This window comes from Barbus barbus (genome assembly GCF_936440315.1).
Source record: "Barbus barbus genome assembly, chromosome: 10".
NCBI classification, from domain to species: domain Eukaryota; kingdom Metazoa; phylum Chordata; class Actinopteri; order Cypriniformes; family Cyprinidae; genus Barbus; species Barbus barbus.
In genome coordinates, this window is record NC_136738.1 from 10,116,990 (window position 1) to 10,189,078 (window position 72,089).

Sequence of the window (72,089 nt, forward strand, 5' to 3'; positions counted from 1 at the left end):
TGAATATTTTATGAGTCTACTAAATGAGTCTACTCCACCAAGCTACTGTTATAAACATGAGCCCCGTCAGACTGGTCGTGGCGGCGGTGTGGCAACAATATATAGTGATATTCTCAATGTTACTCAGAAAACAGGATACAGGAGGTTTAACTCATTCGAACTACTTCTGCTTAATGTTACACTGTTAGATATGCAAAAGAAATCTCTCCTATCTCTTGCTCTGGCTACTGTGTATAGACCGCCAGGGCCATATACAGATTTCATAAAAGAATTTGCAGATTTCCTCTCAGATCTATTAGTTAATGTTGATAAAGTGCTAATTGTCCGAGATTTTAACATTCATGTTGATAATACAAATGATGCCTTAGGACTTGCGTTTACTGACCTAATAAACTCTTTTGGAGTCAAGCAAAACGTCACCGGGCCCACTCATCATTTTAATCATACACTAGATTTAATTATATCGCATGGAATTGATCTTACCAATATAAATATAGTACCTCAAACTGATGATGTTACTGATCATTTCCTTGTATCGTGCATGCTGCGTATTACTGATATTACTTATATGGCTCTGCGTTATCGTCCAGGCAGAACTATTGTTCCAGCCACCAAAAACAGATTCACAAATAACCTGCCTGATTTATCTCAACTGCTCTGTGTACCCATAAATACACATGAACTAGACGAAATGACTAGCAATATGGGCACTATCTTCTCTAATACATTAGAAGCTGTTGCCCCCCTCAAATTGAAAAAGGTTAGAGAAAAACGTACTGCGCCATGGTACAACAGTTATACCCATTCTCTCAAAAAAGAAACTCATTATCTTGAGCGCAAATGGAGAAAAACTAACTTGGAATTTTTTAGAATTGCGTGGAAAAACAGTATGTCCAGCTATAGACAGGCTCTAAACGCTGCCAGGGCAGAGCATATCCGCAAATTCATAGATAATAACCAAAACGATCCAAGATTTTTATTTAGCACAGTGGCTAGATTAACAAATAAACAGACGCCACCCGACCTAAATATTCCTTCACAGTTTAATAGTAATGACTTTATGAATTTCTTTACTGATAAAATAGATAACATCAGAAATACAATATCAAATGTAGATTCTACTGCGTCTAGTATTTGAGCTTCATTCATTGCACCCAAAGAAAAACTGCAGTGCTTTACAACTATAGGACAGGAAGAACTAAATAAACTTATCAGTGCATCTAAACCAACAACATGTTTATTAGATCCTGTACCCACTACACTACTGAAAGAGTTGATACCTGTAGCAGAAGAACCGCTTCACAATATTATTAACTCATCGTTATCTTTAGGTCACGTCCCAAAACCATTCAAGCTGGCAGTTATTAAGCCTCTTATTAAGAAACCACAACTAGATTCTAATGAACTGGCAAATTACAGACCCATTTCAAATCTTCCGTTTATGTCTACAATTTTAGAAAAAGTTGTTTCTGCTCAATTGTGCTCCTTCTTTCAAAAAAATTATCTCTATGAAGAATTTCAGTCAGGTTTCAGACCTCACCATAGTACAGAAACTGCACTTGTTAAAATTACAAATGACTTGCTTCTTGCTTCAGACCAAGGCTGCATCTCATTGCTAGTATTACTTGATCTTAGTGCTGCGTTCGACACTATAGACCATGACATTCTCATAGATTGCTTACAAACCTATACTGGTAATAATAATAATAATAATAATTAGTTACATTTATGTAACGCTTTTCTAGGCACTCAAAGCGCTTTACATAGTAAGGGGGGTATCTCCTCGTCCACCACCAATGTGCAGCATCCACCTGGATGATGCGACGGCAGCCATAGTGCGCCAGAACGCCCACCACACACCAGCTTACTGGTGGAGAGGAGATAGTGATGAAGCCAATCAGTAGATATGGGGATGGTTAGGAGACCATGGTCAGAGGCCAATGGGCAAATTTGGCCAGGATGCCGGGGTTACACCCCTACTCTTTTTCGAAGGACATCCTGGGATTTTTTATGACCACAGAGAGTCAGGACCTCGGTTTAACGTCTCATCCGAAGGACGGTGCTTTTTACAGTATAGTGTCCCCATCACTATACTGGGGCGCTAGGACCCACCCAGACCGCAGGATGAGCACCCCCTGCTGGCCTCACTAACACCTCTTCCTGGCATTCAAGGGCAGGCTTTAAAATGGTTTAGATCCTACCTGTCCGATCGCTACCACTTTGTTCATTTAAATGGGGAGTCATCTCAATTATCACCAGTAAAGTATGGAGTACCACAAGGATCTGTCCTAGGTCCTCTGCTATTTTCAATATATATGTTGCCTCTTGGTAATATTATTAGAAAATACGGGATTAGTTTTCATTGTTATGCTGATGATACTCAACTTAATATCTCAACAAGACCAGATGAAACTTCTAAACTATCTAAGCTAATAGATTGTGTAAAAAAATGTAAAAGATTGGATGACCAATAATTTCCTCCTATTAATAAGACAGAGATATTACTTATTGGACCAAAAAACAATACACAGAATCTCTTGGATTACAATTTACAACTAGACGGATGCACTGTTGCGTCCTCTAAAGTCAAAAATCTGGGTGTTATATTAGACAGCAACTTGTCCTCTGAAAATCAATTCCCATGTTACAAAAATAGCATTCTTCCATCTTAAAAACATTGCCAAACTACGAATGCTACCTGCTACCTGAACATGCTACCTGTTTCTGATGCAGAAAAGCTAGTTCATGCATTCACGACCTCTAGACTGGACTATTGTAATGCACTGCTAGCTGGTTGTCCTGCATCTTCAATAAACAAGCTACAGATTTCTTACCAGGTCAGGAAAATATGATCATATTACCCCAATTTTACAGTCTCTGCACTGGCTACCTATTAAGTTCCGTATCATTTACAAAATATTATTACTTGCCTATAAGGCCCTAAATGGTTTAGCTCCTGCGTACCTAACTTGTCTTCTACCATGCTACAATCCAACCCGCTCCCTAAGGTCGCAAAACTCTGGACTTTTGGTAGTACCTAGGATAGCAAAGTCCACTAAAGGAGGTAGAGCTTTTTCACATTTGGCTCCCAAACTCTGGACTAGCCTTCCTGATAACGTTCGGGGTTCAGACACACTCTATCTGTTTAAATCTAGATTAAAGACACATCTCTTTAGCCAAGCATTCACATAATGCCTTTTATAATCTTGTACTGCAGTTATATCTGATCAAATGTAAATTTTTATTATTCTTTAGCTTGGGTTGAACAAATCATTAATGCTTAGATGGAACAGCAGCTACACTAATTATGTCTCTATTTGTTTCTCTGTTTCTGCCACGGGATTAACATCCCGTGGTAACTAGGAATTACGGAAGCTTCAGTCTGGATCCAACCCTTAAATGATCTGAGATGACCGAACACCCGAGAAAAGATAATGCCAACGCTCAGACAACATACAGAATTACCAAATTTTGCCATAAGTTAAATATATTAAGGTTCTGCAATATATAAATGTATTGTGGAAACTTAATTTCCTGCAGAGCTGCTTTGCAATGATTTGTATCGTAAAAAGCACTATACAAATAAAAGACAGTATTAAATCTAGAGTATGATTTCGACAATGAGTAGGTCCTGAAACGTGTTGTCTAACCCCAATAGAGTTCAGAATGTCTATGAATGCTGATCCTAATGCATCTTTTACATTGTCAACATGGACATTAAAATCGCCAACAATTAAGACTATCTGCAGCCAGTACTAACTCAGATAGAAAATCAGCAAATTCTTTAATAAAGTCTGTATGGTGCCCTGGTGGCCTGCATACATTAGCCAGTACAAACATCACAGGGGATTTATCACTAACACGTGTTTCTCTAGATAATGTTATACGCAGCATCATAACTTCAAACGAGTTATTCTTAAAGCCTGCCCTCTGAGAAATACTGAGAATATGGCAATAAATTGTAGCAACACCACCCCCTTTACCTTTTGGACGCGGCTCATTTAAAGTAATGTATTCATCTGGTTTTAGCCATGATTCTGTCAAACAAAGCACATCTAGTTTATGGTCAGTGATCATATCATTTACAAAAAGTGCTTTTGTAGAAAGGGATCTAATATTCAATAAGCCAAGCTTTATCATTCGTTTATCTGAATTATATCTGTTTTTTATTTGTTGAACGTCAATTAATTTGTTACTCTTAATTTGGTTTGGACGTTTTCTGTGTTTTCTAACAGGGAACAGACACAGTCTCTATAGTGTGATATCTAGGTGAAGGAGTCTCTACGTGCTGAGAATTAACTGACTTCTGTGACGTGAGGCGGCTAGCAGACGGTCGGTTTAGCCAGTCTGTCTGCTTCCTGACCTGGGCCCCAGTTAGTCAAGTACAAACTCTAAGACTATGTGCCATATTTCTAAAGAGAAGAGCGGCACCACCCCAGGAGGGATGAAGACCATCTCTTTTTAACAGGTCAGGTCTGCCCCAAAAACTCGTCCAATTGTCTATAAAGTCTATGTTATTCTGTGGGCACCACTGCGGACACCATTGAGTAAATACAGTCTGCTATGTATCTCATCACCCCGGTAAGCAGGGAGGAGTCCAGAGCGTATTACAGTGTCTGACATCGTACTTGCAAGTTCACACACCTCTTTAACATTATTTTTAGTGATCTCCGACTGGCGAAGTCTAAAATCATTATATGTGAATAACAATCTTATTGAATTTACGTTTAGCATTAGTAGGGATGTAACGGTATGAAAATTTCTCATCACGATTATAGTGACCAAAATTATCACGGTTATCAGTATTATCACGGTATTGTTAAAATGTGCTGGAGATGTTCAAAAAGTACATAAATCACTTCACCAAGTTTTATACTTAAATCAACAAAGAGCAATTAAAATGACTTTTTGTTTGCATAATCACTAAAACAATAACATGACCAATGAGGTCTGGATTTTAAATGACAACTTGTCTGACACCAGTTTAATAGCATGTTCAAATAAATAATGTAAATGTTCAAATAAAGCTTTGAAAAAGTTTCATATAAAGGTAAACCTCACATTTCAGCCTTTAAAGAAAAGAGTTAAGTCAAAATGATAATTGATTAATAAGGGGAAGGGGAGGGGAGAAGTGGTGCGTGGCCAAGTATGGTGACCCATACTCTGAATTTGCGCTCTGCATTTAACCCATCCAAGTGTACTCACAGTAGTGAACATACACCCGGAGCAGTGGGCAGCCAATGCTGTGGCGCCCGGGGAGCAGTTGGGGGTTCGATGTCTTGCTCAAGGGTCTCACCTCAGTCGTGGTATTGAGGGTGGAGAGAGTGTTGGTTATTCACTCCCCCACCTACAATCCCTGCCGGCCCTGAGACTCGAACCCACAACCTTCAGGTTACAAGTCCAACTCTCTATCCACTTATCTGCTCCATAAATAATTCTATATAGCTTATCTGAATTGTTTAAATGTGTAGAATCCACATAAGCTTGTTTTTCATCAACCGGTTAAAATTTACAGCAGGGCATGCAAATTTGGTCCGTTTTTTGGCCAGACAGAAACTGCACACAGGCTGAATGTAAATAAGTGTCTGTAAATCCACTCTCTGACAGCAGGTGGCGCTTTATATGGAAAAGCTGAATTACAGCTGATTCCCGTGAACTCCGCGAACAAAGCAGTATTGTGTTTAAGAACACTTCCTTTAGGTATTACATGGAGCTAAGATGAAAACAAAATGCCATCGAATCGTTTCTGAAGACAGTCAGATCCTTCAGAGGTACATTCATATAATTAATTCACTGATATATTCATTTGTATAATTCCCTCAGCACTCTTTTAAAACCTCCCAGCTTTTCCGCCCTGTTTTCACTCAGAATGAAACTACTCTGCTGCCGTGCGCTCATGACACTGTTACACTCTGCTTTATGCTGGACAGTATTTATTTATCGTGAGTTGTTCAGATCGCGGTAATCGAATACGGTTTTAATGATAATTAAAATATGAAATGGTAATACTAACCGTGGGGAATTTTATCATGATTTATCGTCAAACCGGTAATCGTTACATCCCTAAGCATTAGCCAGCACTTTTAAATTTGCCAAGAAGTCAAGCGCTCTGGCTCTCGGTAAACATTGGACTATGGTGGCTGGTGTCTCTATTTTCACATTCCGTACAATAGAATTGCCAATAACTAGAGCACTTACATCAGGTTTCTCAGTGGGTGCCTCATTGAGTGGGGAGAACCTGTTTGATGTTTTGATCGGAACGGAAGAGCGGTGTTTTGACCCACGACTAGGTCGCCTTACTGTCACCCAGTTGCCCTGCTGCATGGGCTCTAATGCCGGAACCGAACAATGTACAGGACTCCCTGAGCTAGTCGCATCCAAGGCGGTATCTACAGCCCTCACATTCTTACTATCCTCAACTAAAGTTTGGATGCCTGTCTCTAGTTCTACAATCTTCTCTGTCAGCCTGCCTTCACACCAGACGCGAATGAAGCGTTAAGCGCGAGTGATTTACATGTTAAGTCAATGCAAAGATGCGAAAAGACATCCTGCGGTGCGATTCACACGAACGACGCGGCGCGAATTGAGCGTTTCAGGCGTTTGACGCGCGTAAGTTGACAAATCTGAACTTTGGCGGATATTCGCGCCACGTTAACCAATCAGGAGCTTGCTCTAGTAGTGACGTGATTACGAGCAGAAGCAGAAATCCGAAACAACAATAGAGGACAAAATCATCGTCCTGTATCAGAATCAGAATCAGAATGAGCTTTATTCGCCAAGTATGTTTACACATACGAGGAATTTGTGAGGAAATATACAGCATGACATGAGGAGAGGGGGGAGGAAAAAAAATAATTCACAGACTATATTCTTATGAGAGTACAGTGTGAGAACAGAGAAAACACCCCAGCAACAAAAAGCACATAGTCAATCAACAACATAGTCACACGACTGCAACAAGGTAATAATCCAGTTCTGGCAATCAGCCATCCGGGTCCTGCAGCCATTTGCGGTGCCGGTCGGACCCGCATTGTCAGGCTGGCGGAACAAAGCGGCGAAGGCGAGGGATTCGGGGGTAGGAGGTGAATGCATATCTGTGTATGTGCGTATGTGTGTGAGTGTGTGCCTGTGGAGCTGCCACGCTGGCTTACTAATCAAATTGACTCAGTCCGCAGAATGTGATAGCGACACAGCACGTTGCTATGGAGACAACCTTGATCAGAACCCAGACAGAGTCAACAATCCGCAGGTGTCTGTAGAAGGGGTAAGGAAGGAATGTGAGAGTGTCACAACTGCAGTGCTCTTCCTGGGTTGTTTCGCAACACGACCTTGTCTGAAGCCGTGCTGTTTTGAGAGCCGAAAGAAGATAAGATTGTTTAGTCTTGGTGCAAGTGGCCGTATTCCATTTTTTCACGGCACCTCTCTTTGTCCATTCTGGTCTCCAAATCCATCAATTTTTCTTTTCAAATCCGAAAGCTTCTCCGTGATAGATTCCATATTGCGGTTAATAGTCTCAGTTTCAGAGCTGACCGCTCTGCCCACTGCTTCAATCATAATGGGCAGCCTAGTGAGGCTTTTGACAGCTGTACCTGTTTCCTGAATTTTACGATAACCCAGGGCAAATCCAATCAGCAGAAGACCTGTTATCATGGTTCCGAATAGGTAGATATCTTCAATGTCCTCCACGGAAAGAGCCGCCAGACACACGACCCGCCACCTTTCCCATGCGTCCATCGTATATCCAGCTGCGAAAGTTCCGATTGGACAATCAGGTTCCCCCGAACCTATACTTCTCGTAGAGAAAATTGTGTCAATTGCATTGAGAGACCAGTTGATCAAATCCATGATGGTAACACTTTATTTCGATAGTCCACTTTAGACATTCTACTAGCAGTAAGAAACTTTGCAACTACATGTCAACTAGCAGTCATTAGAGTATTAGTAGACTGTCTGTTTAATATCTTCTAACACTTTATTTTTATGGGTCCACAACATACAATATACTAACTATCAGAAACTTTGCAAGTATACGTCAACTTATTCTACTAACCCTAAACCTACCCTAACAGTCTACTCTGAGAGTTAGTAGAGATGTAGTTGCAATTTAATGAGAATTCGTTGACATGTAGTTGACATGTGGTTAAAAAGTTACTTGTAGTTAGTAGCATGTCTAAAGTGGACTATCGAAATAAAGTGTAACCTCCATGATTTTTCAGTTTGGAGAGCAGTGCAGAGAGAGTCTCTCAAGTATTAGACAATAGACGAGACGAGACGAGAGAGCAAAGCAGGGAAGGGAAGGGAGGGGAGGAGGGGAGAGAAAAATGCAACCGCCTTCGCAGAGAGCCAAACGAGAGAGATATGTGGATAGCCGGAGCTGTACCATAGACCAAAGATTCCCTGTTAGATTTACCCAAAACAAATTATATCTTATGTTTATCCACTACAGAGACATCAGAGCCAGTCGCAAATGTCAGAAGGACTAGCCGAGGTTATGCTCCTCTCTTCGGGATACATGAGCACGAGCGCCCGGTGATCGCCTGGAGCTCACGGCCCCGAAATCGACTAAGCACATTTTCAAATAGGCACTGTTTTTATAAATAAACCGCAGATTTGAGTTTTAAACAACTACGTTCTCGGCTGAAATACACGTGTCCAGTGTTTCCATAGCACATAAAGTGCAACTACCCTCTCAACAAAATCCATGTAATTTCGCAACGAGACTGGAGCCGCCTGGCAGAAGCCCCTCCCATGACGCGAATTCGCGAATGAAGCGAGTAAACTCAAAATGTTCAAGCGTCAACTACATTTATTCGCACAAGTCACGTCTGGTGTGAACGCACAGTAACTATTTCCCTGCATTTATCACATGTGAATCCCTAGTTGCCGACAGAGATAGATAAATTGTACATGTGGCAAGCAGTGCAAACAACAATAGCAGGTGAAGAAGCCATTACTCACCATGAATGATACCAACTTAACTTACCACTGTTGTTTGATGAACTTGTGAAAAACGGAGCGAGAGAGAGAAATGAAAACGGAGCGAGAAAAAAGAAAACAATAATAGGCGTGAATAGAAACTCAAATGGAACCACGAGTAACAAGCTAACCGGCAAACGAATGCTAACGCCCTGCACTTGCGGTTTTAAAAGCGAACGATCAAATTAGTTAGATTAATTTGATAGATAATACCAGAAATATGGTGGGAATTAAGTTATATATTATCACTTTAAACAACAGAGAGTGAAAGTAAGGTAAATATTCAATAAAAAAGCGGAACTACAATCGCAAACCTCTCAGCAGCACAACAGACAGGAACAGACTGAAGCAATCGATCTCTCAGGACAGGACCCCTTTTTATTCTAACATGACAGTGCCTCTGTGTATAAGGCACGCTGCAAAAAGGCATGATTGATTCAGTCAGTGTGGAAGAACTTGATTGGTCTGCAGAAAGCCAAGTCCTGATCCCAGCTGAACACCTCTGGTGTGACTTTAAATGCAGACCTTGGGCCAAAAACTCATCACCAAACACCAATGACTTGAATAGACACTATAACAACAAAAATGTTGGGACACCCCGTTTTTTAGAACAGAAAAAGGCTCAAAGATGGACAAAAAAGGCAACAAAGATGGAAACATAATTCATGTATTTAAAAATTGTATTTCCATCTCTGTTGCAACAGTTTTGGACGTGTCTAAAATGACAGTACGTACAAGTCATTGGCGTTTGGTGATGAACTTTTTGAACGCTTTTTGAACCGTGCCTTTAATGAGAATGAGAATGAGAGAATGAGAATGAGAATGAGCTTTATTGGCCAAGTATGTTTACACATACAAGTAATTCGTTGTAGTGACAGAAGCTCCACAGTGCAACAGAAAGACAGCAACAGGACAGGACATAGATAATAAAAACAAAATAACAACAAATAGCCTATAACCAATGTACAAAGCAGCAAAATAAAAATAAAAATATATAAATAATATTGACAACTATGTATGTACAGGTCGAGTATGTGCAAATTAGAAATTAGAAATGAGAAAAATAAAAATTAAATAAGTGAGTGTGGTGAATGGATAATGTATTAGTTGTGTGTTCCACGTTTATTGTTGAGTGTTCATGAGATGTATTGACTGAGGGTAGAAACTGTTCCTGTGTCTGGTCGTTCTGGTGCACAGAGCTCTGTAGCGTCAACCAGACGGTAACAGTTCAAAGAGGAAGTGTGCTGGGTGTGAGGGGTCTAGAGTGATTTTACCAGCCCTTTTGCTCACTCTGGATGAGTACAGTTCTTGGAGAGTGGGGAGGGTTGTACCAATGATTTGCTCAGCAGTCCGGACTACCCTCCATAGTTTTCTGAGGTCAAATTTGGTCGCTGAGCTGAACCAGACAGTTATAGAAGTGCAGAGGATGGATTCAATGATGGCGGAGTAGAACAGTTTCAGTAAGTCCTGTGGCACGTTGAACTTCCTCAGCTGGCGAAGAAAGTACAACCTCTGCTGGGCCTTTTTCACAATGGAGTCAATGTGAATATCCCACTTCAGGTCCTGAGAGATGGTGGTGCCCAGGAATCTGAATGACTCCACTGCAGTCACAGTGCTGTTCATGATGGTGAGTCGGGGGAGAGCAGGGGGGTTTCTCCTGAAGTCCACTATCATCTCCACAGTTTTGAGCGTGTTAAGATCCATGTTGTTGAGACTGCACCAGACAGCCAGCTCCTTAACCTCCTGTCTCTAAGCAGACTCGTCACCGTCCTGGATGAAGCCGATCAGTGTGGTGTCGTCTGCAAACTTCAGGAGCTTGACAGAGGGGTCTTTAGAGGCGCAGTCGTTGGTGTAGAGGGAGAAGAGCAGCGGGGAGAGAACGCAGCCCTGAGGAGCTCCAGTGCTGATGGTGCGGGTGCTGGATGTGAATTTACCAAGCTTTACTAACTGCTGTATGTCTGTCAGGAAGCTTTTGATCCACTGGCAGATGGAGGTGGGGACGGAGAGCTGGGTTAGTTTATTTTGAAGGGTTTCCGTGATGATGGTGTTAAAACGGAGCTGAAGTCCACAAACAGGATCCTCACATAAGTCCCTGGTCTGTCCAGATGCTGCAGGATGAAGTAGTGCAGTCCCATGTTGACTGCATCATCCACAGACCTGTTTGCTCTGTAGGCAAACTGCAAGGGGGTCCAGTGAGGGTCCAGTGATGTCCTTCAGATAAGCCAAAACCAGTATTTCAAATGATTTCATGGCTACAGACGTTAGGGCCACAGGTCTGTAGTCATTAAGTCCAGTAATTTTGGGTTTCTTTGGGACGGGGATGATGGTGGAGCATTTGAAGCATGAGGGGACTTCACACAGCTCCAGTGATCTGTTGAAGATCTGTGTGAAGATGGGGGCCAGCTGATCAGCACAGATTTTTAGGCAGGCTGGTGACACACCGTCTGGACCTGGTGCTTTCCTTCTTTTGTTCTTCCTGAAGACCTGGCACACATCTTCTTCGCTGATTTGAATTGTAGATGTGGGGGAGAGAGGGGTTGCTGGAGGTGTTAATGGTTGTGTGAAGAGGTGTTCAGGACGGGTGTGGGGTGATCGTCCAAAACGACAAATTAACTCGTTTAAGTCGTCTGCCAGGTGTTGATTCTCCAGAGTGCTGGGGGATGGTGTCTTGTAACTGGTGATATCCTTCATTCCTATCCACACTGAAGCAGGATCACTGGAAGATAATTTTTTCCTGAGCTTGTCAGAATAATTCCTCTTTGCCACTTTTTGCCATCTCCTTTTCCAGTGTGTATTTGGCCTGTTTGTACAGGACTTTATCCCGCTTTCTGTGAGCATCTTCTTTGGCCTGACGGAGCTGTCTGAGTTTGGCAGTGAACCATGGTTTGTCATTGTTGTAGAATAGATGAGTCCTGGTAGGAATGCACATGTCCTCACAGAAACTGATATAAGATGTTACAGTCTCTGTGAGCTCATCCAGATCATTTGCAGCAGCTTCAAAAACAGTCCAATCAGTGAGGTCGAAACAGGCTTTTAGATCCCGGTCTGTTTCGTTAGTCAATCTTTTAACAGATCTTAATACAGGCTTTGCAGACTTAAGTTTCTGCCTGTAGGACGGAATAAGATGAAACAAACAGTGATCAGAGCTAAAAGCAGGTCCTAAAGCTGCTCGTGGAACCGAGTGATATGCGTCCTTTATTGTTGTATAACAGTGATCCAATATATTACTGTCTCTGGTGGGACATGTGATGTGCTGTCTGTATTTTGGCAGTTCGTGGGAGAGATTTGCTTTATTAAAGTCCCCGAGAATGATTAAAACAGAGTCCGGGTGTTGTTGCTCACTCTCTGTGATCAGATCAGCGAGTTTCTGTAAAGCTGTGCTCACGTGCGCTTGCGGTGGAATGTAAACACTCACGAGAATGAACGAGCAGAACTCCCATGGCGAATAGAACGGCTTGCAGTTAATGAAGAGCGTTTCTATATCTGAACAGCACATCTTCTTTAACACAGTTCCATCTGTACACCACCTCTCATTGATGTAAAAGCACGTCCCGCCGCCGCGCGATTTCCCCGTTGATTCCGTGTCCCGATCTGCTCTGATCAGCTGATAATTAGGTCGCCATTCAGCCAGGTTTCCGTGAAACACAGAGCAGCAGAGTTAGAAAAATCCTTGTTTGTCCGGGAGAGCAGAAGGAGTTCGTCCGTTTTGTTGGGTAGAGAGTGGAGATTCGCCAGATGGATGCTAGGCAACGCCGTTCGAAATCCGCGCTGAAGAAGCTTCACGAGCGCTCTGGCTCGCTTTCCCCACCTGCGCCTCCTGTAGCGTTTGACTAGAGCTACGGCTCCGCCAACTACAATGTCCAGCAAAACGTCCGAAAAATCAAAATCCAAAATCAAAATTAAAAGATTTTGTGGTGTGTTCTGCCGAATGTTCAGCAGATCATCCCTGGTAAAACTGATCGTATTTGAAAAACAAAAAAACAGGAAAAACAAACAAAAACAACACGAACACTGAAGAGCAACGCACAATAGCTGCCATCATCGGCGCCATGTTGTAAAGAGTTATACACAAAGGCACTGTCATATTAGAATAGAAAAGGGTCCTGTCCAAACTGTTGCTATAAAATTAGAAGCACACAATTCCTTAGAATATCATTAACATTTGTACTCATAGAAAATACTAAAGTAGTCAAACATGTTCATTAGAAAGGATCTTTAAGCCATGGAACAAAAAGAGATTTAGTTTGAAGAAACTGGCTACAGTAGTTCGTAAAAGTTTAAAAGGAAAGAGAAAGAATAAATAGGTTCACATGGTGATGAGTGCTGCTCTTATCTTTTTCCTTCTCTGTCTTTTTTCTTTCTTGTTTCTTTTCCCCTCTTTTAACATGCAAATCTTAAGAGTTAGTTCCTTAAATGTTAATGGAGCGAGGAGTAGAGATAAACAAGGCTTATTAACTGAGTTTCTTAAGCTTAAAGAATCGCATGTAACTTTTTTACAAGAAACTCATAGTGATGAGAGTAATGAGGCAGATTGGGGATTGTGTTGGGAGGGCAGTTACTCTTTAAGCCATGGAACAAATTTAAGTGCTGGGGTACCAATACTTTTTTCACCTTACCTCAATGTTGATGTATTGTCAAGTAGGGCTGGGTAAAAAATATCGATTCTCCGATTTTAATCGATCTTCAGTTTAACGCAACGATATCGATTCGGAAAATCCCCGAATCGATTCTTAATGCGCGTGCTTCACGTAAGAGGATATGAATATTCACCTCTCGTCCTGAAGGTGTCACCATCTTTCGAATTGCTCCACTAAAAAAAAACAACTGTGTGCACCCTATTATTAATGTAGATGTGTATTTCAGTAATAAACTTAAGTAGGAGAGTTTCAGTTACCAGCATTTATATCAAAATATGGATCCCATGTCTGCAAAACTAACATTTTAAATGAAATATTGATAGCTAATCGATATCGAATCGAAATCGAATCGAATCGAAACCATAAAAATAATAATCGAATCGAATCGCAGAATTGGTCACAATACCCAGCCCTATTGTCAAGCGTAGAATTAGAAAAAGGTTGCCTTGTTGTAAAAACAAAAATTGATGAATACAATTTTATATTTGTTAATATTTATGCTCCAAACAGAAGTGCAGATAGAATAATTATATTTAAAAAACTGAGTGAATACTTGAGAAATGTAAATGCTGATGATTTCCTAATAGTAGGAGGTGACTGGAATTGTACAGTTGATTTTACATTAGATAGGAATAATACTGAACCAGATTTTGAATCGCCTGCTTTGTTAAAAAATGTTATCTTTCAAAACAATTTGTTGGATGTGTGGAGAGAGAGGAATTTAAAAGTAAAAAATATACTTGGGTAAAAATTTCACAAGGGAGAATAAGTGCAGCTAGATTAGATAGATTCTATGTTTGTAAGAGACCTAATAACAGGATTGTGGCTGCGAACATTGTACCATGTAGTTTTTCAGACCATCATTTTGTTTCTTGTAATTTTACTTTGTCACGAACTCAGTGCAAAAGTCCTTACTGGAAATTGAATGTACGTTTACTTCAGGAGAAAGACTTTATTGAGAGATTTAAATGTTTTTGGGGTTTTTGGGTTTCTCAGAAAGGTAAATATGAAAACTTAATTCAGTGGTGGGAATTGGGAAAAACACAAATTAGAATTTTTTTGTCAACAGTTTTCTTCTTTCTCTACAACACAAATTAAGAGAAAAATCAACGAATTAGAAAAGGAAATAGTACAGATTACTTCGAATGTGGTGCTGCAACCAGATACTGTAATGACTGAGAACTTATGTGAGAGAAAGAATACTCTTACATCTCTTTTACAAGTGCAAGCTAAGGGGGCACTTATAAGGTCACGTTTTTTGTCAGTACGTGATATGGATGCACCAACTACATATTTTTTTAATCTTGAAAAAGTCTCAAAAAAGCAGAGTGTAATGCATTGTCTGACATTCCCAGATGGGTCTAAAACGTCTGACCCAAAGAAGATGAGGAAAATTGCTGTGGACTTTTATTCAGAACTCTTTAGAGCTGAAAGCTATGATTCACAGAGTACATCGGACTTGTTTGAACAACTTCCTACTCTTAATGAAAAACGGCGAGAAAGCTTGGACAGTGTTTTTTCTTTTTAAGAACTTACTGAAGCAGTACAACAGTTGAAACCTGGTCGTGCACCAGGTATTGATGGTCTGCCGGGGGAATTCTATAAAGTCATGTGGGGAATCCTAGGTAAAGATTTCTATGAGGTGGTACAGAAATGTTATGAGGAACAATATCTTCCCAGGAGTTGTCAGAGGGCTGTTCTTGTTCTTATTCCCAAAAAAGGAGACATAAGTCTCATGAAGAACTGGAGACCCGTTTCCATCCTCACCACTGATTATAAAATTCTGGCAAACGTTTTGGTCAATAGACTGAAGTGTGTTTTGGGTAATATCATTCATAAGGATCAATCATATTGTATTCCGGATAGAACTATTTATGATAACATTTCTCTAGTGAGAGATTTACTGGATTACTGTAAATTAAATGGTATCAATCTAGGTCTTCTTTCATTAGATCAAGAGAAGGCATTTGATCGTGTAGATCATGAGTATTTATTCAGAACACTAAAAGCTTTTGGTTGTGGTGATGGGTTTTTATTTTGGATTAAGACTTTGTATACAAATGCTTCATGTTTAGTGAAAATTGGTGGAGATTTAAGTCCACCAATTCAAATGCAAAGAGGAATCAGACAGGGATGTCCTTTGTCTGGTCAGTTGTATGCATTAGCAGTTGAACCTTTGTTGTGTTTATTTAGGAGAAATGTGTCTGGTATATGTATAGGAAATAGTATTCATAATGAAATTAAGCTCACCGCATATGCAGATGATATTACTGTTTTTGTTAAGAATCAAAAAGATGTAGACACAATTAGTAAGTGTCTATGTTTATATGAAAAGGCATCATCTGCAAAGTTAAATTGGAGTAAAACGGAAGCTTTGTGGTGTCTTGAACATTCAACAGAAGTCTTACCAGTCATTCCTGAACATGTAAAATGGGGAAAAATAGGTTTTACATTTTTAGGGATTTATTTAGGAAGTGAAGAGTTAAAAAAAAAAGAATTGGGAGAATGTAAAGGATAAAGTATGTGCTAAGTTGTCTAAATGGAACTGGTTGCTGCCTCAGCTATCGTATAGGGGAAGGGTGCTGGTTATCAACAATTTAGTGGCATCCACCCTGTGGCACAGGCTAAATGTTCTGGACCCACCAATGGACATTTTGTGGATATCCAGAGAGTTCTTGTTAATTTTTCTGGACTGGAAAGCACTGGGTGAAAGAGGCAGTCTTGTATCTACCAGTTCATGAAGGAGGACAAGGCCTAATTGATTTAAAATCCAGGTATGCGGCTTTTCGTCTTAAGACTCTCCAACAACTTCTTTAGCATCAAGATCAGAACTGGATGGAAGTGGCATGTGCCCTCTTGAGGAGGGTGGGTCGTCTGGGTCTCGACAGACATCTGTTCTTAATGAACTTGAAGAATATGGACCTTAACGGACTCACATCTTTTTATGCTTCAGCTTTACAAGTGTGGCAGATTTTTTTCTGTGGAAAGAGTTAATGTCTGGAATTTGGAAGAACCTTTGTTTTTTAATGGACTTTTGTCTACTGAACTGCTGAATTCAGGCACTCTACGTAATAATCTGATAAAAGCTTGCATTTGTAAGATTGGACATTTAAAGATTAACAACCAGTGGTTTACAGCGGAAGAATTGCATCTTAAAACAGATATTCGGTCTCTTCGAGTTCTTCAAAGATTGCTGGAGGAAATAAAGAATATTTTGTGTCTTCGGATATTATATATGGAGAACTTTGATGGATTATTTCCTGAAATACGTGTGTCTGCGGAAGTGGGAGATTGGGAAGAGACTGAAGGGAGTCTATTGACTTTTAGAACACCTGAACTTGGAAACTTTGAACTTCTTTCCAAGAAAGCCCTGTATACGATTTGTGTTAAAACTCTTAATCTAAGAGCTCTTGACAAAGTGATCGAGTCAAAGTGGATCGGAGTGGTTGAGCAAGGATCTTCCCCGAAGGGTAGTTGGAGGTCCCTTTTCAAGAGGCCCACTGAAAAAAGATTAGGTGATTTTCAGTGGCGGATTGTACATTGGGCAATAGCCACAAACAGATACAAAGCACATCTGGATCCTTTGCATAGTGTAGAGTGTAGTTTTTGTGGGGAATCTGAAACAGTTAATCATCTTTTTGTTGAATGTTCAAGATTAAGTGGACTCTTTTTGTTGTTAAAAGAAGTTTGCCAAAGGTTAGGTTTTTTGTTTACTAATGGGTTATTTATATTTGGGCCAAAATATAGTGCTGCAAATAAACAAAAAGTTGTATTACTGAATTTTATTTTTGGTAAAGCAAAGATGTCAATTTGGTTAACCAGGAAAAACAAGACTCTTAATTTAAGTGGAGTAGATCCAGTGCATATGTTAAAAGGTTTTATAAAGGGACGCTTGATGCTGGAGTTTGCTTATTATGAAATGATCAATGATATTGAGACTTTTTTTTTATGTGGGGAACCGAAGGTGTGTTGTGTAAGCCCAGTGAAGGGCAAGATTATCTGATAAGTTTTGGAGTGTTATAAAAGATATATATATATTTTTTTTTTAAGGTGTTTGGGGAAGTCGTGGCCTAATGGTTAGAGAGTCGGACTCGTAATCGAAAGGTTGCGGGTTCGAGTCCCCGGCCGGCAGGGATTGTACGGTGTGTGTGTGTGTGTGTGTGTGTGTGTGCATTTGTTCACTACTCACTGCTGTGTGTGTGCACTTGGATGGGTTAAACGCAGAGCACCAATTTCGAGTATGGGTCACCATACTTGACAATACGTCACGACTTTACTTTACTTATAATGTATTAAGGTGGTTTTGATTGTTTTGCAAAACTTATTGTAAAATAAATCAGATTTTAAAGGTCTCTCTCTCTCTCTCTCTCTCTCTCTTTCTCTCTCTCTGTCACACAGAACACACACACACACAGAGTCATATGGATGTTTGTTTATATGTTTATGTGAAATGCGAGAAACTTATATAAATACATATACACACATATGTATGTGTTATTTGTAATTAGTAGTAGTTTTTATTTATTAATTTATTTTATTTATTTGTTTATTTTTTTATATTTGTGATTTAGTTGGAACCAGTTATGTTTGATACTTATCAAAAAATAAATAAATAGTAAAAAAAAAAAATAATAATGCTTAACAAAGCACTACAGAGAGTTGTGCGCTTAGCTGAGTGCATCTCAGGGTCTGCTCTCTCCTCTCTGCAGGACATCTACCTCAAACACTGCAAAAGTAGAGCTGTTAAAATCATCAAGGACTCTAATCACCCTGGTAACCGACTATTCACTTTGCTTCCATCTGGTAAGCGCTTCCGTAGCCTGATGGCAAAAACTGAGAGACTTAGGAGGAGCTTCTTCCCCCAGGCCATCAGGCTCCTAAACTCTAACTCTGTGTCATAATATCACTTGACTCCATGTAAATATCACCATATCAATAAGCTATTCATAATTTTTCTCTACCTCATACTGCTGCTATTCAAATACCCTGTACAACTTTTTGCACATTATTTTTGCACATTCCTCTTATTACTATTTAAGTCAACAACATACTGACCTGCACATTTATATTATATTTTTTATCTTATTTTATTTTATGTTTTGTACTTCTCCTTCTTAATATTTGTATTCTATATAATTGCACTGTCCTTGGAGCGGACCTGACCTACATTTCACTGCTTGGTTATACCCTGTATAATTGTGTATGGGACAAATAAAACTCTTGAATCTTGAATCTTGAATCTTATATTGCTTGTTTTTCATGTTCCACTTTTATAAAACAAAAAAACAACAACAAAAAAACTCGCTGTTTCATTACCCTCATAGTTGCCCTGAGGCAACAAACCAATATATGGTTCAGGGGGTGAGGGTTTGACATGTTTTATGATGGATATATTATCAGGGACCACCAAGCTCCCAAAAAATTCAATATTTTTTTTCCAACCAAAATAAAAATTCATCCCATAGGGTTAATCAGCTTTTCACCATTTTACAACAAAAGACAAATGACAGACTAAAAGTCATAATAACATGTTTCCTCCCAGTATTAGTAGTCATTTATCCTATGTACTGTAGATTGCTGAATAAAAATTCATTCATTACACTGGTCATTAAGTGTCGTTAAAACATATGCAGTTGTTTTCATATACTGGAGGTGCAAACAAACTGAAAGTTAATTTTGACTGCTAATGGGATGAATGAATTTGTATCCAAAGGTCACAAGCACTTAAAAGGGGTCTTTGCACTGACTCTGTAAGTTCAAATTCATGACATCAGTGAGCTCCTTCAAATCAAGAGACACTCTCTCAAACCTGCAGATTTTAAAGTGAAGCCCCTTGCATTGGTCAAACCTTATGGCTTTATTTTTTGTCAGCCCTTGAGATTATGAGGTTAGAGTTGACCCCCACTCATGCAGACACAGCATGTGTTGCTAATTGCTGCAAACAGGTGCTGTGGGAAGCTGTGCTGTCACTACAATGACAGGCCATGACAGTGTCCAGATGGCACCGCAGCTACCCAGAAAAATGACACATTCACAAATCATGGACACTCTCAATTCTATTCACACTTCATTAAGGGATTTTCTATGTTCTTTGCTATTCACAGTGAACACAGCTGCAAAGATCATCGGTGCCCCTCTCCCCTCCATCCTGGACATCTTCCTTACACGATGCTCCAGCAAAACCAACAGCATCGTGAAGGACTCCACCCATCCCTCCCACAGTCTCTTCCAGCTCCTACCATCAGGAAGACGGTACCGGAGCATCAGAGCCCGCTCCGCCAGACTGCTCAACAGCTTTTTCCCCCAGGCTGTGAGAGCCCTGAACTCAAACCACCCCGCCCCCCTCTGAAACCCCATGCAAACCCCTACCTCCTGAACATGGACCACCCCCCACCCCAAACCTTACCACACCAAAGAAAAACTGTATGGAACTTTAATTATTTTTTTATTTATTTTATTCTTATTTTTCTTTACACTATGGACACTCTCCTCTATGTGCACTATGGACACTTTACACTATGGACACTCACACTTTACACTATGTGCACTATGGTCACTTACACTTTACACTATGTGCACTATGGACACTTACACACACTGCTGCGTGTGCACAATCTCACAAAAAAACTCAGCAGTATACGTATGTTTACATGCTCTTGCACTACAAATCATCCTGCACTGTTCCCCAACCAGCTGCTGACTCAAATGTCTCTCTTTGCACATGTACAGTTTGTATTTTTTGTCTTCTATTTTTTAGTTTGTATAGGGTAATATTTATGTGAAGCATTCGTATAGTTGTATTTCTTATCCTTTATTCTTTTAGTTTGTATAGGGTAAATACTTATATATAGTATACTTATTGTTAAATTTGTTAGTAGTGTATAGGTTTATAGTGTTTTTTTTACTTCATTGTTGTATGTCTGTATTTATGTAGCACCGTGGTCCTGCGAGACACGACATTTCGTTCCACTGCATGTCCCCACATGTAGCGGAATGACAATAAAGCTCAACTTGAACTTGAACTTGAACTTCAAATACTGTCACATCCCCTTTTGCAACATACATACTGTAAAAGTGATGACCTGCAACTGTTACCTTAAAGAGCTGTTTCTCAGTATTTAATCTATAATGTAGTTTTGTTGCTATTAATTAATGTGTTTAAGTTGAGTCAGCAATATTAAATAATATTTTTTTACTTGAATAAAATCAGTAAACTTAGATGTTTCCATATTTCAAAACCAACAAAGAGGAAATTTATGAACAAACAAATGCCCAAAAAGAAAGCAAAGCCATAGACGCATACCCCATAAAATCTCTCACAATTTCAGTGCAATATAAAGTTTAATTCAAATAATAATGATTTTGATTAAATTTTTGATGATAAGGGCAATGAAAGAAAGTGTATGGTAACAGCTTATTTTAAGGTGTCCTTGTTACATGTTACATGCACTTACTATTATAATAACAATAAATTATGCATAATTACATATACATAATTACAGTCCTATAAGTTGCAGTGTTATTGTTTAGATCAAGTCACTTTAGAGGTGGTTCATTTCAGATCAATAACGATGTGAATTTCATCGAATTTTGAAGCGAGTAAATCATTACTTCACGGACCTGACTTTGTGTACAGGGCATTGTCTTGCCAAAATAAAAAAAATGTCCCATTGTAATAAAATAGTTTCCCTAAAAGAGAGAGTTTAGTTTTCCTGAAGAGATTGCATGGCTGTATGCTTGATGCACCTGTTAATAATGGGAGTAGCTGAATCTGTTAAACCCTCAGAGCGAGAACAGCCCTTCATCTACTCCCCTACAGACACTTTAATAACCTTTTCTTTTTTTGTGTATAAAAGCCTCCTCAGTCACCATGAAGACTCAAAGAGGTGTAGAGCCAGGTCTGCATGTGGAATACTCAGCGTTCAAGAGCAGACAGCACTGCAGCATCTTCATTGTACAAGACACAATGAAGCACTATCACATACTCACTGCCAAATCACATCAGCATCCATATAGCCTCCTTGAGCCCTTCTGTTTGACACACTAGAGCAGGGGTGGGGAACGTCCGGCCTCCGGGCCGTATGCGGCCCGCGAGACAGTTTGATCCGGCCCATCAGTCAATTCAAAATCCCCCCTCCTCCCTCAGGAAAGAGAGAGAGAAAAAAAAAAAGCTACACAGCAATTAATTTTCCTGTGATAGAAAAATGACAGATATATATATAGAGAAAAATTAATATAATATTATAGATAATATATAATTATATGAAATAGGTTTGCCTGTCTGGGTCACAGTCAGCGTGAACGTGAAACATGCACGTAACGTTCACGGTTGTCGTCGCTGATAAGTATCATGGCGACAGGCAAGAAAAGAAAAGTAGATGCAGAATGTCGTGCTTTTCAAGAAAAATGGACAAACGATTATTTTTTTGTTGAAGTCAAAGGCAAGCCAGTCTGCCTAGTTTGTGGAGATGCGCTTGCAGTGATGAAAAAGGCCAATCTCGAGCGTCATTACAGCTCGAAGCATGCTAAACTGATTGAGTTGCAAGGACAAATGTGCTTGGATAAAGTTAACACTCTTCGGCGGAGTTTGTGTGCCCAACAAGCAGTTTTCACAAGACCGCATTCTGACAGGGAGAACGTTATTCATGCAAGTTTTGTGGTGAGCGAGCTAATAGCAAAGAAACTGAGACCTCATTCAGAAGGAGAGTTCGTGAAAGAGTGTCTTGTTGCCGCTGCGGAGCTGCTTGCACCAGACAAAATAAAACTCTTCCAAAGTGTCAGTTTATCTCGAAGAACTGTCGCAGAACGAATTACTGTCACGGTTCATGAATTCACTGATTTCTTCATGTCTCGTGTAATTGTTGTTCGATGTGTGAGTGGGCGTTACCGCTCAGCGCTCATCAGCGCGCCAGCTGATCTCACTCCCCGCACCAGCTGCTGCCAATCCACTCACCTTTAAAGCCTCACCGCACTCTCCTCTCTTTGTCAGATCGTTGTTTGATGTCCTCCGTATCGTGCTTCGTGTGCCGTCTGCTTCAGTGTTCCTGGTCCTCGTCTGTCTGGAGTCTTCGTGGTTTTCGTCTTCTGGATGTTCACCGGCACTGGGTTCACCGTCACCACTCATCATCAACACGCTGTCCATCTTGTCCCTGCGTCACCTGCCCACCCGAGAGACTTTGATTCTGTGTGTTGTCATCTGACCTCATTAAAATCCATGTTTGCTTGCATCCTTGCTTCCTCCAGATTACTTCCGTGACAGAACGATCTGACCACAGATGGAAGCAGCAAGCGGGTCCTCTTCCTTTCTGGAGGAGTTCATCCGTTGCAGCGTGTCGCGGATGGACACACAGGAGAGGAACATGACCGAATCGGGTCGGGCTATTCAAGCTCTGGTGACGCAGATGTCCGAGCTCACCCAGCAATTACAACATCTGCGAGTTCCCACTGCGTCACTCACACCGCCTACTCCCCTCGTACCACCTGAGAACGTCTCCCTGTCAGAGCCCCGCCTACCCACTCCCGAACTATACAAGGGTGAGCCAAATTTTTGCAGAGCATTTTTGACTCGTTGTTCGATGCATTTTTCCCTGCAACCCAGAACCTTTGGCAGCGAACGGAGCAAGGTGGCATTCGTGCTCACCTTACTGACGGGGAGAGCGGCGCTATGGGGAACGGCGGTGTGGGAGAACCAGGATCCATGCTGTGCCTCGTTCCAGACACTCTCCGCCGAGATGAGGAGAGTCTTCGACCGTGCGGTCGCAGGAAGAGAGGCGGCCCGGGTCCTGGCGGACCTCAGACAGGAGGAGAGGTCGGTGGCCGACTACTCCATCGAGTTCCGGACTTTGGCGGCAGAGTGTCAGTGGAACGAGGAGGCGCAGTGGGATATGTTCCGGAGAAGACCTCATCAACATCTACACTCCTCCCGGTAAGACTACGATGGTCAGCCCACACTCACGACTGTCAAGCACTACTGGACTCTGGGGCCGAGGGTAATTTCATGGACCACACGTTTGCACTCAAGATTCAAGCTCCCCTTCTACCGCTCACTCAGACCATCGCTGTTCACGCTCTCAATGGCCAAGCCCTTCCCATCATTTCCTTCACCACTGGACCCGTCACACTCATTGTATCTGGCAACCACTCCGAAACCATCTCATTCTACATTCTGGACTCCCCCCTGGCACCCATTGTTTTAGGTCACCCTTGGTTCACCAAACACAACCCCAGGATCGATTGGCAGCAGAAATCAGTATCGGAATGGAGCAGTGAATGTTATGAGTCTTGTCTTGTGTCTGCTTGTCCGTCCGTTTCTGTTTCTACGTTTCAGGAGGAGGCAGTGGATTGGTCAAACGTGCCCACGGAGTATCACGACCTGAAGGAGGTGTTCAGTAAGTCTCGTGCTGCTTCTCTCCCTCCGCATCGTCCCTATGACTGTGCTATAGAGTTACTGCCAGGTACGTCTCCGCCTAAGGGCAAGTTATATTCACTTTCTGTTCCAGAGAGAGAGGCTATGGAGAAATATATTTCTGATTCTCTAGCAGCAGGGTTCATTCGCCCCTCCTCTTCTCCAGCGGGGGCGGGGTTCTTTTTTGTGGGGAAGAAGGACGGATCCCTGCGACCTTGTATTGATTACCGGAGACTGAACAACATCACGGTAAAGAATCCCGTGCCGTTAATGTCTTCAGCCTTCGAGAGATTGCAGGGAGCGTCTATTTTCACAAAATTGGATTTACGTAATGCTTATCATTTGGTCCGCATTAGGAAGGGGGATGAGTGGAAGACTGCTTTTAACACCCCTAGGGGGCACTTTGAATGCTTGGTCATGCCCTTCGGGCTGTCCAACTCCCCAGCGGTCTTCCAGGCACTCGTCAATGACGTGCTGCGAGATATGGTAGATCAGTTCATATATGTTTACCTGGATGACATACTGATTTTTTCTTCATCTCTCCAGGAACATGTGCAGCACGTCCGGCGAGTGCTTCAGCGGTTGCTAGAGAATGGGCCTTTTGTCAAGGCGGAGAAATGCGCTTTTCATGCACAGTCTGATCCTTTTCTAGGGTACATTGTGTCGTCCGAGGGAGTGCGCATGGATCCTGACAAGGTTAAGGCTGTGGTGGAGTGGCCAAGTCCAGATTCCCGTAAGGCCCTACAGAGGTTTCTGGGCTTCGCCAACTTCTACCGGCGTTTTATTCGCAATTTCAGCCAACTAGCCGCGCCTCTGACCGCCTTGACCTCCCCCAGGACTACGTTCAGGTGGTCAGACGCAGCTGAGGCTGCGTTTGCCAAACTGAAGGGCCGCTTCGTTTCAGCCCCCATCTTAGTCACCCCTGATCCATCACGTCAGTTCGTGGTGGAGGTCGATGCGTCAGAGGTGGGGGTAGGTGCAGTGCTATCCCAGCGCTCTCCGGCGGACGACAGAATGCATCCATGCGCGTTTTTGTCCCATCGTTTGTCCCCTGCCGAGAGTAATTATGACATTGGTAACCGAGAGTTGTTGGCAGTCAAGTTAGCATTGGAGGAATGGCGTCACTGGTTAGAAGGGTCGGGGGTACCTTTCATCGTATGGACCGATCATAAGAACTTGGAATACATTACAACTGCCAAAAGATTGAACTCCAGGCAGGCTCGGTGGGCACTTTTTTTCGGACGTTTTGATTTCACTCTCTCTGGAAAACTTTCACTCTCTCTCTCGTACCGCCCGGGTTCCAAGAACATCAAACCCGATTCCTTATCACGTATTTTTGACCGTTCCGATCGCCCGTCTACTCCCGAGTGCATTTTTCCAGAGACACTTATTGTCTCCACACTCACATGGGAGGTCGAATCGAAGGTCAAAACAGCCTTACAAGGGGTAACGCCTCCGGTCGGCTGCCCACCGTACCGGTTATTTGTGCCGGAGGGATTACGGTCCGACGTTATTCAGTGGGGTCATGGTTCCAATGTGGCTTGTCATCCAGGAGTCAGTCGCACTACATCTTTAGTCAAGCAACGATTTTGGTGGCCACTTATGGCTCGTGATGTTCACAGTTTTGTTTTGGCTTGCTCAGTTTGTGCCACTGGTAAGACTTCCAATAGACCCCCAGATGGGCTCCTTCAACCGCTGCCGGTCCCTTCGAGACCCTGGTCCCATATCGCTCTAGATTTTGTCACCGCCCTCCCACCCTCTCAGGGTAACACGGTAGTTTTGACCGTGGTGGACCGATTCTCGAAGGCGGCCCACTTTATTCCCTTGCCCAAATTACCCTCAGCCAAGGAGACAGCGGTAACAGTCGTTGACCACGTCTTTCGGTTACATGGCCTCCCGACGGACGTGGTTTCCGACAGAGGACCCCAATTTGTGTCCAAATTTTGGCGAGAGTTTTGTAAATTGCTGGGTGCCACTGTTAGTCTGTCCTCAGGATTTCATCCCCAGAGCAATGGTCAAACTGAGAGAGCCAACCAGGATTTGGAGAGAACGTTGCGATGTCTGGTCTCCAAGAATCCTTCCTCATGGAGCCAACAACTGTCAATGGTGGAGTACGCCCACAATTCGTTACCAGTGTCATCTACGGGCCTGTCTCCGTTTGAATGCAGCATAGATTACCAGCCACCAATTTTTCCTAGTCTGGAATCCGAAGTCGCGGTTCCCTCCGCCCACGCCTTTGTCCAGAGGTGTCATCGCACTTGGACTAGAGCCCGCGAGACTCTACTCCAGGTGGGAGCGCGCACCAAGGCCAAGGCCGATCGCCACCGGTCTAGACCTCCCGTATACGTCGTCGGTTCCAAAGTGTGGCTTTCTACTAAGAACATTCCTCTCCGCTCCGTGTCTAATAAACTTGCTCCTAAATTCATTGGCCCGTTCGCTGTCACCAAGATCATTAGTCCGGTGACAGTCCGCCTCAATCTCCCTCCAGTGTACAGGAGGATTCATCCCGTTTTCCATGTGTCCAAAATTAAACCCGTGTTTTATGCACGCATAAATCCGCCAGCCCTGGTTCCCCCACCGCCGCGACTCGTAGAAGGGGAACCCGCTTATTCGGTCAATCGTATTCTGGACTCTAGGCGGAGGGGACGCGGATTCCAGTACTTGGTGGACTGGGAAGGTTACGGTCCGGAGGAGAGAAGTTGGGTACCGGCTAGAGACATCCTGGATCACTCCCTTATTGATGATTACAATCGACAGGTAAGGGAGTCTGGGAACGCCAGGAGGCGTTCCTAGGAGGGAGGGTACTGTCACGGTTCATGAATTCACTGGTTTCTTCATGTCTCGTGTAATTGTTGTTCTCTGTGTGTGTGGATGTGTGAGTGGGCGTTACCGCTCAGCGCTCATCAGCGCGCCAGCTGATCTCACTCCCCGCACCAGCTGCTGCCAATCCACTCACCTTTAAAGCCTCACCGCACTCTCCTCTCTTTGTCAGATCGTTGTTTGATGTCCTCCGTATCGTGCTTCGTGTGCCGTCTGCTTCAGTGTTCCTGGTCCTCGTCTGTCTGGAGTCTTCGTGGTTTTCGTCTTCTGGATGTTCACCGGCACTGGGTTCACCGTCACCACTCATCATCAGCACGCTGTCCATCTTGTCCCTGCGTCACCTGCCCACCAGAGAGACTTTGATTCTGTGTGTTGTCATCTGACCTCATTAAAATCCATGTTTGCTTGCATCCTTGCTTCCTCCAGATTACTTCCGTGACAATTACTGATAAGGCTCAAGACATTGAAACAACACTGAATGACACCGCAAAAAAATTCCAGTTTTTCTCTCTGGCCTGCGATGAAACAACGGACATAACTAATACCGCCCAACTAGCCATCTTTGTGCGTGGAATTACTGCTGAGTTTGAAACGACAGAGGAATTGCTGTCTTTGCAATCCATGCATGGCACTACCAAAGGTGAGGATTTGTTTGAGCAAGTTGTTTTGGCAATGAATAAATTTGAATTACCATTTGAAAAGTTAAGTGGCCTTGCCACAGATAGAGCGCCAGCCATGCTTGGCCCGCAAAAGGGATTAACTGCATTGGTCAAAAAAGAAATGAGTCGTCTCAATCTTGATCCAAGTGATTTAATTGTATGCCACTGTATCATACATCAAGAGAGTCTGTGTGCACATTCCCTGAAGCTCCACAGTGTAATGACAACTGTTGTTTCCACCATAAATTTAATCAAAAGCAGAGGGCTAAACAGCCGCCAGTTCAAAGAGTTACTGAGTGATCTTGATCTGGTTTACCATTGTGAGGTGCGATGGCTGAGTCGTGCAGATATGCTTTCACGGTTTTACAATTTGAGGGAAGAAGTAAAACAATTCATGGAGATTAAGGGAAAACCTGTTGTGGAACTCAGTGAAGACAAGTGGCTGTGTGATTTGGCCTTTATGGTGGACATAACCAAGCACCTGTCAGAGCTGAATGTCAAGCTCCAAGGTCCGAACCAGCTTCTCAGCTCTCTGCTTTCAAACGTGAAATCATTTGAGGCGAAATTAAAGCTGTGGCAATTGCAACTGGAAACGGGTAACACTGTGCATTTTCCTACTCTACAAGAACAAAAGCCTGCTATGACAGCTGAGTATGCTGGTGAGTGTGCAAAACTGCATCAGGCATTTGGCGAGAGGTTTCAGCACATGAAAAGTAAATAAAATGAACTGAACATATTTGCTACGCCATTTAATGTGGAACCATCTGAAGTACCTGACAACCTACAACACGAAATAATTGAGCTGCAAAGCAATGACGAGCTCAAAGCAAAGTACAACAACCTCCCTCTGCTTGAGTTCTATAAACTGCATGTACGTTCTGAGGATTTTCCCATTCTGAGGAGACATGCACTGAAGTTTGCATCTCTGTTTGGGACAACCTACTGCTGTGAGCAGTTCTTTTCAAAACTGACTCTTGCAAAGACTCGATTCCGCTCAAGACTGACTGACCCAAACTTGGAAAACCAGCTGCGAGTAGCATCGTCATCACTGCCATCTAACATCAGACACCTCGCCAAAGAGAAGCAGTTCCAACCATCGCATTAGAGAGGTTAGTGATATATGTTAAAAAATTTAGAATGGCCCTTAAAGGATGTTACAAAAATGTAAATGGCCCTTGATAGAAAAAAGGTTCCCCACCCCTGCACTAGATCATCTAAAGCACAACCACCTGTCTTGATGAAATAAAGGTCAACGAATTTTGCCTCAATAAACTCCTAATTGTCTGCGTATTAATAGCTAGTGAGGTTGTATGGGGTAGAGATTAAGGGATATGGTAAAAATATGATCATGCAGAATAAGCTGGTAATATGTGCTTTAGACGTACTAATAAAGAACCAGTATGCCAGTATTATGCACGCTAATAAGCAACTTGTTAATAGTGAGAACTGGTTCTTAAAATAAAGTGCTACCCTAATAAAAATTAACAAAATGTAGGGTTAGGGTTGGATTGGGTTTGGTTTAGTTGCATGTACACTGATGGCCAAAATTGTTAGAATACTTCATATTTAAGAGGTTTCAATTGTTTTTTTTTTTGTTGAATTGGCCATTATAATACCATAAAACAAACTATTGCTGGATCTGTGATGGAAGGAATCTGCCGGAACATTGAAAATTATGGACTGGCCCCCTCAAAGTCCGGACCTCAATCCCATCGAGCAAATTTGGGGTGAGTTGGAAAATAAACTGGACAGATCTTTTGTACATTCAAATGAAAACCTTTGGCTTGAGTTGCAGAAGGCATGCGATAACATTAGTGTTGGAGTTCTTAGGAAATATATAGACACTATGCCAGAGAGATGTGCTGCTGTAATTGCTGCAAAAGGCAGACATACCAAATATTTATAGAGGATAAAAACAGTATGACTCACTTCATCTGATATTTGATATCTGTATGTTTCAATGAAATACGTATACTGACTGTATAATAATTACAGTGGTGGCCAAAATTGTTAGAACACCTGACAGATCTGAAAATGTTTTACCTTTTTTGCCTCCAAAACAATTAAGCTAATTCTATTAACTTATTCAAATATTATAATTAATTATAACGAACTATGATTAATTATTATATATATATATATATATATATATATATATATATATATATAATTAATTATTATATATCCTTTTGAGCTAATTTTCTACCGAGGGCAGTGTCTGTGGAGGTTACGGCCTTGTATAAAAATCAATAAAGACAGACCATCATCATCTGGTGAGAGAACTCCAAACACTCCAGTTCTGAAAGTACAGCACGTCCCAATTAATACACTAACCAGAGGCAAAAATAGCACTGGTAAGTTCGGAGGTCTGCTTCTGTTCTGACCTGAATTTAACTGACCACTAAAAACATTTACTGCAAACTTAAACAAAAGAGATGTTTTGAGGAAATAATTTATGCCTCAGAAGCATGTCTTTGTGTCATTTTAGTGTAACCCCTAGGGGCCCTTTGTAACCGCTCACAAGTTGATAACCAACAATCTAAATATTAGATGTCTACAAGCAGGCTATCCCAATAAAGGGAAATAAGAGGATAAAGAGGGACTGGAGTATTAAAAAAAACAATTTATTTTATTTCTCAAATTAGACATACACATGAAACAGACGTTAGGCCTCTGGACAAATTCAACAACGGGGGCAACAAAGTGCAAAATCAAGATGTTTAAATAACACAATAAAAATTCAGCAAAACTTAAACTCAGAATAAATAAGGCACATCACAAGTCACATGCACAAAAAGAACAAAAAAAAAGTTACACTCAGTAAATCAGTGGCCACACAACAAAGTTGTTACCCCCCAAGATATTGTACCAACCCAATGGCCTAAAATACAAACATTACATACACAAAACATACAACCACACGCACAAGGGAGAGGCTGAGGGGCAACACAGTGGGCCTCCCTCCCACACCCACACTGAATACTAAAAACAAGGCACAGGAAAAACAGTGGTCAAGATGGCATATAACGACCCTCCTGCAAAGAAAACAATTACAATATCATACAAATAATTATACGGGTCAAATCAAAGCTATGCCTAATTTGTAGCCTGTGCATCAATGGGCTAAAAATTACTTAAACCGTAAAAGGTATTCCCTTAAATATCAACAGTCGGAACAGGGCAAGGTGCTAAAGTAGCCTACATTACCAACCTGTATGAACGCAGACAACAGCGTCCAGCCAAGAGCTTGTTTGGCAATACTGTAGCGATCACTTTATGTCTGGTTTTTACTCGTACATTCCCAAGCCAAACTATAATACAGACATGGCAAATCAACATGACTATATGAACAAGCGTTCCGTGACGAAGATGTACACACGTGAGGGAGAAAGGAAGCCAGTGAACTTACATTCTCCGTACAACAATCAGCACTCGGCAAACTTGTAGTGGTCACACTCTGAACCAGTAACTACTATAAACAGAACACGAATCAATGAAGACTCATTACGGCCAGTGCCTAAAAAAAACTGAACGCTGCTTCTAAGTAAAAGCAGAAAACTTACATTTTCGTTGAACCACGCAGACACCATTCCTAGCCAATGAGGGCTCGTGAAGACAAGGAGCTGGATGTAACCACGGCACCGAATAACCGCACAAACACCAAGCCGAGCTACAAAACAATGCAATAGTCTGAATCAAATCAGATCCATGTTTTCACAAGGAGGCCAAAATACATTTAAGCATGAACTCACATCAACTCGTACAACAAATCAAGAGTCCAAGAAACCAAGAGTCTGTAGCACAACACTAATCAGAGAAACCGCCAGCTTGCTGGATTTAAAGGTGCAGCGCCAAACAGCCACCACCTGATTCAATCAAAAGGTGCAGCGCCAAACAGCCACCACCTGGTTCAATCAAGGCGCAATTCCCGCTGCCTACGTCCTACCCGCTACATTTACCCACCCTTGAATGTCACCGTCTCGGTGACTAGGGCAAGGGTCAAACCCAAGGCCTAAAAACAGTGCTATGGGAGGAAATAATTAGAGCACTCTCTACCGAGGCCACAGGTGATCTTCCAACAGTCGTGCATGGGAGGTTGTGAGGGTTGGGATGATGGCCTGCATTTGTTCTAGCAGTTCTCCTTGAAACGAGGGTATTGCCAGATGGTAATACTTCCCCTTCAACACCCAAGGAGTTACGTGTTACATATTGAGGTGTAGTCTGCCCCTGCTGTTCAAGAGCTGGAGGCTGCAACACTCCTAACTCAGTGGAAGTTGTTGATCCTCTTACAGGAGGTGCATCAATTGCCACCAATACTCCAGAATCATCACCTTCCTCCATACTGCCATCAACATCGTCCCCTATGGAGTTTGGCATGCTTACATTAAGCATCTCACCCCCAGATACAAGATGAGGTGAACCTGGGTCAGTTGGGAGGGGGCGCAGTTCTTTCCGGTTGATATTCTTCTCGGGACCTAACTGATCCCTTGGCCTAATTTTATAAAGTGTACCAACCTCATCAAGGCACCTCACAACCTCATACACCACACTTTCCCAATGATCACTAATCTTATGCCGTCCATGCGGGTGACTGCGACGATACACTAGTGTACCAGGGGGTAGGAGTGGCAAAGGAACCAAATGATTCTTTGCCCGTTGTCGAGCGACTGACTCCAAATGGGCTCGGGCCTGGCCATAGATTGCAGAGAGATGCTCCTGGTGTTCTTGAACCCACTCAGCAGTAGTAGAATCTGATGGAATTTCGATTGTGCCCAACAAAGAATCAAGTGGCAGAGTGGGCTTACGCCCGAACATCAGTTCATACGGAGAAAACCCCGTAGACTGATGGACTGTGGTGTTATAAGCGAACAAAACCTGTGGCAGATGGTAAGGCCACCGTCTCTTCTTATCAGGAGGTAGTGTACGAAGCAAGTCATGCAATGTGCGATTAAATCGCTCGCATTGTCCGTTGCCCTCTGGATGGTATGGGCTAGTGCGGGATTTACGAATTCCATACACTCTGCACAATTGTTGGAACAGCTCACCTTCAAAATTGCGCCCTTGATCGGTATGGATACGTAGTGGGACACCATAAGTGTAAAACCACTGCTCTGTCAAGACTCTAGCTACTGTTGACGACTTCTGGTCTGCCGTAGGGTATGCCTGCGCAAATTTAGAGAACACATCGGTTACAACCAAAATATTCTCTTTCCCATCACTAGATTTTTCCAATATAGAAAAATCAATAGCTACAATTTCTAGGGGCCTTGATGCCAACAGACTACCCATAAAGGTCCTCAGTTTTGGTTGAGTTGCCTTGGCCACCACACACCGCCGACATTCATGGCACCACCGGTCGACATCCTTCCGCATAAAGGGCCAATAGCATCGCTGGCGGACAAGACTAACTGTTCGTTCTACCCCCTGGTGACCATGATCATCATGCAAGGCTGTAAGCACTTCTGCCTGGAGAGCCTGAGGCAGCAGTAGCTGCAAGACCTCTTTAGTGCTGCCAGGGACATGCGTCTTCCTATATAGGACACCCTCATGGACTACTAGGTCTGCCCATTGACGGACAAGCTCCACAACAGCAGGGGGCTCGGTGGACCTCTCTGGGGCTGTAGGAGGAGTGCCCCTCTTCCAATATACCAGAAAGGCCTTCAAAACAGGATCCTCAGCCTGCAAAAGTTGGAGATTTGCCCTGGTTCTTGTAGGGCATGCATCTATGGCCTGTATTTCAACAGAAGGGGACATAAACACACTCTTAATTTCGGCTGGCACAGAGATCCCTGAGGCCATCTCCTCCATAGAGACTGGAATTGGTGGTGCCGACAAGCGGGATAGCGCATCCGCATTCTTGTTACATGCGCCAGGACGGTACTCTATGGTGAAATCAAAAAGAGCTAGTTGCGCAGCCCAACGTTGCTCTACGGCTCCTAACTTAGCTGTCCGCAAGTAACAGAGCGGGTTGTTATCGGTCAGAATGGTAAATTTGGTACCCAGCAGATAATCCCGAAACTTGTCTGTTACTGCCCACTTAAGTGCCAACAGTTCAAGTTTCATGGCTGAGTAATTATCCATGTTTCGTTCAGTTGGCCGCAAGCCCCTGCTTGCATAAGCGACTGGACGCCGAGGTCCTTCATCCTGCTCTTGAGATAAAACTGCACCAAGCCCCAGCCCACTAGCATCTACCTCGAGGACAAATGGTTTACTAAAGTCGGCGTAACCCAAAACTGGTGCGCTTATCAGTTTGTCCCTCAAAGTATTAAACGCTTGATCACAACCCCAGTCCCAATGGTCCCGCAAAGTGGCATTACGCCCCATCCTATTCCTTTTAGGATGTGGCTGGAGCTTTGCCACCAATTTATGCAGAGGAGCCGCATACCTCGCAAACCCCTGCACAAAACGCCGATAATACGACGCAAACCCAAGGAATGACCGCAGCTCTGCAACTGTAGATGGGGTCCTCCATTCCCTAACTGCACTGATCTTGTCAGGGTCCGTAGAGACCCCAGAGGCCGAAACAACATGGCCCAAGAACTTTACTTCAGGCTGAAAAAAATGACACTTCTTTAATTTGAGTTTAAGACCATTCTCACGTAGACGACTGAATACCAACTCCAAACGTTCCAGATGTTGTTTGAACGTAGATGAAAAAACTACCACATCATCTAAATACAGGAGAAGGGAATGGAAACGCTGGTCCCCAAATATTCTTTCCATCAGCCGCTGAAAAGTCCCGGGTGCGTTGCACAACCCATATGGCATCCTCTGAAACTCAAACAGGCCAAATGGCGTGCAAAAAGCGGTTTTAGCCCGATCCTTCTCAGCAACTGGCACCTGATTATAACCACTCGCAAGGTCGAGAGTGGAGAAGAGAGACGCACCTGTGAGGGCATCCAAGGACTCCTCAATTCTCGGCAATGGAAAGGCATCTTTCCTAGTCTTTGCGTTTAGTTGTCTATAATCGACACAAAGACGAATAGATCCATCTTTCTTCTCCACAACCACGATGGGTGAGGAATAAGGACTACAGCTCGGTTTTACCACTCCCTGATCTAACAACTCCTGGATATGTGTCTTCACTACATCATACTGAGATGGTGGAAGTCGTCTATAGCGCTGCCGCACCGGAGTGTCGTCAATCAAAGGAATCTCGTGCTTAATTAAGTCAGTACAGCCTAAAAGTGCCTCACTACAGCTAAAAGTATCACTATACTTCTGAAGTAAAGACTTTGCTTCCCATTGCTCGGACTCAGTTAGATTAGACCAGGACAGGTCCGCAAACCCCAACGAGGGAGTTATAGCAGTCTCCATTGACCGAATGAACGTGACAGGGCCTTGGGTACCATTTTCTTCCTGAAAGCAGATGGATTTGCTAGCGGAACGTGCAGTGATTAAGTACATTTCCCCCAACAGGGTACGTGGTTTTATCCACCGATCCACCGTGCCCACATTAACAACTGGCACTTGTACTGTACCATTTCCAATGGGGAGCAATGAGATTGGAACAATTAAATCTGGTGGCAACTGCCACCCTGCCCCTGCTGGTTCTAACAGTACAGAAGGAATCAATGGGCCAAGCCCCTGCCTACAGGTGGCTGACACAAACTTTAAAGATCCGGCTGGAACACAGATGGAGGACCCAGGGGCAGTCAAAACCCTACCCAGAACACCAGACGTAGAGAGGTCCTCAAGGCGTTGACACGCTAATAAGGCATGTTCCCAAACGGCTGGGACGGTCACCCGGGAAGTAGTAAACAGACTTGCACCGTCTTGGCAAAAAAACTCTTGCAGGCAACAACGGAGAACATTCATCCCAATCAATCCTGGGACAGAGTCCTTGTTTATCTTAAATCTGGACTCAGGTGGATCCCGAACCACCAAAACGCCTATGGAAGGAAGAACTTTTCCTAAGACTACTACATCCAATTCTAAATAACCTTGATATGGGATATCTAGGCCGTTGGCCGCTTTTAATTGTAACCAACCACAGGAACGTAGCTGGTCACGCCCCAAGAATCGAAAATGGTTATTAAAGAAGGACTCGGTGATGGTAGATACCATAGAGCCGGTATCTATAAGACAAGCAACAGTTACACCGCCCATCTGAACATCTGCCACTGGACACTCGCCCACCAATGCAGAAGGACAGGACAAAATAGATGTAAACGAATCTGAGCCCATCAAACCCCCTTCTAGTGCTTGGCTCCATGCACTAGAGGGTGCTAGTTTCCCTGTTGCCTGATGGAAGAGTCATCCCTCCCATTCCCAGCGGGTGGCCTGGACCCAACCCCCACACGCTGTGTCTGCCGTGAACCAACTGGGCAATCCCTAGCCATGTGACCTACTTGCTCACAACGCAGACAAATAGGTCTGCCATCCAAATCAAAACGAAACCGCCTCTGATGATTAGTCTGCCTATTTGGTAGATTGGATGGCCCTAAGCCAGGGGACAAATGTTTAAGAATAGTATCTAATTGGGCCTGCTGCCTACGTAAACAGTCTTTGAGCTCGGTCAATTCATTACTTGGTTGTGCTACAACGACCTGGGCTTCTGCCTGACACGCTCCCACCCCCCTTGAACTAGCGTCACACGAAAAAGCCCTTGCACGGACAGGACGAGGCCCCTCGCCATCATCGGCCCAGCGAAATGCCTCACGACGCAAGTCCAAAAAGGAGGACTCAGGATTAAGGCGGATGTATTGTTTTAATTCTCTACGCAGCATTTTGTCTCTAACGTTTTCTGCAAATTGATCACGGATAACACAGTCAGGTTTAGCAATTGCAGTTATATTTTTACGTTGGGCGACTTCCATAAGTGACATTAATGAGTGTGAAAATTCACGCAGCGTTTCTCCCTCCCGTTGACGACACTGGAAAAATTTTTGTTGAGCGTCAATATAAGACTGGCTACAGCCAAACGTCTCAGTCAGTATAGAGAAAATATTTTCAGGCTCAGATCTAACTAGAGCTGGATGGAGTTTAATTTCTAGCTTTGCCTCCCCATCCAGAAGATCATACACGAAATGCGCCTGCTCACCCATGGACATATGCCTAACCTGTAGACATCGACGAACCTCCTCAATCCATTCTTCCACCGGAGGAGACTCTGAACTACCAGAAAACCTGGGATATTTACGCTCTCTAGGAACATACACATACCTTAATCCAGAAGACCCTGGCTCCTGCAGATTTGGCTCTTGGCGATTTGACTCTTGCTGACTCTGCTCTCCCTGTCCTACAGCCCCAGCAGATGCTACATTTCCCTGACGTAGCCTTTCATTGTCAGCCTGCAACTGTTTAATCTGCTCCATTAGCTGCCCGACCTGTTCCTCCAACTCCTGAGCCATTTTAAACCCAAAAGAAAAAAAAGAAAAAAAAAAAAAAAAAAAGTTACTTTTTTTTTTTTTTTTTTTTAAATACAAACCACTTGTCACTTGCAGAACCGCTGTCCAAGCCCAGTCCCCAACCACTGCCTTTCCTGTACTCTACCTGCACTCAATACACACACACACACACACACACACACCACAACAACAAATTACTCCAGTCCCAATAAAACCCTGCCGACTACGCCAAATGTAACCCCTAGGGGCCCTTTGTAACCGCTCACAAGTTGATAACCAACAATCTAAATATTAGATGTCTACAAGCAGGCTATCCCAATAAAGGGAAATAAGAGGATAAAGAGGGACTGGAGTATTAAAAAAAACAATTTATTTTATTTCTCAAATTAGACATACACATGAAACAGACGTTAGGCCTCTGGACAAATTCAACAACGGGGGCAACAAAGTGCAAAATCAAGATGTTTAAATAACACAATAAAAATTCAGCAAAACTTAAACTCAGAATAAATAAGGCACATCACAAGTCACATGCACAAAAAGAACAAAAAAAAAGTTACACTCAGTAAATCAGTGGCCACACAACAAAGTTGTTACCCCCCAAGATAGTGTACCAACCCAATGGCCTAAAATACAAACATTACATACACAAAACATACAACCACACGCACAAGGGAGAGGCTGAGGGGCAACACAGTGGGCCTCCCTCCCACACCCACACTGAATACTAAAAACAAGGCACAGGAAAAACAGTGGTCAAGATGGCATATAACGACCCTCCTGCAAAGAAAACAATTACAATATCATACAAATAATTATACGGGTCAAATCAAAGCTATGCCTAATTTGTAGCCTGTGCATCAATGGGCTAAAAATTACTTAAACCGTAAAAGGTATTCCCTTAAATATCAACAGTCGGAACAGGGCAAGGTGCTAAAGTAGCCTACATTACCAACCTGTATGAACGCAGACCACAGCGTCCAGCCAAGAGCTTGTTTGGCAATACTGTAGCGATCACTTTATGTCTGGTTTTTACTCGTACATTCCCAAGCCAAACTATAATACAGACATGGCAAATCAACATGACTATATGAACAAGCGTTCCGTGACGAAGATGTACACACGTGAGGGAGAAAGGAAGCCAGTGAACTTACATTCTCCGTACAACAATCAGCACTCGGCAAACTTGTAGTGGTCACACTCTGAACCAGTAACTACTATAAACAGAACACGAATCAATGAAGACTCATTACGGCCAGTGCCTAAAAAAAACTGAACGCTGCTTCTAAGTAAAAGCAGAAAACTTACATTTTCGTTGAACCACGCAGACACCATTCCTAGCCAATGAGGGCTCGTGAAGACAAGGAGCTGGATGTAACCACGGCACCGAATAACCGCACAAACACCAAGCCGAGCTACAAAACAATGCAATAGTCTGAATCAAATCAGATCCATGTTTTCACAAGGAGGCCAAAATACATTTAAGCATGAACTCACATCAACTCGTACAACAAATCAAGAGTCCAAGAAACCAAGAGTCTGTAGCACAACACTAATCAGAGAAACCGCCAGCTTGCTGGATTTAAAGGTGCAGCGCCAAACAGCCACCACCTGATTCAATCAAAAGGTGCAGCGCCAAACAGCCACCACCTGGTTCAATCAAGGCGCAATTCCCGCTGCCTACGTCCTACCCGCTACATTAGCATGTTAAACTACAGATGAACTGCAGTGCAAATGTAAATGTATGTGGGAGCCAGATCATTTGGCTCAGCTCAGAAATAAGAACCGACTCTTTCAACTTCCAAATGGCTCTTCATTTTGTACTATTTCTGGCTTTTGTGTTTTGACCATTGTTTGTGCGCACAAATATAATTAAAATTATTAAAAAATATTACTTTTCATTATTTGTGGTATAAACCTTACAGCAAACACACACACACACACAAAAAGCAACACTATTACAGAACTTCAGTGGATTATCAAAATACAAATCATTTAACAAAATTCTTACTCAAAGTGGAACACTGTGTGCCATATAACAAATAAAAACAACATTACAATGTGCAAAACAGCAGCATCCAACACAAGTTTGTTTCGTTGTATATGTTAATGCTGAAACTTTGTCACGTGCGTCACGTGTGTGGAACCAATCGCAAACACCGGTAAAATCATCAAACACGATTGGTCACAGGTCTGCACATGAAGTGCTGGTGACCAACAAGCGGTCTATTGTTTCAATCATCCTTTTATACTGTCTTGTGTTATTATACCTTGTATTAATATACCTAAAAAGAGAAAGGTCTCAGATAGAACTCAAGAGAGTTCACAGGTTACTCAAAGACATTTCTCAATGAAATACCATATAATTTTACTAACAGACACAACAATCAAATGAGTCGACCTGGGTACTGTAGCAGCTAAAGTGCTCGTATATGTTTTATACAGACCACAAGCGGCCAGTTAGTCTCCACACCTCTGCACTCTTCAGACGATAACTCTGTTATCTGCACTCTTGAAGTTTCATTATCAGGAATTTAGAGCCGAATTATTGATCCATGGAAAAGGCTACAGAATTGCTTAACTTAGTGGCTGGTTAAATCATGGTGCACATGTAGGTGACTTCAGGCTGAATCTTCCATCCCAGCCCCATTCCACACCCTCTTCCCCACAATGTCCTTTCCTATACTATACTATCATCACAACAACAAAAGTACAAAACATCTTTTTTTAACATCTTTGTTTCTCTATATTTGTGCAGTTTGTGGTTTAAGCAAACATGCAGTTCTACTTTTCCTTATGCTCACAATTGTTACCTGATGGACAATAAAATCCCAGAGACTAGAAATCTATGGAAAGATGGAAATAGATGAAACATAAATTGCAAATGTTCAGGATATATCCATTTATTTGATCTAAAGCAATTTTTTTCCCTAAATAATATATCAATACAATACAGTTTTGGGTAACAATTTACAATAAGGGTACATGAATATTCATGTACTAATTCCTAATTGAATCCTTAATTCATCACATACTAATGACTGTTAAATGAGTTAACTAATTATAAACTAACGAACAGCTATCCTTTACTATGACTGGAGTCATACGGATTCATGCATGAATAACGGCAGCCTTAACTATATGTTATAGTACATGTTTGATAGTCAAATTTGATAGTTAATATAAGCATCATGCCTGACACTTTTGTAACTGACTAAATTTAAGCTAAACAAACATTTGCGATTGTGAAAAATGAAGAGATGTTAAAAACTGCCGTCCGCGTGTTTTCTTAAAGAAGAGCAAACAGACATGACAACGCTCAGTTACAGTCATACCTGTTTCCTGGAACAAAACTAAAAGGCGAACGCCTAAAACGCAAAGACTGAATAAAACGGACTGGATCATCGCTTTCGCTTACAACAACAGTGATTTATTAAAGTCACGTTTAGAGACGCGTACAAAGAATATAGTGTTTCCACGCCATCTTCAACTTGTAATGTGTAGCTTTATGTGGTCTAAATGATGTAGATGTAACAGCGAAATAGTAAGAACGAGGCCTTGTGTCGTGTGGCCTCTTTGTAGACAGACCCGTAATCTGTACACCACAATCTCAGTTTAAACACTCTCTTGACTTTCCTTTAATTATCTTATACTGCATTTGTTCTCGTTTTCACTCGCTGCATGATTGACCAAACTCTGAGGATGGTTTTCATCTAAAAACTGTACAAAAGTACAGTGACAAAAATATACAGCTATTGGGGTAAGCCGTCAAAATCAACACTAAAACTAAAAACATTAAATATATTTAGAAGAGAGTATTTCAGTATTAGGTTTTTATTATACTGATACATATTTCTGTTGTGCAGGCATATTTCCTGTATAAAAGTCTACGTCTGTGACCTTTTCATGGGCATGTAGTTTAATGTTATGGTTCTTAATTGCGATCACATTACAACAAGGTGTGCCATAGTCCCTCTACCAAATCTGCCAAAAGTGAACGGAACAGAACATTTTTAGCAAGAGGCAGACACGCTTATGACTGAAGGGTTCACTACTCACTGCTGTGTGTGTGCACTTGGATGGGTTAAACGCAGAGCACCAATTTCGAGTATGGGTCACCATACTTGACAATACGTCACGACTTTACTTTACTTTTACTTTTAGTACGCATAGGCCTAATATTTAATAGCAAACGGAAACTTTGAAAGAAACGAGTCGTTGGTATGACAAATAAAATGTGAATATCGTCATCAGCTATATTGAAGAATAGGTCTAAATCTAGTGACATAAAGAAAAAAGTCATTTATAATTACAAAAATATACACAAATGCCCACGAGCGGAATTGTCTGTATTCATATGGCAATTTTCTTAGTGGTTTGGTATCTTGAGATACATAGGGTTTTTGTTCTAAAATTCCTTTATATTTTATGTCTGTAACCTTTTCAAGAGCGTGTACACCCGCTGACTTTACTGAATGTGCTGCTTTGAGCTTGATGGTGAGATATGTTTCAGTTGTAAAACAGCAACTTATTTTTAATCTTGACGGTTCATCGTACGGATATGGAGATGGACAATTGTCCTAAAAAGTAATACCGACTTAGTCAAATGCTTTCAAGTAGAAATTTTCTTTATTTCATTTATTTCTATAAACAATGAATGCTGACTGCTCTTAGAGAGAGAAGGCCTCACCTACAGTCATTGTGATGACATATACAGTCTAGCAAACAAAATGTGAACGTCATCCATAACACTAAACCTAAGTAAAATGACAGTCATAGTAGATCGAGAGGAGGTTTTTCTGTTTTCTGTAAGCATTATGACCCTTTCCTCTAGGAATTTACCACTGTGCCCCCATAGAACTTTTTTGGATATTATCTTTGGGTCTGTATAGGGGGAGAACATGAACAATAAGGTTTATTTCTATATCTACTTCATATCTATGCGAGTCCGCACTAATAATAATAATAATAATAATAATAAACAGTTGAAACAAGCTCGGCTGATACATCTCCTTAATTTCATGTTGGATGGTGAAAAAAACAAAAACAAAATCCACATTCTGATGCATTAGAAAAAGTATTATACAATCCCTTAAAAAGAACATGAAGCCACGATAGTCATGCAAAAATATTGAATAAAATATGATGAATGAATGTAAAATACATTTTCTTTGTTCGGTTAAGAAGGTTCATCTAATGGAACTTTGAAAATAAGAGCAAATCATTTTAAGATCAAATACTTTTAAATGTAGGTTTGACAAAAAGAGAATAATCTTTTATCTGGTTTAGTTGTATTTAAAAATAAATAAAATAAATAAAATCCCTTACTTAAAAAAATTGCATCAAACTAAATTGGTAGCTCAATTCTCGTTTCATCTGCATTCTGCTTCGTAGAAGTCAATCGTATAAAACAAAAATAACCGATTAATGACTTTGTTAGACCTTTGTTAACCTTTTATTCAAGCTTTAAAGGAAGTTTATGCTTTAAAACAGTAAGTGGGGTGAAAAAAAAAAATCCTGAACTGCTGACATTCCTGAATGGTGCCTCTGTATGTGTGTGTGTGTGTGTGTGTGTGTGGGTGTGAGGATCTGTTTGGAGTTGGCATTCCCTAACAACCGTATAACCACTATTAATAAGCAGTCTTAACAAAAAAGCGTATGTTTAATACATATTGTTTATAGCAGTGTTTCTCAAACTTTTTCAGCCCAAGGACCACTTTATCTTCCAATTTTTTCTGAGGACCACCTAACAGAATCCCACTCTAAAACGCCCCCAAAAAACAACAAAATAGGAAGGATCAGCTAAATTTATGTTTAATATGCAACTGTTAAGTCAAAAGCTAATTATTCAAACACAAATGCAATTATATGATCAGAAATTATTATATGAATTTTATTTCATTTGAAAAAGTAAATGTGAAATGAGCTGCCGCTTAATATGAACAACAAACTGCACATGTGAAAAAAAACTGCAATTAAACATACTGTAACAGCCTAGGTCCCACTTAATGTCATTCCAAAGAGCCATTAGTTTAAAACTGAGGTGGAGGGTATAGGAAGTCTATGGTTGTAACTAACAATAAAATGCTGAAAAATGCTGAACGTTTTTTTCCCCTTAATGTCCAATATCACTGAAATTTCTGGGATTTTACACATGAAACAAAAACTAGTACATTACAAAACTAATAGATCTGTGGATTTTATATTTTGAGATTTCCATCTAAAACTTAACGTGAATGTTAATGAGAGGAGTGGTGCTGCTTATCACACATCAGTTTCTGAATGTCTGGCTCCAAAGAGGAGAGTTTCAGTCTCATACTTCAGATTATATTTGTAAGGACCATTATTGTTGCTTCCATAGACATCAGCGCTTTAAATGTATGGTTTTGCTAGGACTTAAGTGTATTTAAATGTCTGAAACCTAAAATAAGCATTATATGGTTGAAAACACTGAATATTTGTGATAATATGAGAAGTCAGCGCGTCCGATCTGGCTCCGTGCCATCCAACTCGCGAAAGCAGATTTGAATTCAGCAGTTGATGACGTGACGCACTGAACGTTCTAATCACACCGGTGTGATCGTACGTGCTAAAGGGTTCAAACACAATGGCAAGAACTGTTATCACAGTTTCGCAAGTGCATTAAAAATCTACTTAAATAAGTGACGATTTTATAAACACTTGCCTAGTTTAGGTCATCTTTTCACGGACCACTAGGGGGCGATGGCGGACCACACTTTAAGAATTACTGGTTTATAGGTTTTAACAACGTAGGTATTTTCATACCGCTGGACATTCATTTAGCTTGTTCTGTGCTTTTGAAGCATAATTAAATATTCTCAGGGGACCCATTGATCCACACACGATGTTCCTCACATGCTGATTTATTCAAGAGTAGATTACAGCTCCAAAGAATGCGCGTCGTGGTGACATGTCTGTAGTTGACTTAATCGGCGATCGGAGAGAGCCACAGAGGTGCGATTCGTGACAGAGCCCCTCCCCTGCGAGCGGCTCCTGAAGCGAGGTCCATCTTGACGCCGGGGTCTACCACGAGGCCTGGGAGCTGGCCTTTCTGGGTGATCTTGATGGAAGTCAGAGATGAGCGAGGGGTCCAAGATGTCCTGTGAACTGACCCAGGATCTCTCCTCAGGACCGTATCCCTCCCAGTCAATTAAATATTGCAGCTCCCTGCCTCTGCGTCGTAAATCGAGTATCTCCCGTACTCGGTAGGCCACCTCGCCGTCGATGATCAAGGGAGGGGTGTTGCTCTCTGCAGCCTCGTCCTGGTCCTTCTCTCCTCTTGGGCCACCGGCGGGTTTGAGCAGGGAAACACGATAGTTAGCGGGCAGAGCTAATCGGTAAGAAACAGGGGTTATTTGTCTAAGGATCTTGAAAGGACCCACATACCTTGGACTCAACTTTTTGCTGGGAAGCTGCAGACGAAGGTCTCGAGACGACAGCCAGACCCATTGGCCAGGTCTGTCCTCGGGGCCCCCTCTCCGGTGACGATCAGCTTGTGCTCTAACTCTTCGTACTGCCTGCTGAAGATGCACATGAGCGGTGTTCCATACCTCCTCGCATCACATTTAGTATATTTCTACATATATTTTTCAGTAGATAACCAATAGTATATTGATAGTATAGGCCTATGATATTTGTCACGCTGATAAAGGTGGTTTACTATGCTGGTGTCACGGTGCACACACGAGGGAGGAACCAGGAACATGCAGACGAGGATATAACTTCAAATAATAATCTTTACTGAATAAAATCAAGGCAGGGCAAGACAAGGCAGGGCAAAACACAGACAGGAACGAGTAGACGAGTAGACCAGACGAAATCTAACTGAACAGGCAGGACTAATATACACAGGAACGCTAGGAAGCTGAGGCTTCCTCTGGGCATGACGAGGAGTCAAGGGCCCTCACAGGGTCCCTCAGCAACCTCCTCCACTTCTGCAACAGGGGGGCAAGCGGCTGGGACTGGCCTCCATGGCCACAACTCAAGGAGCCGCCTGCCCCAGACGAGTCTCCATGGACAAGACAAGACAAGGTGAGTTTAAAATGTTCCTGTGGGCACAACAAGACATACACACTCCTGGCCGTGACGTGAGGACTTGATCCACGGGGATAGGGCTAGAAGCGGCGGCCGGCAGGCTTGAGTCAGCGGCAATCCGGTGGGCTTGAGTCAGCGGCAATCCGGCGGGCTTGAGTCAGCGGCAATCTGGCGGGCATTGAGTCAGAGGCGGACCGGCGGGCATAGAGTCAGAGGAGGACCGACGGGCATTGAGTCAGAGGCGGACCGGCGGGCCTGGGTGAGCCGCGGGAAGCGGCGTGAATCTCCCGCGAACGGCGGCGTGACTTGGGGAAGCCACCGACGGTGGGTTGGCTTTCCCCACGGACGGCGGCGTGAACTCCCGCGAATGGCGGGCTCGGTGTGAGCGGCGAGGTTGGGAGCCGCGGACGGCGGCGGATATCTCCCACGATCGGCGGGTTGGATGAGCTGCGGACAACGGCGAACTTCTCCCGCAATCGTCAGACTGGAGGGCTCGCGGCCAGCGGACTCGCGGCACTCGCGGCAATCCTGCCGAACTCCCACGCCGACATGTCGTGGGCTAGGGCAGAAGGACGAGTGGCGACTTCCATGCCGTGAGGGACAAACAGAACAGGAACAAACAAAATACTTTTCAAAAACGGAAAACAAAACGAGGTGAAGGGGCGCCGCTTACTGTTTTGGTCTGGTCTTCTGTCACGGTACGCAGACGAGGATATAACTTCAAATAATAATCTTTACTGAATAACATCAAGGCAGGGCAAGACAAGGCAGGGCAGGGCAAAACACAAACAGGAACACCGGGGAGTAACGAGTAGACCAGACGAAATCTAACTGAACAGACAGGACTAATATACACAGGTAAATCATAGATAATGAGACGAACATGACTGGACAAGAATTAAACTAATGATTACATTTAACAAGAACAGGAAACAAACCAAATAAGGAAACATGAGGCAGGAACACATGACAGACATGACAGAACCCTGACAGCTGGGTAGGTGTAGGGGATGATAAAGTATAAAATTCATTAATACAATGTCAAAATTAAAGGTTCTAATGCAAAAACTGCTTTGCAACAATTTGTTTAGTGAAAAGCTAATAAATAAATGAATGGAATTGAATTGTCTATGGCAAACAGAAATTTGACATGTCCGGACATGTCAGGGGCACAATAGCCTATTAAATGTGGCCTATTAAAATATATATTGTTTTCCCCTTTTGATAACTTTTTCTAACATGACAAACTCTTTTTTTCTCCCTTCTGGTAAAATGTACAACGTTTTTATATTTTTAGTGACGAGTAAAACTAGTGTAAATGTTTTGCATTGTTTTATATTGTATGTAATTGCATAATTTATTTATCTATTTTCATTTAATAGAAGAGAATACGACTCAGACAAATGAATGCGCATACCTGTGTGTGTGTGAGAGTGAGAGAAAGAGAAAGAGAAAGAGAAAGAGAAAGAGAAAGAAAAAGAGAAAGAGAGAGAGGACCTTTTCCAACTTAAACTATTTTTTGTAAACCTCTCATTCGAAGAATGGTGTTCCTTGCAAAAGGAGGAATTCATTCTCTCTTGGAAAAAGTGTGAGAGGTTTTATTTCTTTATTTCTTGTTTTATTCCCAATTCATTATTAGGAGTGTTATTTAATTACATTTTATAAAACCAACAGAGTATATTTGTGAATATGCACATTGTGATATGTTCTCGTGACCTGTTAAAATCGTTTATTTATTGTCCTTAAATCCAATATCTCTTTCTCACAGCTCGCCCATACAGAGAGAGAGAGAGAGAGAGAGAGAGCGCCTTGGAACGTAACCGGACACGTGCAGATGGGAGGGGGGAGCGCCATACAGATGTTCCCATGATAATAATTCCAAAAACGGCCCATAAAATCTTCAAAACATTCCTCAGGACTTCATTTTATCTCCTGTCACCGGAAGGACATGTACAAACAATATATCTCATCCACAGATGACGTCGGAATTTCACGCATGCTGATTTTCACATCTGAAACTTGTTGTGAGATCAAAGGTCATATATGGTTATCATTAATATTGTTATGAGGTCACAAAGGTCAAAGCCATTAATTATGCCATCTAGGTCTCCTTAGTAAGATTCTCATTGCATCGTTATAAGCTACTTGCAGCTTCTGTAAACTAGATGTTCTGTAGTTACATCACAAATGAGCAGTATAAAATGTTGTACAATATGCTTTAAAAAGTGAAACCTTCACCTCATCTAAACAGAAACTAAACTTACACAAAAGTATATTTACCCACATATACATCATGTGGTGTTGCCTTTCAATATCCTCATCATCTGTCATGCGTTCAGTGATAATATGTCCATGGTGTTTTACTTTCGCACACACAGTGAGACTCTTGTTAGACAACTTAAAAACTGGAAAATGTATACTGTAAAGACTAACAGAGTAGTTAAACACTATTTTGATTATAGCTACGCTATAATGTTTTATTATTATGGTATCGGGCTTTTATTTTGATAACCAAAGAAACCGGAAGTATGATGACGAAAGCAAAAACTGGCGAACGGCGCAAAGGGACGAAAGGAAAGTCTGAAAAGGTTTACGGTTAAAACAATAAAGGCCACGGAGAAACAGTTAAAACTACAAGGTTTAGCTTCGGTCAATTGGGGAACAAGGTTGGTAGAGTTAGTGAGAAACATATTTGAGTTATTTGAAATGTTTATCGTAAATTGTATAATTTGGTAATGCTATCAGTTTGAAAATAATGTAATGAGCTGTGTAACGTTCGAAATGTGATGGTAATGCATGATTTATTTGTTTATACTCAGCTCTTACGTTGGTTGAAGACACGGACGGCAATAAAAGTCATTTTAACCATCAGTTCTGGCCTTCTCAATATTGACTGGATGCTACAGTAAGAGCTTGACCACCGCCGCACGCTGCACAACGGGACTACAAGATCCAACGGCAATACCCGAGACGTCCAGCAGATGGCAGAAGTTGGTCAGAAAATAAAACAATTTAACGAAAAGTGCTCAAAATGGAAGAATCACAGGCTGTTTCAGTAAGTCAAATGGACATAAATGAACAGATCACAAACTTACAACAAGAAATTCAAGATTTAAAAGACTCACTTAACGACGAAAGTGAGGATAGACAAAACATTAAAGATTCAATCACATGCAAAGAACAAATCTTAACAGAGCTTCAAAACAAAGCTCAAAGCATGTCAAAGTTGCCAAGACGTTCTGAAAGAGTTAAAGTACAAACGGAAAGGATGATAACATTCCAAAAGGAAGAAATGAGTAAAAGGGAAAAAAGACTAATAACTCTTTATGAACAATGGAAAACACAGGTACGCGAAACAAGAGAAAGGTTAAAGTTAGATATTACAGACACGGAGATGTCAGAACTCGCAGACATGATAGAACAAAAGAGAGATGATGTATTGAAGTTATATTCAGAAATAAGAAACCAAATGGCACCATCATCTGACATAAGGAGAAAGATGGATGCATGCGATGCAATAACTCATGACATCGTAAGGATAATTCTGGAAAGATTAAGTGGTGTTGTCGAGGAGTTTGATGCAGAGCGTGAAAGAACTCGTTTACGTGGACTTTTAGATCACGACTACGCCCAGTCCATATACGGCTCAACCGCAGCATCAAATCGCAGCCAACGGTCCTCAGCTTCACAACTCACAGCAAAACGAGCCGACGCAGCAGCAGAGCTAGCTGCAAAAGAGGCTGAATATGAGATCGTACTAGAGGAACAAAGACAACAGGAAAGGATAAAAGCTCTAGAGGAGGAGCACAAGAAACAAATGGCAGCTCAAACATCAGAGTTGGAACGCTTGAAAGCACAGAAGGACGTGAAAGCAGCTCGAGCCAGGTTTGAAGCATATGACAGAGAGTTATCACAGGTGGATGATGTACAGTCAATTAAAGGTGAACAAGTGAGCCCATACTTCACACCCAAACAGCCCACACCAGCACTCTCTTTCATTCCTGTGCAAACAGCTCCCCCTAGTGTCACTCAACTAGCGCAAGCAGTGCAGGACAGCATTAAACTGAACAGACTTCCCGCGCCAGAACCGACAGTGTTTAGTGGCGAACCAATAAGCTTTATTGAATGGAAATCCACATTCATATCACTGATTGAACAAAGGGACATCTCAGCGGCAGACAAGTTGTACTATTTGAAAAGATATGTTACGGGTCCAGCTCGAAAATGCCTTGAAGGGACTTTCTTTAGAAACGATGAGGAGGCATACAATGACGCTTGGGTCAAACTAAACCAAAGGTACGGCCAGCCATTCGTGATTCAGAAGGCATTTAGAGAAAGGCTATCAAACTGGCCTAAAGTGCAGGCTAGAGATGCCGATGGACTAAGGGCATTTGCCGATTTCATAAATGCATGCATGCTTGCAATGCCTCATGTAAAGGGGCTACAAATACTCAATGACAGCGAAGAAAACCAAAAACTGTTGCACAAACTACCAGACTGGATAAATGCGAGATGGAACAGGCAGGTAACCAAGACTTTAATGGAGGGCGGTGAGTTTCCAAGTTTTATTGCCTTTGCCTCCTTCCTCTCATTAGAAGCTGAAGTCGCCTGCAACCCAGTCACCTCCATTCATGCGCTTCGCTGCACTGAAACAAACGGCGACAGAAGGAACACAAAGGAAATCAAAAGAAACAAGGCAAGTGTATTTAACACAAACACAACTGAACAAAGTGATAAAAGGACAATAACAAAAACATTTACCGGCTCTCCATGCACAATGTGCCAAGGCACCCATCAACTTCACAAGTGTCCTGACCTCTTGAAAATGTCTCTAGAAAACAGAAAGAAGCATGTGAAAGACAATAGACTTTGTTATGGCTGTCTAAAACAAGGACACAGTGCTAAGGACTGCAAACGCCGCCTCACGTGTGAAACTTGCACAAAGCGACACCCGACATGTCTTCACGATGAAACCTACTGGAACGGTCTGCAAAGAGAAACACGTGCGAGCACAAACTATGCAGCCCAAGGTAGCTCACCGGAAACAGCAACAGCCATGTCACTTAATGTTGCCAGATCTGAACAGTCAGTCAGCACCTCAATGATAGTTCCAGTGTGGCTGTCCACTACCACTAACCCACTCAAGGAAAAACTGGTCTATGCGTTATTAGACACACAGAGCGACACCGTATTCATTGATCAGGATGTCACACATGAGCTGCAGGCAGATGTTTGTCCAGTAAAGCTGAAACTAACTACTATGATGGGTAGAAATGCAGTTGTAAGCAGTGGAAAGGTGTCTGATCTCTTAGTGAGAGGGTATAACTCAGCCTCAGTCATAAAGCTCCCCACTGCATACACAAAGGATTACATACCTGCTAACAGAGAACACATACCTACATGTGAAACAGCCAAACAGTGGAGTCACTTGTTATCGATTGTAGACGAGGTCCCTCCACTCCTCAGTTGTGAAGTAAGTCTCCTCATAGGTTATACTTGTCCTAGAGCTCTCGCACCCAAACAGGTAATCTTAGGCAAAGAAAATGAGCCCTATGCCATTCATACTGATTTGGGATGGAGCATAGTTGGCAACTCGACACCATGCAACGAAACAGATTCGGCGAGCAGTCTCTGTCACCGGATCACTGTTAAAGAAATCCCTCCCTCCACGCCAGCAGATGCAATACGTGCTTTGGAGAGAGATTTCAAAGAGACTGACGGGAAGGAAAAGACTGTGTCGCAAGAAGACTTAGTATTCCTTCAGAAACTCGAGCATGGTATAACACAGACTGAAAATGGACATTTTGAAATGCCATTGCCATTCAAAGAAAGACCACAAATGCCAAATAACAGACAACTCGCTGAAACCAGGCTAAACCAGCTCAAACGCAAATTCATGAAAGATGAAAAATACAAAAGGGACTACATGAAGTACATGAGCGACATCATCAAAAGAGGGGATGCCGAAAAGACTGATGATAATGGACCGCCCGGAGAGACATGGTACATACCGCACCACGGCATCTATCATCCAAAGAAAACAGAGAGGTTGCGCGTGGTCTTCGACTGCTCTGCAAAACACAAAGGCACCTGTCTTAATGAGCATTTATTGAACGGTCCTGACATGATCAACAACCTAACTGGTGTGCTTGTGCGCTTCAGACAGCACCAAGTAGCTCTAATGTGCGACATTGAAAAGATGTTTCACCAGTTTCAAGTCAAAGAAAATGATCGCAACTACTTGCGCTTCGTATGGTGGAAGGACGGAGATATGAACAGCCAACCACAAGCGTACAGGATGACGGTACACCTCTTTGGCGCCGTTTCTTCACCCGGTTGCGCGAACTATGGACTCAAACATTTAGCCAAAGAGAACAGTTCTGCATATCCAGTTGGCTCACAGTTCGTAGCAAGAGACTTCTATGTAGACGACGGAGTCACCAGCGCAGAGACAGTAAAGGATGCTATACGACTGGCAAAGGAAGCACGCGAACTATGTGCAAAGGGTGGACTAAGGTTACACAAATTCGTGTCCAACAACTCTGAAGTTTTAAAAAGCATTCCAGCTTCAGAGCATGCAACAGATACAAAAACAAAGGACTTGACGTTTAATGAAACACAGACAGAAAGAGCACTTGGCATTTATTGGAATGTGGAGAAAGATAGCTTTACATTCAACATCACACTAAAGGACCAACCACCAACCAGGCGTGGCATCTTGTCCACAGTCGCAGCAATATACGACCCCCTTGGCTTCATTGCTCCCTATGTGCTCAAGGGAAAGGGGATTCTCCAAGAAATGTGTCATCAAGGAATAGACTGGGACGATCCACTGCCTGAGCATCTTAAGCCACGGTGGGAGTGCTGGAAAGGAGATCTACACAATCTAAAAAATGTGCAAATCAGCAGATGTTATGTTCCTGCAGATTTTGGAGAAGTGGTAAAAAGAGAAATACACCACTTTTCTGATGCAAGCACCACAGGATATGGACAGTGTTCTTATCTCAGACTCATAAACAAAAGTGAAGATGTCCACTGTACCTTCATCATGGGCAAAGCACGCGTCTCTCCAACAAAGGTCACTACGATCCCAAGGTTAGAGCTTACCGCAGCCACAGTATCAGTCGCTGTAAGTAACACGCTAAGAGAGGAACTGCTTTATGACAATGTTGAGGAGTTCTTCTGGACAGACTCAAAGGTCACTCTAGGGTACATAAACAACGATGCAAGGCGGTTTCACACGTTTGTTGCTAATAGAGTGCAGAAAATCCGCAACAGTACCTCACTGCAACAATGGTTTTATGTGCCCACCAGCAAAAACCCAGCAGATATGGCGTCCAGGGGCACATCTGTAAATGAACTGCTCGCATCTAATTGGTTCACAGGCCCTCACTTCCTGTGGGAAATGAAAATACAGCTTCCAACAAAAGAGACCATTGTACTTACAGTAGGAGACCCAGAGGTGAGAAAGGTACAGACACTAAACACAGAAATGATTGAACATACCTGCCTTAGTGACCGGCTCACAAAGTTCTCATCCTGGTCCCGTGCAGTCAGGGCAGTCGCACGTCTCAGACGATACGTGCTCAAAGACAAATCAAAGACACTCACAACTGTAACTGAAAGACAAAACACAGAAACTGTGATCATCAAAGATTTACAAAGACAAGCATATCAAAACGAAATAGAGACATTAAAGAAAGGCAAACAACTTCCAAAGAACAACAAAATGTACAACTTGGATGTTCTCTTGGACAAGGACAATGTGCTTAAGGTGGGAGGAAGGCTCCATCACTCATCTCTTCCCAGCTCTTTTAAACATCCAACAATCATTCCCAGAGAACATCATGTCACAAAACTGATAATTGCTCACTGCCACGAAAGGGTCAATCATCAAGGAAAGGGCTTCACGATGAATGAGATACGAGCCAATGGCTATTGGATTCCAAAGTTGAGTCAAACGGTTGCATCCTACATTCGCCAGTGTGTGTTTTGTCGGAAACAAAGGAGACCTGTGGAAGGACAAAAAATGAGAGACTTACCCACAGAAAGAATTGAACACTCTCCACCTTTCACATACTGTGGTATGGACGTTTTTGGACCGTTCCTGACCAAACAAGCAAGGAAAGAACATAAAAGGTATGGCCTCCTTTTCACATGCTTTTATTCACGTGCAATTCATGTCGAAATGTTAGAAGACCTATCAACGGACACTTTTATAAATGGACTCAGATGCTTTATCGCTCTAAGAGGCTCTGTCAGACAAATAAAATGCGATCAGGGTACTAACTTCATAGGTGCCAAAAACGAACTGAGTGCAGCACAAGGTGAAATTGACACTGACAAACTGACGAGCTTCCTTGCAGAAAAACAATGTGATTTCGTCCTAAACACACCTCATGCTAGTCACGCAGGTGGAGTATGGGAACGACAGATACGTACTGTAAGGAACGTTCTTAATGCAACATTGGCTCTCACACCAGGTCGACTCACCGACTCTTCACTCAGAACCTTCTTGTATGAAGCAGCTGCTATAGTAAACAGCCGCCCCCTTACAACAGACAATCTCAACGATCCAAACAGTTTGGAGCCGCTAACTCCAAATCATCTTGTCACATTGAAAACCTCAACTCCTCTGCCTCCCCCAGGACAGTTCGTTAAAGAGGACTTATATGCACAAAAACGATGGCGTCAAGTACAGTACTTGCTCGAACAATTTTGGAGCAGATGGAAAGGAGAGTACTTGCAGGACATAATGGTCAGACAAAGATGGCACAAGCCTAAAAGAAACATGCAAATAGGCGACATAGTAATGGACAAGGATGAAATGCAACCACGATCACAGTGGAAACTTGGACGTATCTTGGACACTGTAAAGGATACAGATGGACTTGTCAGAAAGGTCAAAATAGGCTTTGCAGACAGAAATCTTACCAAAGGGGGTCAACGTGTGAACAAAATGTCTGTAGTAGAACGTCCAGTACATAAGTTAGTACTGCTTCTAGAAGATTGTGAAAGGTAAATTTACAATGCTTAAGTGTATCGAAATGTTGAAGTTACAGTTGTAACATGTTTACAAGGTTATTTCTGTATTCTGGTTAAGTAACTTGGAGAAATTATTTACTTTTTTATGTGTGTATCAGGAAATAATTTGATGGGAGTGTAAAGACTAACAGAGTAGTTAAACACTATTTTGATTATAGCTACGCTATAATGTTTTATTATTATGGTATCGGGCTTTTATTTTGATAACCAAAGAAACCGGAAGTATGATGACGAAAGCAAAAACTGGCGAACGGCGCAAAGGGACGAAAGGAAAGTCTGAAAAGGTTTACGGTTAAAACAATAAAGGCCACGGAGAAACAGTTAAAACTACAAGGTTTAGCTTCGGTCAATTGGGGAACAAGGTTGGTAGAGTTAGTGAGAAACATATTTGAGTTATTTGAAATGTTTATCGTAAATTGTATAATTTGGTAATGCTATCAGTTTGAAAATAATGTAATGAGCTGTGTAACGTTCGAAATGTGATGGTAATGCATGATTTATTTGTTTATACTCAGCTCTTACGTTGGTTGAAGACACGGACGGCAATAAAAGTCATTTTAACCATCAGTTCTGGCCTTCTCAATATTGACTGGATGCTACATATACTTTTATCCTTCTTAGTTCTGCAAATCATAACCACACTCTTATCAGGATTATATAAAATATCATGTTCAAGGCCATATTCAGAACACAAGTTTAAAAGCTGTTGAAGACCAGCACTGCTAGGACTGAACACCACGAGATCATCTGCATACATAATATGATTCACTAAAGTATTCCCAATAATACAACCAGTTTTACAGACATTCAAACGTTCAGACAACTCATCCATGTAAAGATTAAACAAAATTGGGGACAAAATCCCTCCTTGTCTCACATCGTTACTGACCCCAAAAGGGGCAGAGACCTTATTGCCCCATTTTACTCGCATCAACTGGTGGGCATACCAATAGGCCAGGATTGTCACAATGTATTCTGGCACCCCTCTCAGGGATGGATTAATCGCTACTCCCAGAATGCGCTTTCAACCGTGCACCCTCAGATTTTTGAGGCAAGTGGATTTTGAATGCAGCATCCAAAAGACAAGACAAAAAAAAAAAATAAATAGCCTAATAATATTTTTTATATTTAATAAACGATCACACCAGTATGATTAGATCTTTCAGTGCGGCACATCATCAGCTGCTAAATGAAAATCTGCATTCGCTCAACTTCGCTGGCTGGCACGGAGCCAGAGACTAGAGCCCTGCACGGGCCTCAAATTTAGGCCCTAGCCCGGCCCTGGCCCAAGACGCTCAGGCCCTAGCCCGGCCCACGTCCAACAGCTTATCAGAATTACCGACCCGAGCCCGTCTTTTTTTTCCGCTTCTCCCAAAGTAGTTTATACTGTTAAAATAGTTCAGTTTGTATGTAATGGCAAAATTATTATATTTAGTTTCGTTTTTTAAGTTAATTTAAAGAAACGTTTGGAGCATTTTTGTTCGTTATATATAGTAATAAGTCCTAAGTTTATGTTTTTTAAAGTAACAACCAAGCGGCCAGCGGCAGACAGTGAGCTGATCATAGCCCATGTTTAATCAATTTAGCCTTCTCAAATCATCACGACTTGCCTAAAATAAAATCTATAGATATACTAAAACAGTTCAAGTATATAACAATGTTTAAACCTTAAACCTGCGCTATAATAATAATGTGCGCTAGCCTATATATATCTCAGTTTGTGCGGAGAGTGGAAGCTAAAGCGCTCTCTGCAGGACATGGAGGCACCAGCGCAAACATTTTTTTCTGATAAAGGTAAGAGTAATAATCATTCGGAACTGTAAAGGGTCTACTTTTATTTATGGGCACTCACAATATCAACAACTTTTAATAAAACGAAGAAAACAAACATGATACGCTTTCTGCCGTCTTGAACAGGAGCGCTTCACAAAAATGAACCGAAGCTGAGAGAATACATGCCTCACATGATAAATATATCTATAAAAAGCTTTAAATTATCACTTAACGAAATAAAAAATTAACAAAAACTCTTTTATTATAATCTTGATCATAATCAATAAAGATGCATTTCTCTCTAAAGGAGCTTCTAATGAGGAGACGGCGAGTCAGGATCAGCAACTTCATCCTTGTGGCACGGACTCAGAAAACCTAGTATATTAGTTAATAATTCAAATATCCCCTTAATATTTCGCGTGGACACATTCATGGTTTTGCAGCAAGCTTTAGCCTATTGCATGTATTTGAACGCAGAACTATTCAGCTGCCCTGAAGTCACTTGCGCACGCTACTGCTGCTGCTGCGGCACCAGCAGTGTTGGATAGGTTAAATGTGTTTATTAATTCTACAGACAACCAGTTTGGATTTAAGGCTAAACATGGTACTGATCTTTGCATCTATGCATTAAAGGAAATTGTAAATAAGTATAGAGATAAAAATTCATCAGTTTTTATGTGTTTCATTGATGCATCTAAAGCTTTTGATTGAGCGACAATGTTTTTCATCACTAATTGATGGATGTCTAAAATATGGATTGATGGTCTAATTGATGGATGTCTGAACTATGACGTGAAAATTGGCCTTTTGCCGAACTTTATTTCTCCCTTTTCAAATCTCATATCACATCGTAAAGGCATTTATTTTTAATAAAAATTAAAGAAATAACCAAAAAGTTGAAAATAAAGTATCGGGTAGGGTTAGGTTAGGTGTAGGGAGGGCTTTATTATCAATAAGGTGGCATCCATTTAATAATCTGAATTAAAATTATAATTTACACTCAATACGTTATTATAGCATACTGTTTTATAATGTAATATGATACTGAAGTGCAGATAATTGCCACTATTTTGCCAACAAGTAGTATAATAAGATAAAAAATATAAATATAAATATAAGATAAAAAATATAAATATAAATGTGCAGGTCAACATACTGACCTGCACATTTATATTTATATTTTTTATCTTATCTTTTATTTTATTTTATTCTTTTATTTTATTTTTTCTACTTTTCTTTTTCTTAATATTTGTATACTTTATAATTGCACTGTCCTTGGAGCGGACCTGACCTACATTTCACTGCTGGTTATACTCTGTATAATTGTGTATGTGACAAATAAAAACTCTATTACGCTATTTTAACATAGTGTAAATATAATCTATAGCTATTTTCACTTAGTGTAAATAACACATTGCTAAAAATACTGCTGTTTTCACTTGTGTGTAGATAGAATCCATTGCTATTTGAACTTTGAAAATGGCCGCGATTTCAACTGAGAGGGGCCTTTAATCAGTCCGTGCATCTCTGCATCATGATCAGTCCCTGACCCCTCTTTGTCTCATTTTAAAAAATAGCTTAGTATGGTTAACCCAATCAAAAGCTTTAGATGCATCAATGAAACACATAAAAACTGATGAATTTTTATCTCTATACTTATTTACAATTTCCTTTAATGCATAGATGCAAAGATCAGTACCATGTTTAGCCTTAAATCCAAACTGGTTGTCTGTAGAATTAATAAACCCATTTAACCTATCCAACAAGATTTTTTCCAGCACTTTAGACAAAATACTAGCTAAGGCTATAAGTCTATAATTATCTAGGTGTAATGCCAAACCAGCAGAGGGAGCCCTCACCTGAATACTGACTGTGCTCCACTCCCTCTGCTTCTCTTATCACTTCCTGTTTGGAACATTTATAAGCATGCTGACCTTTTTAGACCATGCGAAGTATTGCCAGTTACACTGCCTTACCGAGCGTTCATCCTGTATTTAGTTTGCCTTGCTGTGTATGATTCTGCCTGTTTATCTGACCACGATTGTTCTGGATTCTCCCTTCTGCTGTGCCTGCCTGATTCTTCTGATGTTTGTGTTTGGACCTTATGCTTGCCTACTCATCTTTGTCTATTGGATCAACCCTGTACTTGTCGACGGATCGGACTGCTATCCTGGTATTGACCCATTGCCTGAATTCTCGTTTCTGCCTGTTAAAAGTCTGCTTAATAAACTTCTGCTTATGGATTCTAACTCAGCCTCAGCGGCCTCATTACACTAGGTTACCCACCATTCCAGCTTTGTTTTTAATAACTGGTACTAATAAAACAGACAACATTGAATCTTGTAACACACTGTGAATCAAAAAGCCAGTAAGACAAACAGCTAATAAAGGGGCTATCTTATTTCTATATTTAAGATGTTCAGCAGAAATATTATCTAGGCCACTTGCTTTGTTTTGAGGCAATTTGCTTATATTGATCCACTTCATGTGACATAATCACTATTGGATCACTATTGCCTGGGTCTACCTGCCATAACCCATAATTTATAAACTTGGGCTTCAGCTTGATATTTAGCTACATATTTACTCCATCCAGGCCTAGTCTTATTCATTATACCCTTGGCTTATATAAAAAATGGCTTATTACAACCATGCAAGACATGAACTATATCATTATACATTGAGCAGATATCCCTCTGATGATTTACATCTTTACAGTTAACATCACTACACATCATTGCGTCCCTCGGTAAATTAATATCACTCAGGCATTTATCTGTACTTACATAATAGGCTAAAAGGTCCTCCTTAGTAAGTGCTGACCAATTCATTTTTACTGCATTGATATTACTTTCATTATTAGACATCGCTATGAAGTAGTCAACATTTATCACAACAGACACAGGTATGTGATCAGTTGTTACTGTATCATATAAGATACTCATATCCCTCAGTGAGGCATGTGCATCTGCTGTACTAATGGTCCAACCATGATGTAGTGTTCCAAGCCTCAGTAACATAGGTATAGCTATCTACAGGCAAACACACTTCCCTTGACAAAATGAGATTATTATCTTGACAAAACTGAACATTTCTGTCTGAAATGTCCGCATTCATGTCCCCAATGACATACACACTGGAAATAATAGAACTTTCAATAAAAGAACCGATAAAAGCTAATCTATTTAAATACTCATCTTCATTATGATGGTATTCGTAAGGTGTATACACATTTAAAATGATAAATTTCTTATCTTGATAAGTAATCTGTATTGCAATACACCAATTAACATCCAGTCTAACCACCTTTACCATCGAATCTAAGTTTTTTTTCCACAGTATGGCTACACCGCCAGCTATCCAACCTTTAATGAAATCCATATTAAGATCTGTTGTGGATTCACCAGCACAACTGAAGTTATCATTAAGAGAATTAAATTTATCCAAATCCTGCATTGCTAAAAATGTCTCTTGCAAGCATAAAATGTCACAGTTCTCCAAAAGGCTGTCCACAACCATATGGCGGACTTTATTCCCATCACTCTGGCCCAAACGCAGACCACGACAGTTGTATGACACAACCCGAATGTCCATGTTGGCACCAATACTTGTCTATTCTATCCGAAGGCGCACATTTTCCCCAACGACTGGTGCAGAATTAGACCCTATGTCTCCCACTCTACGCGGCTCATAATAGCATCTAACAAAAGCCCCTTCAGGCCAGAGCTGCGGGTCATACATTTCACTGACTTCATTACATTCAGCAGATACTTTAAATGAACTGTATCTGCTTTGCACAGTTTCAATCTTTTGACAAGCAACATCGCGACCAAGTTTTTCTTTCAAATACTCAGACAAAGTCAAGGCATCTAAGTCAGGTGTAAACTTGGAGGCAAAAGCACTCACCAGTTTGGTCTTAACCATTCTGATGTTGCCCACAGTTCCAGTACCAACAACAGACATGACATTACCTGACTTCTTTTTCTGCCTGAGAATAACAGGAAGCAATCTTGATTTAGTGACAGCAGCATTCTGGGGGAAGTCGTGGCCTAATGGTTAGAGAGTCGGACTCGTAATCGAAAGGTTGCGAGTTCGAGCCCCCGGCCGGCAGGAATTGTAGGTGGGGGGAGGGAATGTCCAGCGCTCTCTCCACCCTCAATACCACGACTGAGGTGCCCTTGAGCAAGGCACCGAACCCCCAATTGCTCCCCGGGCGCTGCAGCATGGCTGCCCACTGCTCCGGGTGTGTGTTCACGGTGCGTGTGTGTGTGTGTGTGTGGATTTGTTCACTACTCACTGCTGTGTGTGTGCACTTGGATGGGTTAAACGCAGAGCACCAATTTCGAGTATGGGTCACCATACTTGACAATACGTCACGACTTGATTCTCAAAACCTTGTCAACGACTCTTTTTCACCACGCGACTCCACTTTGGAGAATCTGAGGAAGAAGTAGCTCCTGTAGCTCCCTCCATTGTCACAGCACTTTCCACTCTCTGAGCATTCAAAGATAAGGACCTCGCCACCGCAGGTCCTTCGCCAATGCCCGTCTCCAAAGTTTCCACCGATGGGTACCTTCAATCCGTGTAGCTCTGACCATTGCTGCCGACACCTCCGAACCACCATTTTGTGTCGGCTCCGTCGATTGCTCCAGAGCGCACACTCTTCGATTAATATCCACCGTAATGGCTCGTAGATCTTCACCCCCATTAACATGTAGTTGCAGTGCGTGTTTCATAGAACAAAGCTCAGCACTCAGCTGCTCCATTCTTCCAAGCAAACTTGAAACATCGATACTATGAAAGGACACTGGCGGCAACTCATCCAAATTATGAGAAACAAATCTGGGGATATCTTTGCCACATTCGTTCATCACTTTAAGACAGCTTTTTATGTTATTAACGTCTTTCTGTGGCCCTTTATGAGAAACATTCCGTTGAGTTATAGGACATAATTCAAACAGTACCTTCTTTGAGGCCTCAGTCCAATCAGAATCAAACGACTTTGCGGCCAACAGGACAATTTCATCCTGGCTTAGAGTTTTAATTTTAACAGCAAGAAAATTAAGAAATTCATACTCAACAATAACTTTGCCGTCAACAGTGTTATATATCTCAGGTTTCAGACGAGATCGTTTAATCACAGATGCAAACGCAGCCAACCCTCGTGTCACAGCGTCCGCCATGTTCTTACTGTAGTCACGGGAAGAAAAGACATTATGACTCACTAAACATAAACAGATCATACAAAATATTAGTGTTAAGCCCCGTTCACACCAAGCATGATAACTATAAAGATAACTATAAAGATAACGATATTAGCGTCCACACCCTCGAACAAAATCCTCTGTTTATTCTAAGGGTATGTGCGTTTGCTGCTTTAAATTCTCGAGCTCGTTATAGCAGGATGAATTCTGATTGGCTGTCAGTGTTTTTATCGTTCATCAGCTGAAAAAAAAAATCGTTCTGGAAACTATATCGTTTCTCTGTGCCTTTATCGTTATAGTTGTGGTGTGGACGCTGCTATTCTTTAATACTAAGAACGATTTTTAACTTTATTGTTATCTTTATTGTTATCGTGCTTGGTGTGAACGGGGCTTTAGTTATTGGTGTATTTTCTACGTTTGATTTAACAGATCTGTCTAATTAATGGCAGTAATACTTTCAGCGAACAATAATTTAATAGCCTAATGGCTAGAGAGTCGGACTAATAATCCAAAGGTTGTGGGTTCGAGTCTCGGGCCGGCAGGGATTGTAGGTGGGGGGAGTGAATGTCCAGCGCTCTCTCCACCCTTAATACCACGACTGAGGTGCCCTTGAGCAAGGCACCGAACCCCCAACTGCTCAAAAAAGGTTCAAACATTCACTGATGCTCCTGAAGGAAACACGGTGCATTAAGAGCCGGGGGTGAAAACTTTTTGAATTTGAAGATCAAGGTAAATTGTACTTCATTTGTCTTCCAGGAAACATGCAAGTATCTTCTGTCACGTCAGAAGGGCATTACTAAATAGAAAAATATAATATTTCAACAAAATAAGAAAAATGTGGACATCTTCATCCTGTTCAAAAGTTTTCACCCCCCGGCTCTTAATGCATCGTGTTTCCTTCAGGAGCATCAGTGAATGTTTGAACCTTTTTTTAATTGTTGTGTTTGAGTCCCTCATTCATCCTCAGTGTGAAAAGGTGGATCTCAAAATCATACAGTTACTGCTGGAAAGGGTTAAAATATGCAAAAGATGCTGGAAAACTGAAGATTCTGCAGGACCTGGAGGATTTTTCTGAAGAACAGTGCTCAGTTGAACTGTTCAGAACAAACAAGTGACTCATGAACAACCATCACAAAACAAAAAAACAGTCGTAGATCATCCAGGTAACCACACACAGTATTAAGAACCAAGGGTTCCCAAACTTTTGAATGTGGTTATTTTAATAATTTCAGCTATTTTTTTGTCTTGTGGACTATATGTAAACATCTTTTATGGAAAATATCTTACTCAGGACAGTACTAAATAAAAAATAACATGCATTTTGTATGATCTCTCTTATTTTGGTAAAATTATCGACATTTTCACAGATTCTGCAAGGGGTTCCCAAACTTTCGCATGCCACTGTATACTAACATCAACTAGTGGCTTGTTAAAGTTGATTTTTACATGACTTTCCTTGAGTGGGCCCACCATAACTAACTCATTATTAACTACCCACAAACTAACATAAACTACTGGCTTGTTAAAGTTGATTTTGACATGACTTTACTTGAGGGGGCCCAATCATAATGAATTCATTGTTAACTACTTACTAAACTGAGCTCATGATTTATGTTATACTTTCTATCAAATACACATATACTAACACATTGAGTATTCACCCCGGTTAAGAGATGCTGTGTGGATTTTCAAGAAGTCAGAGAGTGGAGGTACAGGATCATCATGGCTGGGTCTGGATGGAGAGTGAACTCTTTCCAGTTTGAGCATTTCTTTAGGAATTGTTCTACAAATGTTCTTTGTGGGTTTTGGATTTTAATTTTTTATTCATTTGTGTATAAGTCACAATAAGGTGAGTTTAAAGGGAAAGAGAAGAACATAAAACAGATAAAATTAGTCATTAGAGTATTTAGTATTTTCTACACTTGATGAAGAGGATCAGCTAATCCTTTGCCACCCAATAATGTTTATGACAAAGCTGAAGATGTTAAATGCTCAAATTATGATAGTATTAAATTATTTAAATTCATTTCAAAGTCAGAGTATATTTCTTATTCCTTAAAGAGGCTATTTGATTTAGTTTAATGGTATCACTTTAGAATAGGGAACACTTATTCACTATTAACTACGACTTTTCCCTCAATAAATTCCTTATTTGCTGCTTATTAATAGTTAGTAAGGTAGTTAGTTGTTAGGTTTAGGTATTGGGTAGGATTAGGGATGTAGAATAAGGTCATGTAGAATGAGCCATTACTATGTGCTTAATTACTACTAATAAATGGCTAATATTCTAGTAATATGCATGCTAATAAGCAACTAATTAAGAGACCCTAAAATAAAGTATTACCATGTTAAGTAATGCATTGACTATCAAACATGTACTAACATATAGTTAAGGCTGCCATTATTATACTCCAACTCCTTTAATAATCATTAGCATGTGATTAATTAAGGATTAATTTAGACATTAGTACATGATTATACTTAGCCTCATTGTAAAGTGTTACCCAGTTTTATTTTATTTAATTTTATTTTTAATTATTAATATTATTTATTTATTTGGTAACACTTCAGTATAGGGACCAACTCTCACTATTAACTAGGTGCTTATTAGCATGCATATTACTAGTATATCGGCTGTTTATTCTGCATGACCACATTTTACATCCCTAATCCTACCCAATACCTAAATTTAACAACTACCTTAACTAGTTTATTAAGTTTATTGAAGCAAAAGTCGTAGTTAATAGTTAATTAATAGTGAGAATTGGACCTTAAAATAAAATGTGACGATTTAATTTAATTTAATGTATTTTTAATTTAATTTATTATTATTTAATTAATTAATTTATTTTTATTATTTGTTTGGTAACACTTTAGTATAGGGGCCAATTCTCACTATTAACTAGGTTCTTATTAGCATGCATATTACTAGTATATTGGCTGTTCATTCTGCATGACCATAATCTACATCCCTAATCCTAACCCAATACCTAAATTTAACAACTACCTCAACTAGCAGTAATTATGAGTTTATTGAAGCAAAAGTCGTACTTAATTAATAGTTAATAGTTCATTAATAGCGATAATTGGACCTTAAAAAAATATATATTTTATTTTATTTTATTTACTTTGCTGACACACACTGAACATATAAGACCCAAGGAATATCTAAGGACAAGAAAACATGAGACTTCGGGTGGGCCAGTAAATACCACCTAGAAAGTTAAACGGCCCGCCAATGAGCAAATGTTTCTATTCTTGTGGGACTATTTCAATTCTTGCAGGATGATAGAAACCTGCATCCTTGCTGATTCCCATGTTGTGATCCACCTGTGGTACAGCTGTCAGGTTGCCATGGTGATGCAGTCGAGTATTTCCCGGACACACACACATTTATGCACTTTTCCGTATGTTTGTCATAGCTCACACCCTCCGGAGAGCAACCTTAATCTTCAAAGTCATCAACTGTTAATAACTGTCCTCCCTCACGGCTCAAGTATGACACCTCCACTGCCGAGCTGCTTCTGCCGAAGACCTGCCGTACGGCAAACATGCTGAAATATGAATGAGCTAAAACATAAACAGCACAAAGACAAGAGACGTGTTGACTGAGACAAGCAGATTATGAATAATATATAGCGCTATTAAACACCTCAGTAGATGATGAGGCCACTACTCGAATTCATCATTTATTATTCAGTTGACTGGGAAAGCTAACAGAGTTGACTGGGAAAGCTAACACTGTGATAAGAGATTGGGGTGTTTTTATTATTGATTCTGCAGTTATTTGGTAGTTTCACAGTAAAGTTATAAATGTATCATGGAGTAACTAGATATACTGAAGAAAATATGAATGGTGTTTGGTCAGGCCATTGATTTTTTATTGATACTAGCTTTGTAAAAAAGAAGCATAAGCTTAAAAGATTACTTCCTATGGAAATAACGTACTTTAAAATGACTAAAACTGAATGCAATGTTTTTGGACATTTAATTGCATGTTAATTGCAATGAAATTAAGTTTTATAATTTACATTTCTATTGAACTTTGTGTTTTTATCCCACTTAAGTGGACTTAATTACTTCTATTGCATTTGAAATATGGTTTACATTTACTGCTAAACTAATACATACTTCAATGTCATTTGTATTGAAACTTTCATAACATGTATTTCCATTTCTAATTACACATTTGTAATGACGAAGTTGCATTTTAGTACATTTTTAAAATATATTATGATTTGTAATTTACTGTAATTATGACTTTCACACTACAGTTAAAATATAATTAAGTACTTTACATGTGCCTTGGTATGTTAGTCAACACATCAAAATAAGTGTACTTCTTTAAAGCACAAAAAAAGATTATCAAAACATAATTGTTTAAACTTTTATTTTGACAGTATTGCCAAGTGTACTTTTTTAAATGTACTGTTTTAAATGTATTTTTAAAAGTAATGGTTCACACAAAAATGAAAATTAGCCCATGTTTTACTCACCCTCAAGGTATCCTGTATAAAAGTATATAATATGTGTATATATATATATATATATATATATATATACACATATACATATATAAAAATATATGACTTTTCTTCTTTCTTTCTTCTGCACTTTATTGCACTTCTTTTGGACTGTTGAAAAACAAACAACAACAACAACAACAACAAAACACCCGTCCATGCCATTATAAAGCTTGGAAGAGCCAGGACATTTTTTAATATTACTCTGATTGGATTTTTCTGAAATAAGAAAGTCATATACACCTAGGATGCCTTGAGGGTGAGTAAATCATGGGCTAATTTTCATTTCTGTGTGAAGTAACCCTTTAAGTGTGTACTTAAGAAAGCCATAACACTTTAATGCTGGGTTAAATATGGGCAAACCCAGTGACTGGGTTGTTTTCAACCAACAGTTGGGTTAAATGTTTAACCCAACCTTCTGGACAGTAACCCAACCGCTGGGTCAAAACAACCCAATCGCTGGGTTTGACCATATTTTACCCAGCGCATTTTTTTAGAGTTCATTCATTTCATTCCGCAAGTATAATCTTTTTGAGTATTTTTATTTTTTATAAAGATTTGAACTAACATGTGCAGATGGGTTGTTGAAATCACTAACCATAAATGCAACAGTAACTTTAGAAAATACTTATAATGTAAACTTATCTCTTATTGCCTGGATTTCCGTCCATATTCATTTTGTTCAAATTCATCTTTTCACTCAGTCAACAATTTGGTAAATGCCATTTGTGGCCAATTGTTCTGTTATCAGATTGTATTTGGTGGTAATTTGTTGCAAATCAATTTATTAAAGTTAATTTCTGACATTTATACAGTTGAGATTTTCCATCAACAATATATATATTTTTTTTTTTTGAGTTTAGGCACTTTGATGGCATATCTGACCCTTCCAATGTTCTGTTCTGAGTTTTTGACAATAGCTTGGTATCTCTACACACAGTGAAATCCTGCATCACATTGCTGTCTTTTAAACATCCCAGTAGCTGTGATTTTGTAGCCGAGTACAGCAGTTTTGTTTTAGTATGAACAGACAAATTGTCCCTGGTTTGCACACAGTGTAATACTGCAATCCCTTTAGTAAACAATCAAGTACAAGTGATAAACACAATTCCAGCATAAGTGAGCAAACAGACTAAACATTTTAAATATGTTTAACTCTTGTGTAAACAATATGCGGCATTTGTCCCTTTTAACTCAAAAGGCATTCCAAGTATCTTCTAGAAACCATGGAGAAAACTTTGGAGGAACCAGGAGCAAAGTTAGGCCCAGTCACAGTCACAGTATAATCACAGTCAGTTTAGATGCTGCACTGTGTAAGAGCAGTGGGGCTGAGCTTGATTCTCTGTCCAAATAGATTTTATGATCAATATCACCCTGCCAGTCGCTTCTGCGCAATTAGTCAAAAGAACATCGGCTCAAGTGAAATCATTCTGTGAAATGGGTGAACATCAAACATCATGGGTGAATTCAGACAAATTGCTCATAGCAGCAATGCGAATGTTGCAGCTCATTATAGATAGAGACAAATGTTGTTGTTGTTTTACTGATGTCTTTTCACATATATTTTTCACATTTATCTTAGAGAATGCTGTCCACTAAAAGAAAGTTCAGGGAAAAAAATGGAAATGGCAAGCAGATTTGAGGAAACAATTGTCCAAAGAAATTTAATATCCCGTCAAACTTTATGGCATTTTGCCACAGATTCATTTGTCATACAAGTGACATTACATCAAGCAGATGCCAGAAAAGATACTGCAAGATGAATATGTGAAGACAAAAGAAGACAGACTCAGACAATTTTAAATACAGATTCACTTGTACCAATAGGATAAAGGTTTTGAGGTGCTGTCTGTGAACTACTGGCAGCTGTCAATATAAAGACAGCATGCAAACATGTGAAAGTTAGAAACCAATAATACACCAAATGCATTTAAATATTTAATGTCACACTTTAGTTTAATGTGTCCTTAATACAGTGTAATTACACAAAAAAGTCTCTTAAAAAGGTTATTTTTGACATCAGCGGTTCCATGAAGAAATGTAATGTCCTTTCCATTGCCCAAAATTCCTTAATAGTGGGGAAAAAAAGGTTCTTTAGATTATATATATAAAAAAAGAGTGCCATTACTGCTCACTGCAAAACCTCCCTTTTGGAACCTTTGTTTTTAATAGTGTAATATTCATTATTAACATCATGGACTTATTATAGATTTAGTGTTTGGGTATGGTTTAGTGATAGTTACTTATTATGCATATCTGTTTGTTTTTTTTGTTGTTGTTGTTTTTTTTTTTGTTTTTTTTACTAATAAATACATGTAACTTGTTTTTTAAAGATTTTAAAGATATTTTCACAAAGTTTTTGGTACTGTTTTGAAACCAGTTAAGATATAGTTCACCCCCCAAAATTAAAATTAGCTATTAGTTTACTTCAGCAGACTTATTTAGTAGAATGATAAAGAAGATTTTTATCTTAAATAATCGTTTTTGGTGATTCATAAAACTGCACGTTAACAGCTACCCTTACTTTAACAGTCAAAAAAGCATATCAAGCAATGCAAAATTAATACCTGTGGCTCCTGATGATATGTTAAGGTCTTACGAAGTGAATCAATCACTCCAACTCAAAATGAGCCAAGATACCAGTCTACAATATGATCCTATGATGCATCAGTGAATCAGTTATTCGAACCAGTTGCATGAAACAAACTGTCTAAAAGAATCAGACTTCCCTGTTTGCTTGTGGCTCTGGATTAAAGCTAATAATGATGTAAATTATGTTCAGTCTCTTGCACAGACCAATCGCTTCACTTCATAAGACCTCAATGCATCATCAAGAGCCATACTCGGAATTTGTGCTCTGCATTTACCCATCCAAAGTGCACACACACACACACACCATGAACACACACCCGGAGCAGTGGGCAGCCATTTATGCTGCGACGCCCAGTTGGGGGTTCGGTGCCTTGCTCAAGGGCACCTCAGTCGTGGTATTGAGGGTGGAGAGAGCAGTGGACATTCACTCCTCCCACCTACAATTCCTGCCGGTGCGAGACTCAAACTCGCAACCTTTGGATTACAAGTCCGACTCTCTAACCACCTGTTGACCTGCATTTTATGAATCACAAAGTACCATGATTTATGATTAAAATCTTTGTTATTGTTCTATGTAAGGATAAAAAAGACCCCTACATCTTGGATGGCCTGAGGGTGAGAAAATTAACAGCAAATTTAAAACCCACTGCAGCAGGAGATCAGAATGTTTTATATCTTCTCCAGTCAAAATTCCCAAAAACCTATGAAATCCAACTCTTTCTAACAAACTTACAGTTTTACTTGTGACAGTTCTCTTTCTCAAAGGTACATGAAGAACACAGGACCAGGAATGATGACTCTGTCACAGTGCCATCTAGAGCTGTCAATCAACATCATGATCATTGATGAGCCCCACTGAGCTTCCGAGCATTTCTGTCAATCAGCTGATGGATGAGCTGGAGCTCAGGGCTCCGTCATGTAATCATCACTCACCTCTGGAAAAAAAGGAGACTTACTGTGCACCCCTGTTTTTGTATCAGACACTTGTCTCTGAGGTCTACATGTTCCAGTCTATTTCTGCACCATGCATGTTCCATCAATGTTTAGATAAAAAATTTCAACACAACACACAATGATTCACTGTATATTTTGGGAGATGGTGGTTTGATGTAGTCATGCAGAATAATCATGAAACGATCACCTCCCCTCATGTCAACATGCCTTTCCATTGCCACCCTGCCATCAGACTCATGACAGGAGCGGACATGACACGAGGAAGACAAAATCTTCTCTATTTTAAGGCCAATGCACTCAGCCAGAAAGCCAGAACTTCCTTCCATACCGAACATTAAAACTCTGAATTAACTTTTTTTCAAGAGTAATTTTACATGTCTATCCTTATGGAAAAAGTACATTTTAGGATACTTTTAAAAACAGTATTTATTAGAGAAATAACATGCAAACTGAAAGGTTATGTTTTTGGATACTCAACTGCATGCTATTTAAATTTATTTGAATTTCATATTAAAATGTATTATTGAATTAGTTGAACTTAACAGTGCTTCTTTACACACTTATAGGACTTAAGTACATCTTTAAGTAATTTCATAATTACTTTTATTGTCTTTGAAATTTTGTTAAAGTGTACTGCCAAATGTACTGACAAGCATTACTTTAGAAAAAAAAAACAATAATGTTATATATTAAAACATTTGTTATGTATTTAAATATGCAGTGCTGTGAAAAGGTTTTTGCCCCCTTCCCATTTTTTTTTCTTTTCTTTTTCAGATCATCAAACAAATTTTAATATTACACAAAGATAACCCGAGTAAATACAAAATGCAGTTTTTAAATGATGATTTCATTTATTAAGGGAAAAAAGCTGTCCAAACCTGCCTGGACCTACGTGAAAAATGAATTGCCCCCTCCAGTTAAATCATGAAAGAACTGTGATTAACCACATTATTTTAGAAAGCTGAGTTAAATTTCACTAGCCAAACCCAAGCCTGATTACTGCCAGAACTGTTGAATCAAGAAATCAGTTAAATAGAACCTGTCTGACAAAGTGAAGAATGCTTAAAGAGAAACACATCATGCCACGATCTAAAGAAATTGAAGAACTGTTGAAAAACAAAAAATTCATGACATGTCTGGAAAGGGTTATGAAGCCATTTCTAAGGCTTTGGGACTGCAGCGAGTCACGGTCAGAGCCATTATCCACAAATGGAGAAAACTTGGAACAGTAGTGAACCTTCCCAGGAGTGGCCGGCCTACAAAAATTACTCCAAGAGCGCAACAATGACTCATCCAGGAGGTCATAAAAGAACCCAGAATAACATCTAAAGAACTGCAGGCCTCACTTGCCTCAATTAAGGTCAGTGTTCATGATTCAACAATAAGAAAGAGACTGGGCAAAAACGGCATTCATGAGAGAGTTCCAAGGCAAAAGCCACTGCTGACTAAAAAGTACACAAAGGCTCGTCTCACATTTGCCCAAAACAATATTTTGATTATCTTGGGTTATGCAGCAGGACAATGGTCCGAAACTCACCAGCAAATCCAGCTCTGAATGGCTCAAGGAAAACAAAACTAAGGTTTAGGAGTGGCCAAGTCAAAGTCCGGACTTAAATCTGATTGAGATGCTGTGGCATGACCTTAAACAGTCCATTCATGCTCGAAAACCCTCCAATGTAACTGAATTAAAACAATTCTGCAAAGAAGAGTGGGCTAAAATTCATCCACAGCGATGTGAAAGACTCATTGCCAGTTATCGCAAACGCTTGATTGCAGTTGTTGCTGCCATGGCACAACCAGTAATTAGATTTAGGGGGCAATTACTTTTTCACGTAGTGCCAGGCAGGTTTAGACAGCTTTTTTTTCCCTTAATAAATGAAATAATTTTTTAAAAACTGCATTTTGTATTTACTTGAGTTATCTTTGTGTAATATCAAAATTTTAAAGTGTGACAAATAAAAAAAAAAAAAAACAGGAAGGGGGCAAAAACCTTTTCACGGCACTGTGAACAATAATTAAAAATGCACTTTAAAGTTAAAAGTTTAATTTGACATTATTAAGTGCACATTTTAAAAGTGTATTAAGTGAATATAATGAAAGTGTGCTCTTTTTAAGTAACACTTATGTGGCCTGTTATTTCATTAATATCATATTATCTGCAAATTTTTATTAAGTTGGCTTGAGAAAGCCAACTTACTGAAATCCTATTTAAACTTATTAAGTTGGCTTGAGAAAGCCAACTTACTGAAATGCTAATAAACTTCTTATTATTATTCTTCTGAGACTAAATTTACAACTCTATCTCCTCCTAGAGCTTTAACTCTACAGACTCCAAACTCCAACTATCTATCTATCTATCTATCTATCTATCTATCTATCTATCTATCTATCTATCTATCTATCTATCTATCTATCTATCTATCTATCTATCTATCTATCTATCTATCATCTGACTCTATCTATCTATCTATCTATCTATCTATCTATCTATCTATCTATCTATCTATCTATCTATCTATCTATCATCTGACTCTGTCTATCTATCTATCTATCTATCTATCTATCTATCTATCTATCTATCTATCTATCTATCTATCATCTGACTCTGTCTATCTATCTATCTATCTATCTATCTATCTATCTATCTATCTATCTATCTATCTATCTATCTATCTATCTATCTATCTATCTATCTATCTAGCTATCTATCTATCTATCTATCATCTGACTCTATCTATCTATCTATCTATCTATCTATCTATCTATCTATCTATCTATCTATATCTATCTATCTATCTATCTATCTATCTATCTATCTATCTATCTATCTATCTATCTATCTATCTATCTATCTATCTATCTATCTATCATCTGACTATCTATCTATCTATATCTATCTATCTATCTATCTATCTATCTATCTATCTATCTATCTATCTATCTATCTATCAAACTTTAAGCTTTTCAAACTATGTTAATCTTCAAACTATTTCAGACTGAAAAGCGTCAAACTAAAAACTTTTAAAACTTTTAAAACTTAAACTTTTAAAACTTCTTTAACTTTTTTTTTACTTTTCAAACTCTTTTAAACTTTCT